Source organism: Vicugna pacos, chromosome 23, assembly GCF_048564905.1.
Source record: "Vicugna pacos chromosome 23, VicPac4, whole genome shotgun sequence".
Classification (NCBI taxonomy): domain Eukaryota; kingdom Metazoa; phylum Chordata; class Mammalia; order Artiodactyla; family Camelidae; genus Vicugna; species Vicugna pacos.
The window spans coordinates 31,972,416-32,044,504 of record NC_133009.1 but is presented as its reverse complement, the minus strand read 5'-3'; the positions used below and the strand labels follow the sequence as shown (position 1 = coordinate 32,044,504).

At 36.9% G+C, this 72,089-nt stretch overlaps 1 protein-coding gene and 1 long non-coding RNA gene across 3 annotated transcripts; one reads left to right on the top strand and one right to left on the bottom strand.

The window, feature by feature from the left end:
- Nucleotides 1-32,947: 32,947 nt before the first annotated feature.
- Nucleotides 32,948-47,082, top strand: LOC140688783 (uncharacterized). Of its 2 annotated transcripts, XR_012063606.1 has the most exons (4): nt 32,948-33,119; nt 33,206-33,303; nt 45,925-46,016; nt 46,929-47,082. It is a non-coding gene; the product is annotated as an uncharacterized lncRNA (long non-coding RNA). The 2 variants fall into 2 exon arrangements; XR_012063605.1 differs by lacking the exon at nt 33,206-33,303 and having other exon boundaries at nt 46,929-47,010.
- RGS18 (regulator of G protein signaling 18) lies at nt 46,511-65,367 on the bottom strand. The gene is made up of 5 exons (XM_006203643.4): nt 65,064-65,367; nt 64,487-64,588; nt 63,375-63,436; nt 49,889-50,055; nt 46,511-47,964 (listed from the first exon to the last, which is right to left on the bottom strand). Exons 1-5 carry the CDS (start codon nt 65,180-65,182, stop codon nt 47,707-47,709), a joined length of 708 nt encoding a protein of 235 aa, XP_006203705.2. The 5' UTR covers nt 65,183-65,367; the 3' UTR covers nt 46,511-47,706.
- Nucleotides 65,368-72,089: the final 6,722 nt, after the last annotated feature.

Here is a 72,089-nt window from a genome sequence, read left to right as displayed (position 1 = left end):
CTCCCCCTGCAAGTTTACGTGCAAGAGTGAGAGCGCCCTTGGCCTCTTGGCTGAGACTTACTCGTCCGCAAGGACTCACTGTGAGTGTGATCGTGTACAAGACTCTCTACTTCCTCCTCCTTCCGATGAGATTGTAGTCATGTGCCTGCATCACTTTTTAAATACAAAACAACTGAACTAAAAATTAGCATTTAATGCTCTGGGACTAATGTTCGACCACCCTGATAATGAATACCCCTAAGGAACTGAGCTTCGCTTCACTCTGTCTCGGAGTACGTATTCCAAGACATTTTGGGGGTGTTGCCTGTCACACTCTCCTGTTGGTCAGAAAGGTTGAGAGGGGCAGCCAGGACGGTATAAATGTTCCTTATGTAAGAGTGACAAAAGATGCTGCAAGGAATGCTTCTGGAGAGAGATGGTGAACAATATCATCATCTCTCAAGATCCAGAGATACCTCCGGATCACGATGTCTGTACTGTAGTTTATGAGTTTCACCCCAGTTGCTGGGGAGGGACGGGATCTGTCTGAGCCAATCAGATGATACCGCTCCCCTTCACTTGCTGATTTCTTCTGAACCAGGCAGTCCTTAGCTAATTAGAATATAGCATTACCAAGGCTGCAGAGATTTATTCAAGAAGAAGCATGCAGTCTGACTTGGACCAATGAGATGTAAAGACAGTCTAGGTAGGGAGCTCTAGGAAAGGTGATTCTTTCATCTCATGAGAGAGTCTCCAGAAGTGCCTCTGTTCTCTTTCTTTGGACATGGGTTGGTAGGAATAAAATGAAAAAGTTTCCATTCCCACACTCTTAGGAAAGGCTGATTATTCTGTAGCCATTGTAACAAGTATCCATCAGAATCCATTTTAATCCATTAAATTAGTCAAAGACAATACTCCTCACTGGCCATACTTTTGAAACTTATCCAAATCAGAGAACCTTGCCCCTGAGCGTCAGCAAGTCAGCAACTGTCACACTCCACCAGTGACTGAACAGTTCCACCTCGAAAAGCACACCAGTCTCTGAATTCTGTGCTTCCTAAAATCTCATATAGGGTCAGCTTTCCTCAAGGAGAGTCTGCCTGATAAAAAGACAGTTCTTCCTTGCTTTCTTAAATAATAAGCTTTCGTTTCGGATGTTGAATGCTGATCTCTTCCTTTAACAGAATCCAGGAAACGCTATAGCCACTTTGTATCTCTGTAGACTGGGGATTAAAGCAACACACAGAGATGTCTGCGGCCAGGAGAAATGAGGAGAAATTGATTGAGCTGGAACCATTGGCTTAGGCTCATTTAGAAAGATCTCCTTCCTCGGGATTTCCAGCCCCATGAGCTAATAAATCCTGTCATTGTTTAAGCTAGTGAAGTAGGGTTTTCTGTGACTTGAATGCAATGCAAGCTAACTGGTAAAAGAAGTGATGTTTAGGCTCATTCTTCAAAGATATGTTGGTGCTAACAATTGAGGACAGAGAGAGAAGTTCTTAGAAACAAAAAGAACAGCCACTTGGAAGGTAAAGGAGGAACAACATTTGTTAAGGAACTTTAAGTGCCGTCACTCAGTATAGTTGGAGTTAGAGGTGTATATAGAGATCTGGAGAGAAAAGAAATTATGGAAATTGTAAAATTAAGATATAATGTGAGGGAGAAAATACCGAATCCAAATCTCTTTTTTTTATGTTTTCCAGGCTTTTATATTTGTCTGTCTACTTGACCATCCAGTTGAGTTACTCGTGTTACTTGACTTATTCAGACTGATTTTTTTCTTCCCCAATTTCTGTGGGGGTTGCGATGGTCTTCTCAGCAAAAAACAACTCTGCATTTTCTGTCACTTGTGCGGGGTAGCCTCCTTTGAAAGCTCCTTCATTTCCTGTCTCTCTGTCTCTCTCTCTGTCTCTGTCTCTCTTCTTTCTAACCTATTTTCACTGGGGAATTCTTTTGAAATCATAATTTTCTTCCCTTTCTGTACACTGTAGTAATTCTGGCCTTTGACACACCACTTGTATTTTTACTTTTTGGTGTTTTTACTGGTTGGCGTGTTCTGCTCTTCCGATTACCATATGAAGATTTATTCCTTTCTTTCTCATCTCGTCTCAAAAGCCACCTTGTAGAGGCCTCTCTCTGGACATCACAAACCAAAAGCGCACCCAGTATCTAGGCATCATTGATTATATCACTTTATTTTCCTCCTCAAAGCGATCACTATCTGAAATTAATTTCTCCTTGTTTGTTTTTCACCATCTTCCTCTTCCCAGACTATAAGGTCCACGAAGGAAAGATGCTTTCTGATTCCTTCATGACAGTATCTACAGGGCCTAGAAAATGACCTGCCACTTAGTAGATGCCCATTGAATTTTTGAAAAAGTAGCAAAAACATAATCTGAGCTGAAAATGTTTCTCTCTCCCCAATTATTTTTATCTGACATAGAAACGAAAGAGAAGAAAAATAACAAATAAAATGAATTAGAGTCATGTGAAAAATAGAACAGTTCCATGAATAAATCAGCTATCTCATTAACTCGTTAAAGATGTGAAGAGGATGATTACATTTTGACTGATAACCCAGAAATGGAACTGAGGTTGTGTATTATGTGTGTGTCTTGGTCAATAACTAGAAGCCTGTAGGTTATTTTTCCTTTGGCAGCTTAAAGGAGTTTTGTGCAGACGAGGATAACAAATCATTAAAGTGATGGAAGGAGGGAGAAGAACCGGATGGCCCACTGAGTCGGTGTCCTCCGGTGTCTTTGTCCTTGAGCAATGACTTTAATTGATCATGGTTGCCTTGTGTTACCTGTTCAGCAGTTTTCCAGATCATTTCTCCCCAAAGTTTGTGGTAATGACACATTCATACAGTGTCTTCAACAACCAAACCATCAGATCAAGGCATCCTGTTTGCATTTAGGAGAGGAACAAAGGAATTCAGAAGGTAGCTGCTGCCAGGATTTTAGTAAATTTTTTTTTTTTTTTTGGTTCCGATTAGGTCTCTCACTGGTACATGTCTTAATCTGAGCGTTCTCTCCTTGTTTATAAGACTGAATTGTATCAGTCATGATTATCCTCAATAACTTTCTGTTCCTGGATGCATTTGATGTTTTCAAATACATGAAAGACCCAGACAAGACAAAGGAGAATTCTGCTCCTGGAATTCGAAATGGTGGTTCTAAGATTCTGCTCCATCTGGATTATGTGACTTGCACTGATATCAACTTGGGGGTTAAGGTTGTCACTTTGGGGAGGTGCTTTGTAAGACAATGTGCATGACGCAGACTTAAAGTCAAGTTTGCAGAAAGAAAACAAAATAAATTTAAAATGGAGTATATTTGCGGAGAAACAGAGATAGGGGACCAATATGAGAGTCAGAGAGAAAGGACGGACAAAGGGGGTTTCTAATGGTTTTGCAGGTTGGGGTCCAGTCCTCAGGAAGCCTGGCTGTGGTCTCTGCTCCTGGTTTCTGCGAAATACTCAGATCTGTTATAGATCTGCAATCAACCCTTTTTCTTTGGCTTCAGAAGTATAATTATCTGATTAGTATAATGGGGCTAATACTGTGCATATATTATTACAGTATGCTCTCCATCTTTACAAACATGTTCAGAAATGAACAAGCTTTTTACCAAGTCAGCCCTGAAGAGGAGGAGCAATGCTGTCCATGAGGAGAGTCAGAGGAGAAGTGGAGGCGCAGTGACCACATTTCCCAGACTTGGCTGACCGTAGGAGGAAGCCTCTGAAAGTGGAGAAAGCATTGTGGTACAACTATGTATGTCTCCCTAGACTTAAGTCCCAGAAATCGGCCATATGTTACATTATGTTGAAATAAAAGCCAAAACCACGGGGCCTTTGGCCCCACCACATTTCACTCTCTGGAGAGGAGACCCCCTTGCAGAATGAGCCTTCTGTTCCGTCGGGGAGAAGCGGTGGTATGGGTGCTTACCTAGAGGGATTGCTCAGAGGCTCTTCTGTCTCCTGACTGATTTGATGGATAGCAAATCAGTGATGCTGCCAACTTTGGGAAAGGAGTGAGGTTGCTCTTACTAAGGCAAAATGATCCTGAAACTGGAGGTTGCAGGGAGCGCGGACTAATCAGAACCACACCCAGACCTTAGGAGAATACACAGAGAGGGCCTGCGGGCAGGGGGAGAGCTCTGCGGAGTTTGTTTGTTTGTTCTTGGTGCGGCCTCTGCCGGCCGGGGGCGCTGAGCAGTGGGCCTGGAATGTGGTCCCTGCAGCCCGGTGGGGAGGCTCGGAGCAGCGCGAGCTGTCGAAAGTGGACTTGGGGCTCGCAGCCTCTCATCAGCCTGTTGCTACAGGGAACTCCCCAGTCTGTGAATCTACCTGAAAGAGTTTAAACGGGGGAAAATGTTCAAATTTGAAGAAACAGATATTTTGAGTTGAGATATTTTAATTATTTTTTTATTTTTTATTTTGCTACCTAGCACGGTGGGGGCTTTGAGGAAGGTCAGATCCCTTATAGACACCCGAGGAGCTAGGCCTTCTTTGTACATCTGCGTAGTAATAGTGAGTTCAGTCACAGGAGGGTATTTTTTGCTATTATAACAAGCAGTGCATGCGAATGGCTCATGTCTAGCTTACGTAACGCGTCTACCACGGGTCAGCAGCGGTGTTTCTGTCTCGTCGTCACCCAGGGACACCGAATGCCTCACGAGCATGGCTGGTCACCTGGCCGGGGGAGGACAGAAGGCTTCACACTGGAAATTAACTGCTTCTGCCGTGAAGTGACACTCACCACTCAAGACGCGTCGTTCAGAACTTGTCATATTGCTTCATCAATCCCGAGGGGCCAGAAAGGACAGCCCTGCCCTGTGCATGGAAGGGAAGAGAGCCAGAAATATTTCAGGGGCAGCACTGATGCCTGGAGTGCGTCCCACTGAGGGAGGGGAAATAAACTGTCACGTTGCTCCTTTCCATTTAAGAAACTGAGGTGGAAGGAAGTCACAGACTAATGTGCTTTATCAGGGTGCACTGATACAAAGGTGGGCCCCGGAGCCGAGTGGAAAGGACTGAGCTCAGTTATTCTGCTTAATGAAGTAAAGGAGACACAAGGGTGAACCCGTCTTGAGGAAGACAAGCTGGGCCTCCTGCTCGTGTGACTAAATGACTTGGACGATGAGAGACAGAGAGGGGCATCTAAGATCTCTCACTGCGGGTGCTGCTGGGTGTGGATCCCCAAGGTAGCCCCCACTTCATAAAGTCTGTCACACCACACAGCCCTTATAGAAGGGTTTGGTGATGTTTATTTTGAGAAAATTAAAGGGGGAGAGTTAAACATCTGTCTGGGAAGAGAGGAAGAGAGAGAAATAGAGGGAGAGAGAGAGGAACCTTAGGTTAAGTTGAGAATTAAATAGGTCCAAGGACATGCAGCCAGCGGGACTCCTGGGAACTTCCCATAACAACAAGGGTGCTGAGTTGACCACAGAATATGGGGTAGAGTCCCCAGAACCGTTTTCTTTAAACCTCAAAGCCCTGGGGCAAGAGGGTACAGCTCAGTGGTAGAGTGTGTGCTTAGCAGACTTGAGGTCCTGGGTTCAATCCTCAATACCTCCATTAAGAAAACCGAACCAAAACAAACAAAAAAAAGCAAAACAAAAGGAAAACAAAACCCAAAGCCCTGAGTAACTTCAGCTGGAATCTGAATAATATTCAGAATAATATTCCAATACATCATCTCTTTGTTTGTCCTAGCCCAAAGTATATGCTTGTTACCTAGAACCAAAGTAAATGTGACCAAGAGCCTTTATAGAATACTTAATAACCAAGAGAAACTGCATAGATTTTCTATATTCGTAACAAAGGAAGCGTGACAGTTATAGGAGAGGAAAATTTTAAAGCATATTTTAAACACTTCTGTTTTTCCAGACTAGTTTTGCTCCACAGACACAGTTAACGATACTTGTTATTTATGGTCTACCTATACTTTGCATGAGAGGACACTGGATCCTTTTAGCTTCAAATGCCCTTTATTTTTTGATACAAGCCTTTAAATTCACAGTCATCTGAGTTGCTGAGAAAAAGCTGCTATCAGCCTAGAACATTATGCTCTGTAAGAAAACAAGATCCCTTAGCTGCACGTTTTCACACATGGGGGATTTTAATCCTTCTGTTTTTTAAAAACATTACATGAAATTTAAATTTTTTTTTGAGAACATCAAGATATTTAATTTTCCAGATTACTCTCATAAACAAATGAATTAAACATTATTTTTTTAAAAGAGGTTTGTAAGGAGAAATAAATGTGGCCATTTTGAAAATGTTCAGTGAGGAATATAATTCCTTTAGCCAGACTTCTGACGTGTGGACGGGGCAGATGCCCACACAAATGACACAGCTAGTCTGCCTTTATGATGCTCCCGCAGCCAGTGTCTCCTCCTTGGTCCTCGTGATAAAGATGCAGACCTGTGAATGGCCGGTGGGGATCACAGGCACCTGCCTACCTGGGGCTGCTCTGTTTGTTCAAGGTAGATAGTGTCTCCTTTTTCCTGAAAATACAGTGTGCAGGGAGATAGCACCTTCTGTCAGCTCAGCACACTCAGGCTTCACACTTGAGAAAGTGAAGCTTGTAATGTCTAAATAAGTATTCTAAGTGGGCAGTTTCAGGAAATTGAATGGCAGTCAATGGACCTTTCTACAACTCCCTCCCCTTCGTCTATTACCATTACTTCCACGTGGGGGTTTTTAGCTCCGGGCAGACGTTACTGGAGAGCTCACGAATGACAGACATCATGAAATACATTCCTCCTCCAGCCCCCGCCGACTCCAGGGACCACACTCTCTATAAGATTTAACAAGACATTTATGTTGTACTATGTGCAACTTCTGTAAAGGTGTTCAAACCTTTAAAACATTTCACAGGTAGCAAGCAGATGTTGCTTTATAAAAAATGATGAAGTGTTAGATCAAACACTTACACGAAATCTTTTACAAGCCAAGATATTTAAGTCCTATCGTATTTTGGGGTAGATGCATAGGTCTCATGATCATGCTAACATTTGTAGATGTGAATGAAAACTATGTAGATTACAAGCATTATAAAGCTAATTACTGGTTTTTATTCTTAACTCAGTATCTCTCTACTATATATTTAATTTAAGCCACAAAAATGTTTAATTTTTCTAATTGTGTATCAGATACTTTACATCATCAAGTCATAATGACAATCTGATAAAATGTGTGTGTATTGTGATTTTGAGACAGATCCAGAGGAAACAACACAAATTCCTAAAAAAATCAAAAGAGACTAATTTATTTGATATTGCTAATAACTTTTTTCTTCTTAACTGGGCCATAAACAAATTTCGTAAGCCTCTAAGAAAGACCGTTTTATATCTTTCATTGCAGTTGTTTTATGCATCTTTTTTAAAATTTGCTTTGGAAAGTCTAAGACCACTGCTATAGCCTTACAATCTCAACTCCAAATAAATCATTGAAATCTGAACTATCAATAAACCTGATTGATCAGACTAGCACTTTATTTGCTCCCAAGTTTGCCTCAGAACAGTTTGAAAAATGTTATATTTACATTGTATGTACAAGCATAATTGGATTAAATTCACCATGACTTGGCATTAGTTACAAAGACGAAATAGAGAAAATGTTATTATGTATCTCTTTCTAAAGTTTCTTCCCACTTTAATATTTTATACATATACAGACACATATACAAACGTAAACATAGGTATACATACATATATACATACATTAATGTATATAGCCACTTTTTTGATTCTTTGCTCTTTATTGTTCAATGAGCCGTCAGTTCTGCTCTGTTACCTGCTGTATCCTTTTTTCTGAACATATAAAAAGGAAAACAAAAGTGTAAGGGAACAAAATTTGCCACCCCAAAATGTCTCTTTGGCATGTGGATTATTTCGAGCTGAAAACAATCAAACCCCAAAAGACTCAGGAAGAAACTTTGACCATCCCCCCAACCGCCTAAAGGAATTTATCTAGAGGGCCTGTTACAGGAACAGAGCCATCACCAGGGACATCTGTAATGAATAGGCGCTGGGTGTGGAGATGGAAACTTGGAGATCAGAGTTTACTGTGTCCCCTTGTGTCTCCAAGGCTCAGCAGACATTTATTTACCAGATGTTTGCTTTTCCATCTCCATGTGAATAGCCTTCCTCCCTTTTGAAGTCCCAGGCCACTACCTCCAACATCCTCTTTTGTCTTTAGCTGAAGATGTTATTTAAGGTGAGAGTCTCAGCCATGTTGGCGAGTTACTCACTTTTCCTGGCTGTCTCCCATGTGCACACGTTACTGAGCTTTTGTTTGATTTTCTCCTCTCAGTCTGTCTCATATCAATTTAATTCTGAGATCAGTCAGAAGAATCTAGAAGAGCAGAGGAAAGTTTCTTCCTCCCCAACAAAAGGAGTGCCTTTCCTCATTTATTTTTGGTTGTGGCTTAAAAACAAAACAAAACAGAAGACTGCGTTTCTTCCATCTGTGGGATGGCAAGTGAAGGTTCTTTTCAATTTTTGCTTACCTGCCATTTCCAGTTGAGGCGATATCTGAATTGTTTGAAGAGTAGAGTATGAGGGTTGTCTTCTCTGCCAGCTGCAGTAGAGACAGCACGAGGGAAGCAGCATCAGATAGGCCCTGAAGTAAGAAAGTCTCGCCAGGAGAGAAGGTCCACATCTGCCCTAGAAAAAGCTGTTTAAATAACCCTGACTTTGGAGCCATCTTCACTGGAACCAGGGGAAAAATGACAGATGGGAGTGGGCTAAGCCAATCTGTCCCTTTAAAAACTTACCTAAGTTTAGGTTCAGAATGAGACTCTTACAAGAAAATTGCTTTTATTCCTTTGAGAAATTTAGGATTTGCTGACCACAGCAGTTTTTGTGTTGCCTATGACATCAACTGCCTTACTTTTTCTAGGTTGTATTATATATAGAACCAGGTTATGTTCCTCAGTTAAACACCACCTTTTGTGAGAAGCAAAAAGTGAAACAAGTTAAGATAAAGTAGTTGAAAGTTTGAAGCCAAAAGGAAGCACATCCATGTGGGTGATTAATAGTACCTAATGCAGATATGACTCTTTCTTTCAGAATCTATTCGTTCACACTTTTTGACCCCTACGTTCTTAATAAGCAGTGTTCTATAAAATTGGTAATGTTGCTTCATAACTTCATAGTTGGTCTGTTTGCATCACCTTTAATTTTTTTCTTAGGATCATTGAAAAATCGCATTGAGGAAAACAGAATAATACTTCATGATTGTTTATCGAATGGGGATGGTCTGGAACTTTTAACCACTTTTACAAAAAACTAGAGGGATATCTCCCACACCTTAAAGCTGAGGTTTTCCTTTCCGCCACTAGTGTTGGGGTCAGAAATTTGTACTGTCTGATACAAAGATTGTGATCATTTTTTACATTTAAGGCAGTATGGTAGAAAGAAATCAGGAGATGTTTTATCTAATGTTCAGTTTTCTATCACTTAGTTAGAATTGTCATTAAATGTCTCTGAACACAGATTTCTTCATTTGCAAAACAAGGAGTGGGATACTTCACTTATGACATCGTAGTTCTTATGAGTAAGAATTGTCTCATTTATAGGCATTTTGCTCTTTATTAGTAGTAAAAAGTTTCAGATCTTTATAAAAGTTAATATTCAGCAATAATCCTGTATTTCTGAGATTGTCTAATCCGTCTTCAGTGTGAAACAAAATAATATGAATTACGAAATCTATTTATGGAGATGGATATCAGCTTAAAATTTAACTCTGGACAGTAGCCTAAAATCCAATCCAGATAATATTTTTTTTAACATTTTATTCTCTAAGTAACAAGAATGATAAAGCTTTCCTATAAAATTTATTTGAACTAATAAGTATAGTTCAGACTACTGAGTTTCAATAAAAATAGGCATTGTAATTTAAATTACTGAGAAATTACAAGCATAATGAGTGATTGCAAGTTTGTATTTTTACTATAAATAATTTAGTCTGATTTTCTTTATTCTTATAAAATATATATTAAATTGAAAAATAGGTCAAAAAATACAATTCTTAGTATTTCTTTCGTTTTCCTCCCTTTGTCTTTTTTATCATGGTTTTTGTACCCAAAAAAACTATTCATCCAAACGCCTTTCCACTTCTACCTTCAGCTACTCAATACCTGCCACCAAATGAAAGTTCTTAGGGTCAAGTGACAATATTTTTAAAAGAAACTTAAGTTTTCTTTTTGTAGAGTAAATTAGTTAATGTCATGGTTTTAGCAAATGGAATTGAAAGAGAGAAAAACTCTGGAAGGAGAAAAGTAAAGTGAAGTAAAACAAAATAGTTAAGGAAACTCTGAATTAAATTGGGCTAAAACAACTTGAAAATGTCATGTATTTAAATCTTTTGATTTGGCTTTTCTAAATGATTCATTTTTGCCATCATTTATTTCATCTCTTTTTTAATATGGAGTGCATTGTTTAGCATTTGATTTCTTGAGAATTATTTGTAATTTCAAATGTTGAGAGTTTGGTAACTGAAGAAATTCCAGGCTTTGACCGTGACCCTTGATGTGTATATGGATAGAAAATGGAAATTTAAACTGTTGCTGTCTTGTATTTCCACAAAGTGAGGGATCACTTAACCTTTCACACATTATTTCAGTTCATTTGCATATTTAAAGGCATTAAATTATTCCTGGTGCCTAATAAATCCTCTCTCTATACAGATTTTAAAACTTATAAACAAATGTTCTCTTGCTTTAGCAGAAGGAACCGGTTTTCCACTGTTTAATTCTGTGGGTTTAATTCTCTCTCAAAAGCTCTTCCAGGAACATGTTGAGGATGTGATATTGGTCAGACTGTGCAGGCTATTTGCTCTTTTCTCTCAATAACCATCCGTGCAATGCATGTGCTATCCAGGATCAGTTTCTCAGCATGAATAATGGAGACCATTTGAATTGTCTTCCATTTAGACCTTAACTTCTCTGCTTGATTTGCTGATCTAATTATATTATGTCTGTATTCATTATGGGTTGGAAAGGTTTTAGTGTGTCCCCTATTGCTAGGATCAGAGGATGACTCACATATTCCTTTAACCAAGATTACTGCTGGTCAAGACCTGCATCTGAGAGGAAGTGGTGTACTCAGTATCCATAGGAAGTGATGTAGCTGGTTTTGTTATATGTATATACCTGTGTATGTCTGTGTGTATTACTTGTATATTACCTGTTTTAAAATAGTGTATGACTTATATTGGGTTTTCCCCAAAGCAGACCTTGAAACAGTGGTCTGAATGCAGATAATTCATCTAGGAGATGATCATAGGAAGTCTGAAAGAAAAAGAGGGAAAACAGAAATAAGGGCAAGAGAAAAGCTAAATAAATATGCATTTATTAATGGTTTCCCACTGTGGTCAGTGGGGACTCCATCCCATTGGGGGAATTTCTGAGAAACTTGACTCTGAAGTATCTTACCAGGCAATGGGAGCCTAGGACATTGATGTACAGACTCTCACCCTTGGCAGAAGATTGCTCTGGGCTCATCTCCATCCCTCACACATCTCTGCCCGAAACCACAACTTTGGGTGAACTCAGGTCCATCAAGGGGACATGAGATAAGGCGTCACAGGTCTGCTACTACCTATTCTAGCCTGCCTTCTTCAGGCACGTTTCTTCTGCTGTAAGTTGCTTGCCTGGTGGAGTCACCTACACCTTCATCCCTGAAGGGACTGAATTTCTGATTACCTTGCCTTTGTTAGGCTACGTGGCTATCATTGTTTCCTTTGTATTATTAATGGGTATGAGAATGTCAAGAGATGCCCCAGGGTATTATTCAAGTTCAAAGACATATTTCTCCTTGTTCTCAATAGGAATCATCAACTCTAGATACTGATGATAGTAATTCCTTTGTTTGTAGTCTAGTCTACCTGCATGAATTGCCTGAGATGACTTGGTATCAGTTGTAGCTTTGGGTTTAATGAAACACTTCCTGTGCCGTCTGGCCGGAGAAGCATGCCCTGCTGCACTGGTGTAGGGCACTAGGGTCACTTACCTTTAGAGCCTCAAGTTGCGTCGGAAGGAAACAAAAATTCCCCCAAAAGTTCACTGAGAGTACTGGAAAGAGCCATTCCACTTTTGTTCCAAAATTCTTGGTTCTGTGTGTTCCAGCTGCTGGACACATGACACCATCTCATTGTCACTGACTCAATGTTTATGCCACATCCTGAAGGAGATTGCTCCAACTCAGTTATGTGTCTCCTTGTTGTTAGCTTAGATTAAACTTTGAGTATTCACTCTAAAATTCAGGGCATGAACTTCTGGGTGATATAGTGTATGACAGGACTAGGGAATCTCATGGGTGCATATTCATTATTACATTTCCTTTGCTACAAAATGACCTCCTTGGTCTGTGGTGATACCATTTAGTATACCACATCAGTAATTCTGTCAGCGCTAGGCTGGTAGTACTGGGGCAAGGGGAAAAAAATAATTCCAGCATAAGTTGCAGTTGCAATAAGGATGGATCATTGCTCCCTTCATGAAAGAAGAGGTTTGATGTAAACAACATGCTAGTAAATGGTTCTCTTCTTTTGAAAGTTCAGATACTCAGCAATGTCTGTGACTATCAAAGCCTTGTAAAACTGAGTTTTTGCCTTTGGGCTCATGCATAGCCTTCATCCCTGCCACTATAGATCCTCTGCTCCTTGGTTAATTGTGCCAGAAGTGGAATGGTCAAAGACAGAGGCCAACTGACATCTACTGGACAAAGTCATCTAATCCACCTAGTGGTTCAGTATCTCCTCTGCAGTAGATGTCCCCTTGTGGACAGTGACATGACATGTGAAAGTCTTCATATTTCAGGTCCATTCTCATAGACCCACCCATATTGCTCTTCACCATAACTCCTTTATCGAACCTTCCGGTATTGTTTCTAGTTTCTAACCAACTAACCAACTAACCAAGCCATTTGCCATTGCACTACAACCCGTATGGTTTTTATCTCAACCACTTCTTCTTCCCTAAAAGGGATTCATCAGGTGTATTGCTTAAATTCTTACCACTGGGATGTCCTTAGGGCCACCCTGAGTGGAGCTGTGTGTGTGCCTCCAGAACTCAGAAAGGACCACCACATAACTTTTTCATAGTGCTGTGAAAGTAGTAACGTGTCTTTACATATAGATGTCCCCTTCCTCCCTGAGATCATTGGACCTCCAAAAATATTACTGATGGAGCAGGACTCTGATTATCGTAGAGTTTCTCTCCCACCCTCTGGCATATGTTTGTCTTACCAGGGGATCCATTATGTTCTTGATACTCCCTCCTCACTAGGTTCAATTATCATAAAGTCACCAACATGGTGGACCAGTGAGATACTCTACAAAGTGTCAAGGTGATTGATTTTTCTCATAAAGAGTAGGGAAGTTAAAATAGCCCTGGGAAAGACAGAACATATGGTTTAATTTCTTTCACAAGTGAATAGGAACATCTTTCCTGATGAGGAAATCGCATTCTCTAGAACAGGGTTTGGCAAACTACGGCTCATGGGCCAAATTGGACCCATAATCCATTTTTATAAATAAAGTTTTATTGGCACACAGTTGCATTCATTCATTTTTGTGTTGCCTATGCCGGCTTGCGTGCTGCAATGAGAGAGATGAATAATTGGGATATAGACTATGTGGCCTGAAAGTCTAAAATATTTACCAAGCAGTCCTTTACGAAAAAACATTGCTGACACCAGCTCTGGATCAAAGACGGCATCACAAGGGCCAGAAGCGGTGCTGCTCTCTGGCTGGAGGTACCGCCATATGCAGCACGACAGCTGGTCCGCTGTTGGCTTGAGTTAATGATATCTTGTTATCATCCCCATGATCCGTTTTTTGAAACCATATTGATGTGATGAATGGGTATATGGTGGGGACCATCACTCCTACTACTTTCAAGGCTAATAGTTATAACTCTACCCATGATGCACTATTGTCTCTGATTTACTCTCACGGTTTTGGAGGGGATAGTTCTAGGAACTTTGGCTTCACCTTTTGTACGATAATGACTCATTTTCCACTGGCCAGAGTGGTTTAGCAAACTGATCAGTATGTCTATTTCAGTTATATGCTCTGAGGACAGGGAAGCAAAGACAGCAAGGACCCACAGACTCATAGTAAACCTGCCAGATGGACCGAATCCAGGACTTCATTTCTCACTGGCATCCCTAAGTCCCCACACTAGGAGGAGGTGTGATGACATCTGTGTTGACAGATGACTCAGCTGAGAGTCTATGTCCAGAGACTCTCAAAACACAAGGTAATTCCCTTTCCCACTGTTCTGTTTCTCTGACAAATAATCAGGATTGTGGCTGCATTTACTGTATATACTTGTAGTGGAATTTCATGGACCTTCCTCAGCAGAACTCAGTTTCTGATGTAGTTGTGGACTCTGGGTCTGAGATTTGACTCAATTCTGGAAACTGGTGGAGGGTTTGTGCTTTTCTGTGTTGGGATCTGACTTCAACCTTCTGCTCATCCATTCCTGATTTATTTTTGCTGTTGTCAAAAGCCAAACACTATCCTTATTGAATGACTCCTCAATTATTTCACCCTTGGGAGCATCGTAATCTATCAGCCATTAATGTGGACCCTCGAGGTTAGGATCCTGGTTGCCACGTAGACACTTGCTTATTGTGGTGGTAAAGCCCACCTTCCTTCTGGCACCACCTTGTCCCTGCTAGTCTAGAACACTACCAGCCATAGAAATTCTGTGGAGCCCAGTTCCATGACAGCGTCTCACAGTGTTGCGCCTTCTCACACAGAACAACCACCATTTTTTCAGTTTTCTCAACTGTGTCACTGTCTACCTAATTAGCACATTCTTTGCTGCTTTAATGCAGGGAGTTCCTGGGCCATCTCAGGCAACACATCCAGCTAGTGGAATCTCTAGCATCAGATAATAAATCCATTAAAACATTCTCATCTCTCTGAGCCTCTGATCTCTACCTCAGTAATCTCTCAAGGCTGTTTCAGCATCTCCAGCACATTTACCGTTGGCAACCATCATGTCCAAGATTCTGAGAACCATCTCAGCAAACTGATAAAACCGTCTGCAGATGTCTTTGCCAGGAAATTAAATCCTGAGTCACTGGAGACTTAGTAGAGTACCTCCATGTCGATCAGTATTTCTGTATGCCGTCTTTTACCCCCTTACCCTGCTGGCCTGATACCCTCAAGATTCTCCCCCATGTAGGCTCCCTTCTTCCTGCTAACACGTATTAACCAGATCTCACAGCTCTCTTGGTGAATAAGCTGATTCCTCCAATAGATGGGAGACAATGAAGGGAGGAAGGGCAAACACTGATGGGGACAACTATTGTCATGAGGTGTGAGCCTCAGGGAAAGCTTTGCTTAATTTCTAGGCGTTGGCAGAATGTCAGGCTTCCACGCAGCAAGATCAGGGGATGGGGGCCACTCAGGCAGCGAGGGGCTCAGGGCAAACAGGTTTCAAGCTTCTCAAGCATTCGACTGAAGGCTCCCAGCTGTGGTCTCGTGGTCTTACTCCTCCTCTGTCAGGGCCCTCACGGTAGCGCTGGTGACCTGCCAAAGTGGTGTATCCTGTCTCCTTTGTTCTCTGAGATCTTTATGACCCAATTCTAGACAAAGTTAATCAGTCCACTGTGTCCTCAAGCTACTTAAGAAAAAAATACCTTCAGATGCTGCTACTCAATAATTGTCTGCCTTGAGTCAGTCATTGTGCTGTTTAAAGGCTTCGAGGGCAGTGACCCCGCGTTTCTTACAGTTACCTCTGCCCTCACGTCTGCGTCGTTAACTGCTGCCTTCCGCCTCTGCCTCACCCTGATCCAGAAGAAATGAGAGTTTAAGTAAGTGTGATGCCACAGCATGCCCCTTTTTTAAGAGAGGAAACTGAGGCTTTTTATTAAGATATAACTTTAGTTACCAAAAAAAGTATTAAATGGGATATGTTTTAAATTTGATATGTATATGTATAAGATATGTATGTTTAATCATGAGAGATGAGTAACAAAGTATTTAGTATAATTAAATTCTTATAGAGACTAGTTTAAAATCACAAATTATTTAACAATAATCTTAACTAATGTTGATATTTGATGTATCCTTATAAGTATGTTGCAGTGAAAGTCAGTGATTCCAGCAAGACAAACTACGGCAGATGTAAAATGCAGGTTAATTAAAAATACCTTTAAAGTCAGTTTGAATACTGAAATATTTAATGATTTAATGACTGAATTTGCTTCAAAATAATATAGGAGGTATAAATAAAATAAGATCAGTTTAATTATTGAAGCCAGATTGAAGTACATGGGGGCTCATTATATTATTCTGCCAAATATTCTGTTTGAAACTGTCCATAATAAACAGTTTAAAAAAAAAGTTAATGTACAGAGAGACACCGAAACCAGAAGTCATGAGGATGATGACAGATTTAACTTCGTAGAAGCGTTAACCTTATATGGCAAAAAGAAAGCACATGAAATAAAAACAAAATATCATAACAAAACATGAAAAAATGGGAAAACATTTATAGCACTTGACTTACAGTGTTAATATTTTTAATATGATTCTTGATTCTTATCAATCAAAATTTTGAAGACCCTCCCCAAAAAACTTTGGGGCATAAATGAGATAGTCATAAAAGAAACATAAAGGGCAAATAAAAATGTAAGTAGGGCCTTGATATGTCCTCAGTGATGTGGTCTCCATTGTCACCTGACCAGCACAAGGACTAATTCCAGAATACTTTCTTCAGGGGCCACTTCAAGAGCCAGCTTTCTTAGATTTGTTCCCTCGAAAGCAGACCTGAGAAAAAGACATGATGGTAAATATTTCATATGGGAGATGATTCCAGGAAACACACATGGAAAAGTAGGGTCAGTGAGTTAAAAGTGAAAAGCCAGTGATGGTGTGTGTTATAGAGCAGTTTCCATTGTGGGAGATGGGGTTCAGTTCCACTGGGGACTTCCTGAGAAGCACAGGGCACACTTGTCCCACCAGAGAATGGGGACAGTGAGGCATTTATTCATTGTCCCCCTTTCTGTGTTCTCCTAGTATACTTTTTTCTTTAGGTATCTGATCGTATGATACCTTGTTTCCTGCTTCATATTTCATATGTCAATTATTTTATAAGTTTGGTATTTGGGCATTCTCTCCAGGGCCCTGTCCAAGATAGTTTATATCTGAGAAGTCTCAGAGACACAACTCTTCTTCGAGGTTTTCTCTTAGCCTTTGATTTTTTGCAGTTTGAATCTGATACGCCTAGGTGTAGGTTTTTTAGTGTTTACTGTGCTTGGTGTTCTCTGAGCCTCCTGGATCTGTGGTTTAGTGGCTGTCGTTAATTTTGAGAAATTCTCAGTCATTATTTCTTCTGTTCCTTTTTTGCTTTCTTCCTCTGGTAGTCCCACTACGGTGTTTGGATATTCTGTTCCATCTCTTCCATTCTTCTTTCTCTTTGCATTTCGACTTTGGAAGTTTCTGCTGGCATACCTTCAAGCTCATTGATTCTTGGCTTTATCCAGTCTCCTGAGGAGCCCATTTACTGTGTTTTTCATTTCTGTTACAATATTTTTTATTTCTAACATTTCCTTCTAATTCTTTCCTTGTAGCTTCCACTGTTTTGTTTCTATTACCCATCTGTTTCTGCATATTATCTACTGTTTCCATTAGAGTCCTTAGCATATTAATCATAGTTATTTTATATTTCTGGTCTGATCATTCTAAATTCTCTGCCACTCATAAACATCAGAATTTTTTTTTTTTTTTTGCCTTTTAACATGTCTTCTAACATTTTGTGGAGACCAGGCGTGATGTATCAGGTAAAAGGAGCTGCTGGAGATGGACTTTCAGTGTGAGATCTTCATTTTCCTTTGACTAGGAGTTTGGGTATCTGTGTGGTTTGCTGTAGCCTTGGTGTCAGAGGCTAAAAATGTCTCTTGCATCTTTGTCTCCTGTTGTTTGGGGGTATCCTTAGCAACTTTTTAAGGCGGATTTGAGGTTTGCAGGGTTTTAGCTGTAATTTTCTTCCATTTCACAGGAATTCCACTGATGTCATGGTAGGTGCGTGAGGAGGAAAAGTATTCTCAAGTCTATGGTTAGGTCTGTGTCTTAGAGTGAGTCTGAATTGTTTATTTCTCTTCCGCCATGTGGAAGGCTGGAGGGAGCTGGGGTTAGGAGTTTTTCAACTCCCAGGTCAGTGGGTTAGGCTCTGGTAAAATAGTTTCCTTTCACAACCGGTCTTATGAAGGAGAACAGAAAGTTCTGGTCATATTTCAAAATGGTTACATTTCCCTGCTCCCTGCTGGAAGCACTAGGAATTTCTTCTGTGATCCTCACAGTCAGAACTTTGTAAGGCGAAATGTAGGGGCTCCTCTCAGTCTAGGCTCCTTTGCAGTTTCTAACTCTCGAGCTGGTCTACACTGAGCCTCCAGCAATCAGTCAGTTGTAGTTTTAAATGTTCTTATTGCTTTTGGCTCCAGCTGTGGGCTTCTCCTGCTGGCCTTCCACTCCAGGTATGCTGTGATTTTCTGTATCCATCTGTCTGTCCAGTTTTCAGGGCAGCACTTCGCCCTGTGACCTCAATTCTGATGGGTCTGAGAATAGTTGTTGATTTCCAGTTTGTTCAGGGATTTTTTGTTATTGTTTTGAGGATGAAAGTGATGGCTTCCAGCCTCTCTTTATGTCAAGCTGGAAACCAGAAGTCATACTGATAAACATTTTGCCAAGTTATGCATCTTCACTGCTTTCTCATTCACCTGCTGTGTCTCTAGAGCAACCAAAACTAAAATGATATGAGTTAAATAATCTCAAAAAAAAAAAAAGAGAGTGGAGAGACTTGCTGGGAATTAAAGGAGGGAAGAAAAATAGGTGAAGTAAAAAAAAAAAAGAAAAAGAATTAACATCCTCATTATTCTACTTCACTTGTTAAATTCTGTTTTCAAGATGATAAGTTTATCATATGAAATCTAAAATAGTCATGTGATTTGTCAAGTATAAGCAAAAAGTTAGAGGCCTTGCTCGCAAGAAATTTGTTTAAAAGTTACTTCCTGGAATAGAACAGTGGATACTCTTCTGCCCCTTGAATGAAGGAGATCCACATTTTTTTTTATCGTAATGTCATCTGCTTTACTTAATCACAAAATTCCTCTCATAAAAATAACTGAACAATTTTTCATACATTTTTATATTTCTGCTATCTTTTTTAGTAACAATAACAAGTAGATAAGTAAATGAAATTTTTTTATTGAGCAAAATTTAGAATAATATATAAGTTTTGATAAATCATCAATACAAGTCAAATATAGATAAAAATCAATAAAATGTCAGAACAATTGGAATGAATGTTATTATGCTTGGCTTTAATTTTTTTCCACTACATCGTCTGACAGTCTGCTTCCAGTGAATTCCCACTCGCAGTAAATATGATCACCTGTTTTTGAAACTGAAAAAGGAGGGTGGAATCAACCAGACAACTGACGTATAACCCTCCACAGGGAGAGGTTAATAGCTGTATCTGGGAAAGTTGTCTTCAGAAAAAAGTATTACACCACAAGAGATGATTTATGTAACTCTAAATTAGACTAAAAACAAATGTACCATAATGAAAAGAAAAATGTGTCAGTACATCTGAATGAGGAAAAAGCAATTTTTGCTTAGTCCAGGTGGTTTGGGGAGTTTTCTGAACCAACTGAAAAGATCCTGTAAGCAGGTTAGCCTTTTCCATAACATGTGTGGTTTGGGGGTTTTTTTTGTTTGTTTGTGTTTTGGAAGTACAGTCAGTTTACAATGTTGTGTCAATTTCTGGTGTACAGCATAATGCTTCAGTCTTATAGGAACATACATGTATTCGTTTTCATATTCTGTTTCACTGTAAGTTACTACAAGATACTGAATATAGTTCCCTGTGCTGTACCGTAACATGTGTTTTTATGCCACAGCACTGCTGTTCACTTTCTTGAAACACACCCTGACTCGAGTCTGTGTTAAATGCTGCTCAGTGAATCTGCAGTGTTTGACATTGTGAACATTTTTCTCCTCTTTGCTTGAGTCCCTTGAGGATGAGACAAAGACTCCACTATTTCTATACATCATATTCTTTTTCACTTTTATCTGACACCTGAGTTTTGTTCCACATGTATCCTACCAAATGGAAGGGTCAGTACAGTTATGGAATGGCACTTTTATTTTAAAGTCTGTTTGCACTAGATGTAAAGACATCTACCTACCAATTTTTCCAACTGAGCTTTTTCACTTACCACATATTTTTCTTTTGCTTGAATGGAACTTAGATCTCTGTAAATGAAGTTAACAAAACGTTCCCAGAGGAATAATTATTTTAACCTATGAAAAGAAACATATGCTGTTAGATACCACTCTATCAATTTCTTGAGCTAAAGAGAACTAATCTAGAATGAAATATAACTAGCTAATTATGCTTATCTAATAGAGTGATTAGTGTGCATAGCCATTATTTTGAGGGGTTAGAGCTTTTTTTTAATAAAAGATCTAAGCACTTTCTCAACAGTTGGGAAAAGATAATACATATAATATTTGAAGAATCGTTAGCCTTCCTTACTGGAGGAAATTAGAAACCAGAAATGTTGTCTGTCCACTTAATGTTTTCATGAATTTCAGGGGGTTATTAAACATAATAAGATGCATCTTTTTGAAATGTAGATGGGTAACTTATGTTTTAAGATAACAAGACAGTCTGATGACTTTTTCCAAATATTATATAATGCACAAAAGGACATTTAAAATGAGAGAAAGGAAACTGAAAGAAGAAAGGATGAAGAAAAGAAGACATTCAAATACGCTGAAAACAAAGAATGAGAAGTATCTATGAAACAGAAACCAGGGGCAACTATTCCTGCATCAGAGCCCTTTGGCACAGTAATGGGGAGCACAAATGGTTGTCATTCTATTCTCTGCCAACCTGAAATAAAACACCCTAATGAGAGGTCCGCCACTGGAGGCTCGCTCCCTTTCCTGGGCGGTCTGGCCTGGCCGAAATGAAGGCTGCACTAACCAACGTTCGATAAGCCAGATCGATTTCTCTATGGACATTTCTTTCTGACATGGAGATTCTCTGTTCTTTTGGCATCTCTATATCAGTGTTTGTTAAAAGACTACAGATACAAGTTTATATTTTTGCCAGCACTGTGTGAAATTCTCCATTGCTCTTTACCTGCATGGTTTGTTGAGTCATTATTTTTAGCCACATGTCCGTGGGATGCGCACTTGTGTGGGCGTGCACACACATAGGCATGCGTGTATAGACCACTGTATGTTTAATTTGCATTTTACTGATGGGAGATGACTCTGAACTTTTTTTATATGTTTACTGGTCATTTGAGTACCTACTACCATGTCACTATGTTCATGATGCTTGTTTATTTTTTGTTTGTTTGTTTGTTTTGTTTTTTGTATTGGGTTTTTAGTCGTATTGAGCTATAGAGTTCTTTTCTTTAAAAAAAAATAAAGTATATTCTGGATGTTAGTGCATTAGCCTTCATGTATCAAAAGCCTTTTCTCGATACTTTGCTTGCTTTTTCGTTCTCTTATAAGTTCTTACGATGAAGAAAATCTTAACTTTCATGTTCACCAATATATCAGTAGTTATTTTGATTACTCTTCTTTCTGTGATGCTTCAAGTATAGTTCCCTGTCCCCAGGCCATGAGGACATTCTCCTGTGTCAAATCTAGAAGCTTTATTGTTTTACCTGTCACGTTTAGATCTACAGTGAACCTGGAATTGAATTCTTGTTTATAGTTGAACGTTGGACTTAGCTTTTTTTTTAAAGTGGGTAGTCAATGAAAAGGCCTTTTATGGTCTTTTTAGTCTGTAACGTTGGACAGCTTGTCTCTCCGCCAGTACCATGGTGCTTTACTTATTACAACTCTTCAATAAGTTAGTATCCGGTAGAGGCTGTTCACTTAACTTATTTTCTTTAAGAGGTCTTGGCTCCTGGCTCTTTATACTTCCAGAAGAAGTTTAGAAGCGCTTGTTAATTATCACAAACGTATTTCTCTAGGTCTTAAATTGTGCATTTTTTTAAACCTTTGAATTAATTTTGGAAGAAATTATATTTTCAGAATAGTGAATTTTACAGTCTGTAAACATGCATCTGTATTTATTTAGACTTTTTCAGTTTCTCACTGCAGTGTTTTGTAGTGTTCAGAGTGTAGGTCCTGAACTTGGTTCAGTTGATTTGTATCTAGATATTTGATATGTTGATGTGTTATTAAATTGCACCTTTGGAATGTTTATGTTCCTAATGATTGATCCTAGTATATAGAAAAGCTTATTTTTGTATATTGCAATTGTACCAGAAACATTCCTGAATGCACTTATAAATAATAATCCTTATCTGGAGGGCACATTACAATGTTTCACTGAGATTGCTGTTTTGTATGTAGCTCTTTTATTCAGTCATTGTTGCTTTATATTTTCAGAAGCTGTGTTATTAACAGCATAAGAAGTTAGAATTTCTGTAATGTAATGGTGAATTAAAACTCTCACCATTATAAAATGTCTCTGTATTCTCTTTTTTCTTTACAGTTTGTTTCATGAAATAGTAATACACCTACTGCATCTTTCTTTTGATAATTTTTGGTCCATTGTTCTTTCTCATGCTTTTACATTTTCCTTTCTGTGCTTTATATTTAAGGTGTTTCTTTCACAGGCAGCTTATGTTTGATTTTTTTTTTAATTCCAATCTAGCAATCCTAATTGCAATATTTAATTTGTTCTCATTTATTTGCTTTCAATATCATTATTGGTATATTTGGGCTTAAATTGACCATGTTACTGTTTGCTTTCTATTTGTATTGCCTTTTTTATTTTACATTTATTTCGTTACAGCTTTTTGGTTGAAATATACATTTAACGGTTTTATTTTCTCCTCTCACTGCCGCCGTTATTACATCTTCCTTTACCGTTTTAAGAGGGAGTAGACTGCTTGAAGCATATTTCGTATCCAGTAGCAGGTACACTACTACAGTCATGTTATTTTCATTCTATTTTCTATTTTTAAAGTTCAAAATTAATGATTATTATAGTTTGTACAGTCAGAATTGATTTTATTTACTCGCTCATTTACCATTTTCTTTGCTTTTCATTCCTGCAAATATTTCTGATGGTGCCAGTGATCAAGTCATTGCCTCTCGGTTCCAAATCCACTCATCATTGCCTGTTCTGTGGTCACGGAGATGGACTTGGTGAACGTGACTTTGCGGGCTGATGTGATGCTAAGCTTTGTCAGCAGAGGGCGCAGGGCAGACAGTGAGGCACAGAGAGTGTTTTCTTGCAGTTTCCAAGGGGCCCTCATCACCAGTGCTTGCCTTGTACGGGTCTTCTGCAGGGCGTGGCTCCCGCACAGGCACAGCTTCTCCAGGAGCATCTTCCGTAGCAACGGCAGCACCCAGCACCCAGCACCCAGCAGGTCCCCCACACCCCAGTGGGTGACATCATGATGGTGGAGTGAGGCTAGCTGGCTACCTCTCCTCTAATAACCGCCCCCCCCCCCCCGCCCCTGGTGGCTTAGCAGTGACACCCACCTCTGAACAACCCCCCCCCCCCGCATTTCTGACGGTAGATTTCAAGCCAGTTCTACAGCAACTTTACTACCCAGTGAGCCAAAGCTGCACACTCTCCAGTGAGGCCTGGATCTGTTTAGGGCGGAGGGTCTCTTACTTGAGCACTCTCTAGTGGCCGTCCCTTATGTCTGCTCTTTCTGTCTTGTTAAAAATACTCTTCGCTTCTTCTTAGCCAACTTCTCGTTACCCCAATCCTTATTGCGGTTAGTTATTACTTACATTAAGTGTTCTCCATTCAGATTACTGTGTAGTTTCTGTGTCTCAGAACTGATTGGTAACTGACTTTCTACCTGTGATCATTTTTAAAAATATTTTAAAAACAAGAGAGTTTTGGGTTTTTTGAGCAGTTTTAGGTTCACAGCAAGACTGAGCATTAAGTGGAGAGACTTCCGTGTGCTGCCCCTCTCACACACTCCACGTTAACCTCCCACACCAGGACATCCCTTACAAAGGCTGAGCCTGCAGCGACACGTTGTTACCACCTGAAGTCGACAGTTCATGTTAGGATCCGCTCTTGTTCTGTGGGTTTTGACAAATACATGATGATGTGTGTCCAACTCTATAGAATCATACAGAATAGTTTACCTGTCCTAAAAATTACCTGGGTCCCACCTCTTTATTCTTCCCTTCCCCCAAATCCATGGTAACCACTGATCTTTTCACTGTCTCCGTAGTTTTGCCTTTTCCAGAATGTCATATAATTGGAATCATACGGTATATAGCCTTTTCCCATTGGCTTCTTTCACTTGGCAATATGAATTTAAGATGCCTCCACATCTGTTTATAGTTTGATAGCTCATTTCTTTTTAGTAAAAATAAAATTCCATTGTCTGGATGTACCATGGCTTATTTATCTATTTGCCTACTATCTTAAAAACATCTGTGTACAGGTTTTTGTGTGGCCATGAGTTTTTAATGCCTTTGGGTGAAGATCTAGGAGTGTGACTGCTAATCGTAGGTGAGAGTAGGTTTAGTCTGTAAACTCTGTCTTCCTAAGTGCGAGTACCAATATTTCCTGTTCCCACCAACAGTGAATGATGGTTTCTCTTGCTCCACATCCTTGCCAGCAGTTGGTGTCATTCTTGTTTCAGATTTTAGGTGTGTGGTGGTATCTCATTATCTCCTTTGCAGTAGTTCCTTAATGATGTATGATGTTGAACATCTTTTCGTGTGCTTAATTGTCATCTGTATATATTTGGTGAGTTGTATGTGAAGAACTTTTTGCTCATTTTTAAATTGGGCTGTTGATTTGTTTCTTTATTGCTGAGTTTTTTGAGCTATTTGCATGTTTTGAGTAACAATTCTTTATCAGGTGTGTCCTTTGCAAACATTTCCTCTGAGGCAGTGCCTCGTCTTTGCATTCTTTTGACCACGCCTTGAAGAGCAGAAAGTTTAAAATTTAATGAAGTCCAACTTAATTATTTCTTTCATGGATTATACCTTTGGGGTTCTGTCTGAAAGTCATAGCCAATCTTAAGATCACCTAGATTTTTACCTGTGTTATCATTTAGGCTTTAATAGTTTTGCATTCTCCATTTAGTTCTGTGATCCATTTTGAGTTACTTTTGTGAAAAGTGTGTTTGAGATCATTTTTCTTCTCCCTGAAGAAAATTCATTTGTTTTTGTATTACAGTGAATTTGCCATTGTTAGTTTGTCTCAGGTTTTGTTTGCCCAGGTATGTATCTCACTTTTATTCTTGATGGATCTTTTTAACTGAAGATAGCTTTCTATGTACAATTATTTTACTTTAAGACTCTGAGAATATTGCTCCTTTATAACTTCTGGCTTCCTTTATTTCTGTTCAGTGGTTAGCTGCCAGTCTGATGGTTTATTGAAGGAATTGCGGGTTGTTAATTTTTTTTTTTCACTTCAGTGTTTTTTAGATTGTTTTCTTTGTCTTTGATTTTCAGCAGTTCTACTGTGACACAATTAGGTTGATTATTTAATGATTCTGGCTTGTGATGTATAAGACTGTCAACTTTACATTACTGTGGAAAATTCTCAGTTGTTATCTCTTCAAATGTTTTGTTTCTTCTGTTTTCCTCTGTCTCCTCCTTTTGGTATTTCAATTAACATAAGCATTAGAACCTGTTAGTACACTTCTTACTCTCCACTTTTTTTTTTAATTTCCAATATTGTTGTCTCTTCAATTTTTAATCTGAATCTTTTCTTCTGAATCACCTTTCAGGTTAATGACTTTGTCTTCATCCATGTTTAATCTGCTGCTAAACCTACCCACAAATGCTCACGTTTCTCCATGTATTTTTTTCAGTCCTGGAATTTCCATTTGATATTTGTAATTTTCAATTTTCTGCCCATCGAGTTTTTCTTATCTTTTGAAGCATGTTGAAAATAATTATTAAAGTTTGTGTCCAGTAGATTAATTTTCTGTGTCATTTGTTAGTTTGTTTCTATTGACTTTTCCCTGCTATCTATTGACTATGTTATTATCTTAACTTTTCAAGTGTCTAGTTATTTTTAATCGAGGTGTGAAAAGTTTGTATCAAAAATTGTCAAGATAATTTGAGAGTTAAGATCCTGTTTTCTGTCCCAGAGAGGATGTATCTTTTGCGTCTAATCTGAGGTTAAAGGACTGGTGATTTCTGATGTTCTTGGTTTGGTTTCTGGGACTGAGGCATCTAGAAGCCAGGGTTCACTTCATCTCTAGCTCACCCTTACCCTTTACTACTGGGTATATGCCTGTAGGCTGCAAACTGTGAGGCTGGTGGATCAAGCATCTCCTCTGTTAGGTCTTAGATTCCATTTCTGTCCCTACAGCTCCTTAAAGATATGAAAAATGCTGCTTAGTATTTGAGCACCACATCAGGCTTGAAGTTCATACAGGAAAAGACTGCAGACTGTCGAATTTCCCTCTCTAGGATTTCTTTTTTTCATGGATCTTAGTCACATAATATTTTACTGTCTTGTTAGGCTTTTCCATGACATCAGGCTGGTGATTTTTATACTGTTTCTATCTTTTCTAAATGTTCTTGGAGGTTCTCTGAATTACCTACTCCACCATTATTGTTTAATGGACATATTTTTCTAAGAATTAAAAAAAAAAACTCCAAAAGTAAAAAGAAAAAATATTCCAAAAAATCGAAATAGAATTGGCCTCAGCTTTCTCTTTGACAAGATTAAAATCCAGCAAACTAGCAACATCTCCACAGAGTGAAATAAAAGACTAAATACATGTAAATATGCTTACACAATTTAAAAATAAAAACCTTTTTAAAAGTTTAAAAGTTAAAAATGACGAAAGTTAAAAGACAATTCCTTTTAAAGAGAAAATAAGTAATTAAATGACATATACTTCTCAGACTATTTTTGCATAGGAAATAGATTCAATTCCATGTTCTAGAAGGCCTACGTTACAGGTGAAGAACAAACAGAAAGAACTGAAACTGTGACTAATCCAAACAGTAAGCAGGATAAAAAACGATTTTTTTAATACTTTGCTATTATAAAACAACTATTCTCAAGATTGCTTTAAGTAGAGATCTTTGCTCTTGTACTTACGCACACCTACTGAAAACAAAATACAAACACGTTTTGACAATTAAAAGATGGGGAAAATGTACATCAGGTTTGGTAAAAGTTTGCACTTCAAGTATGAATGCTAAGCATCCCTGAAGATACTAATTATAATGTAAACTTTCAAAGACTTTGAATGGAAGAAAGTACACGATTTAAGTTCATAGTTAAGTATATTCAACAATGGAGATATAATAGTGCTCATTATTTTGCATTAAATAAAAAAGAATCCACTCCATAATTTCTTAGGAACATTTTCATGCAGCACTAGGGGCCTTGGGCCTCTGGAACTCAGCAGGAGGAGAAAGTGAGTAAATGCTGCTGTTGTGATAGAATCAGGTTCCTCCTGATTCTTCTGTTTTCCTCCGACTCAGTTTTCTCAGCTACAAATGTACATTTCGTTCAGGGTTCTTGTGAGGATCAGGAATATATACATAAATTATCTAGTTTAATTCCTGGTACATCATAGATGCTCAAATGATGGTGTTACTACTCTCATTATTGCTATAATTTATAGTACATATTTGGCAAATAAACTTATGTTGTCTTAATTTTAGCAAATCACTATCATTTGATACAATTAATTTTGTTTTTAAAAATATCATTTTATAGTTTTATTTGAATGTCAATCTAATAAAAAAGCCTCATTCTTTAAAAAAAAATTTTTATTGAAATGTATTCAGTTTACAATGTTGTTAGTTTCTAGTGTGCAGCACAGTGGTTCAGTTAGACATATATGTGTTCCTTTTCATATTCTTTTTCATTATAAACTATCACAAGATAGAGAAGCCTCATTCTTAAAACTTTATTTTTATTCAAAGACTCTTTCTTTTCTAAAATCCCGTATTACATAATGATTATCCATACCTATCAGGAGAGTAGAATCAATACTTTTAATATCAAATGCACTGGCTCAGAGATCATGTACAACTCACTGATTTACATCTAAACTTGGGGAAAAAAGTTCCCACTATGATTCTGTTATTTATAAAACTGGCTAAGATTGCAGTGTAACCGAATTTTACCACTATGTCTGAGTAAAATTCTACGCTCAATATTTACTTGAATAAGTGGAAGTAAACAAGGTTTTTATATTATCTCAGGTTATGAAAAAGCTTAAGGGATATATGTTAGATTTATAAAAAACAGATGGTATTAGAAATGCATATGGATATCAAATATTGAATATTTGCTTCATTGCCTCGTTTGTACATGTTGGTGTTTACTTGTGATGTGATTAACAGAGTTCCATACTCAGCAACAGTAGTTGTAGAAGTTGCTTTTACAATATGCTTTCAAACTGGAAGAAAAAAATCTTACTGATTCTATGATTTATTTGTAAAGAATCATACAAGATATTCATGAGAAATGGAAAAGAAAACTTTAATACATTTGTTCCTATGAAGAGTAAAATTGTAAAGGGATGATTTTTTTATAAGTATTTTATAAGTTTAATGCACTTTGAATCAATATACTCTGGATCCAGACAGAGCACACATTTCCCACCTATATGCTTGGCTTTTTAATGGGTGTTTGAAAGTTAATATGTGTGTTGTTGTAGCTTCCTTTTATCTGGCCTCACAAAACCTTAATCTTCTCAATTTTTAATTTCCGTGAATTATATTATTATCTACCAACTAGCCAAGCCAGCAGCCAAAACAGAGTCTGTACCTGTTTTGTGTTCTTCACGGTGCCTTCTAAGGAATCACCAAGTCTCACTGTACCTGATTCTACATTGTTCCCTAACCCATCAATTTCTTTCTGTCTCCATGGCCAATACATGAGGCCAGTTCAGCATCATTTTTCCTAGATTACTGCTACATTTTGGTAATCTCTTTGCCTCTTGTCTTAGTTTTCTCTAATCTATTTTCTTTAATGCCAGCCTTAATGACCTTTCTAGAAAAAAAATTGATCATGTCATGTTCCTAGTTCATAAAACTTAATTATTCTGAGTGCTAAAATAAAATCCAAACTTCTTAATATGTCTTGTAAGTCCAGAACTATCTGAACGTTGTTTATGTCTCTAGTAGGATCACTTAGCATTCTTCTCCACATACTCTAGTTTTAACTATACCGGATTTCTCTGTTTCTTGAAGGTCTTATGCTTTTTTCTGCGTCCCAGGCTTTACAGTCATTTCAACAGCTTTATTGAGATAGTCAAACAATTCACCCATTGAAATTGTGCAGTTCAGTGGCTTCTAGTGTATCAATAGAATTGTGCAGTCATCAACACAATCAATTTAAGAACATCTTCATCACTCTTAAAAGAACCCCCACATCCATTAGTGGTCACTCCCTCTCCCCTGCTAGTCCCCTCCTCTCCACATCCCCTGCAGCCACTAATCTACTTTCTATTTAGATTTGCCAACTGTGGACATGTCACAGATGGACTCAAACCCTTATGCTTTGTGTCTGTGTTCTTTCACTTAACATAGTAGTTTCGGTGCTCATCTACGTTGTTGCAATAAATAAGTACTTCATTTCTTTTTGTTGCCAAATAATATTCCATTGTATGGATATCATAGCACTTTTATTTATCTTTATCAATTGGTGGACTTTCGGATTGTTTCCACTTTTTAGCTCTCATGAAGTATGTCTTTGTGTGGATGTTATTTTCAGTTCTCTTGAACATACCATTTTCAGTGGAACTGCTGAGTCATACGATAACTCTCCTTCCTCTTTTCAAAAAACTGCCAGGCACTTTTCCAAAACTGCTGCATCAGTGAAGAATTCCAGGTCTTCACATCCTTGTCAATACTGATTATTTTTTGTCTTTGCAGTAGTTTCTTTTTTTTCCTGGAAAATGTCTTCTTTTGTGCTAGCCTCCTTGTCTGTTTTCCAGAGGGCTGTACTTCATCCTTTAATTCTTAGTGTGAATGTTACTTCCTAAGAAATTTGTCCCTGACATGCTCAAATATTAGGTGTCTTAAATTGCCGGTTGGCATGACATCATATATTTATCAACATTTATTATAATAATTGGTCCAATCAGATGTCATACCAGTCACATTCTAACCTTCGTGATGCACTGGGACTTTTTTTTTTTTTTTTGCTGCTGAATCTGAGCATCTTGAACAATACCTAATACCTAATAAATGCCCCAAATATTTGCTAAATGATTGATGGAATAAAAATCTGACTCTAAAATCTATTTTTAAAAAAAAACAAAAAACTTCTGTAACCAAACTTTTAAGCATCAGTTTATTGAAGAGGATCACAATTCCTCCCGTCAGTTACTAATACCTACATTGTTTCGAATTCATTAAAGGGAAGTTCTAAACATTCCATAGAGCGTTCTTATGCATTAGCTTCTGCAGTGTTTTTTCAGCAAAAGAGCCAAGACAACCCCAACCGTCCTTTCTTCACTCTTGGAGCTGTACAAATTATGCTTTTCAGTATTGTTGGACAAGATCTGGTACCAAGCAGCGGATGCTCTGGTCCCCTCTGAGGGCTCTCTGAAACTTTGTGGATAAGATGTCGTTGGTGATCCACTTAATCACCAGGTGAATGTTGTTCTGATGTTTACACAGCACGTCAGCTTCATAGATGAAACCACTGAATCCTTTTACAATCAGGGCCTAAGTCTCTTTCTAGCAACACCGTCTACAAAGCTCCCCTCGCAAGTTCCCACCTCCATCCTCCGATTCGTGGACCATTGTGATCCAAGGTAGTAGCCGTTTTCAGAATGGGACCAGGACTTTCATACATTGAGACTGGCTGTCTTTTCCTCACTCTCATCTACATATTCTGCTCATTGTACAAGAGGGTTGTCGGTGCCACCTTGCTTTTGAAGCAGTCTTGGAATTTTATTAGACTTCTCGTATTCAAGCAATGATGATGCTTGAATATTCAGATGCTGTTCAAGACGAATTTTAAAATATCACTTTGTACAAGCGTCTTATAGAGAATTTTCATGTTACTGTGTCAAGGGATTAGTTGTGATTACCATAGTAAAGAGAGATGGCAAGAGCAGATACTGTGAACCGTGAACAAGGAAGGCGGGCAGCTTAGCAGTGATCTGTAATCCATCCCAGCGATAACTTGCGCCTTTACTTTTTGCTGTCATTACAAAGCCCTTTATCCATGATGATGATCTAAAAACGGAAGGTGGTCGCCTGTTCTCATCGCTTTTCCTTGACTCTGCTCTGTTACGCATCCTGTTACCCTCTTGGTAGTTTTAATTTATAATGGTTTTCCGCTATCACCTGGGTTTTGAAATATTGAAACTTTTATGACAGAAATACAATTACTCTCAGTGCATGTAGTAAACTGTAAGAATAGAGACTGATGCAAAATAGTCCACGGATAAAAGAAGGCAGAAGCAAAGCGAAAATTGCCACCTCCTACATCCTGAAGGCAGATGCAGCCCAACTTCTGTTCTGCCTGGGACCCAGCACGTTGAGAATGCTCTGCGAATTTTTTTACGACAGCAATCTCATAGGTGCACAGTGCCTATGCTTTAAATATTCCTGGTTCAGTCATTCTTATCATATTTTATGGCTAAAGTAACTTCCCCTTAGATTAAAAGTAGATCTTCTTTGATTGAAAAACTATTAAATCTTTATTTTTCAGCGGTTTGTACTTATTGGCACATTGAAAATGAAAGAAAACAGTGTGTTCCTTTCTTTGCTCTCATAAATGGTAATTAGATTATTTGCTAAGAAATTACTTTTCAGAATTAGCTCTCTTCGTGGTTATTATTTTTCCCTTCGACGGGACTTAACTGATTTAATGTGCTTCCCACTACCTTTGGCAACCATATAGAAATTCCATGGTGGGATGAGTCAATGTTTGTACGAGGAGAACTTTCAGATTTATAGGCAGATAGATGCATGTCAGAAGATTGGAAGTCTAGGGGAACGGAGCTTCCTCTTAAATTACCTTTGTTCTTCCTATAGTGCTACAGTTTCATTCTGTGGTGCGACAGGAAGTGGAGTTCTGTGAGCTGTCTAAACTGCAGGTGCGGTGCCACGGGTATGGGGACAGTGACAGCGCAGTACTGATGTGTCTCTTCGTCAGCGGTAAAGCTGAATCAGGGCAGCCCGCGTGCTGGGCCACCCAGCTCTTCCCTGCTGCTACTTGCCCTCGGGGGAAATTGTGAGTCTGAAGTATATTCTTACAGAAATCTGAAACTTACGTAGGCTTTGTGTGTGTACGTGTGGCTGTGAAAATAAATTGCCTCTGTATCTTCCACACGGAGCCTTCTTGACCTGACCACCTTTTGTCCTTTTTATCTCCCAGACATGTGAAGTCCCTTGAAGAGGTGCCAGTGTCGTAACCATGAAAGAGCAAAGAGTCCCTGTGTGTTCCTGAAAACGCGCGCTCTTCCTCCTGGGACCGAGCAGCCACGCTGGGCCCGGCGCCCCCACGGCCCTGCCTGGCCCCAGCCCTGAGCCGGCTGACGGAGGCCCCCGGCTTGTCGCTGAGCAGCTGACGCTGCAGAAGTGTCCAGGTGCTCGCAGGCACGCCTGCTTTTGCTGTGCTTTGTTTTACTGCATTTCGCAGACTTTTGTTTGGATTTTTAATTTTTTACTGAAATGTAGTTGATGTACAATGTTGGTTTCAGGTGTACAGCAAACTGATTCAGTTATACATATGCACACATACATGTATTTTTTCTTTTCAGATTATTTTCCATTATATGTTATTACAAGAAATTATAGTTCCCTGTGCTATAGAGTAGGTCCTTGTTTGTCTGCTTTATACGTAGTAACGTGTGTCTGTTAATCCCAAACCCCTAATTTATCCCACCCTGGCCTTTCCCCTTTGGTAGCCACAGTTTGTTTTCTATGTCTGTGAGTCTGTTTTGGGTTTGTAAATAGAATTTGTATCATTCTTTTTAGATTCCACATATAAGTGATGTCATGTGATATTTATCTTTCTCTGACTTCACTCACTGTGATCATCTATTAGTCCATCCACGTTGCAGATACTGCATTTTTTACCAATTGAAGGTTTTTCACCAAGAGCAAGTCCACCAGCGCTGTTTTCTCAGCCGTCTCACATTTTAACTAAGGTATGTACATTGTTTTCTTAGACAAAATGCTATTGCACACTTTATCGACTACAATATAGAGTAAACATAACTTTTATATACACCAGGAAACCAGAAAATTGTGACTTGCTTTATGGTGATATTCACTTCACTGTGATGTCTGGACCTGACCCACAGTATCTCCAAGGTCTGCTTGTGTAGGAATGTAAGTATAAAGCCAGCTCCAGCAGTGCAGGCAGCGTGAAGCTGTGAGCACCGGGTCTCCTCCTCAGAGCTGGCGGCAGTCCCCAAATTGTGATCTTTTTCATGTCTTCTGTGGATTAACAACTTGGCTTGCAGGTAGACAGGGGTATAAAAATACAGATAACTTCTTGTACACGTTCTCCTCCCGTGCCCATTTCACTCTCTAACTCTTCGGCATAACTCAAAATATATTACGCTAGTGTGTGAAAGATTTTGTGGGTTTGGATGGGAGTAAGAAGTAAATCTTAGTGTTATTTACCTTCTCGCTGTGATACTTTTTTTTTGACTGCCAAGGAAAGGTGTGGGTGACATTTGAAGTACGGGTGGCTGATTTGGAAGAAGCCTTCTTTTACATAATTCTAGCGGCTTTTAAAAGTACGAGTGGGTTTTGCACAGCAGGTGGTGAACGGCAGCTGTTTGGGCAGAATACGGATGAGAATACAGACACCTCCACATTATAAAAGTTTCAAAAACAAAATATGTTGGGTCTGATATATGATGGTGCATATGAAATTGCCTGTTCCTTTTTTTTTTTCTTTCTGCTTTTTTTTTAAGTGTTGGTTACATTTCTTCTGTAGTTTTAATTGAAGACTGAAAGTATTTTAGATAAAATTAACAATTTAAATTTTACCTAAATAAACTCTTTCATCAATGGTATGATTGCAGCTTTAAATGTTTTAAACTTCGTATTTCTCATTTGTCAGTTTGGTTAAGAAAGTAATGAGAAGGGGGCACTGTGGTTGGAAAAACTCTGAATTTCAGTCTGGATCTGACTTCTAATCCCATTTCAACCACTATCACCTTAACATAGTTAAAATAGGAGTGGATATTTAAAATAATTTTGAAGATAAAGTCTTGAAAAAGTCAGTTTCTGCTTTTCAGCTCAGACATTCATTCATTTACTCATTCATTGAAACTTTTCTCAGTTTCTACTATGTGAGACCTTATGCTGGATACAAAAGTGAATAAACCATAGTTGGAATCTTCAATGAGGCTTTTATATGGGAGGATGACAGAATAATATAAATAATCATGGATATATATAGAGAAAGGATAATTGCATCAGAATGTAATCTCTGTGTTTTCAGAATTTAGAGGATGTCTGACAGGACTTGGAAATATGAAGAAGGGAGAGATCACTGTATTGATCTTGACAAATGTCTACTGTTACTACAAAAGAGAAGAGATGAGGAGACTCAAGGAATGATACGAGAAAAACTTTGGAGAATAAGAAGTACTGAGTATGTGCAGAGGACCACACAATTTTCAGCTCAGAGTCAGGGAGTATTTAGCAGAGAGCAATGTTGAGATACGGCTGGAAAAGCATTTAAGGGCTCCACTAACACACAGAGAAACAAAAATGAAGAGATGTCGAGTAGGCTAGGCAAAAAATTTTCTTGACAATAAAATAAAAGAGCTTCCCTGTTCTAAGTACTATGAACCTCGAACACAGTGGATATTAAGCAAACATTGCTGGTATAAAGGTCTTATCTCATTTTGTTCCCCAAGCAATTAAATGAAGTAAGAATATTTCTCAAACAACCAAAAATAGAACCACCGTGTGATCAAGCAGCTCCACTCTTGGGTGTATATCAGAAGTAAAAAAAACACTAATTCAAAAAGATAGTACACCCCAGTGCTCACAGCAGCGTTGTTTACAATTGCCAAGACGTGGAAGCAGCCTGTGTCCCATCAACAGACGAACAGATGAAGATGTGGTAAATACGTATGCGACGGAATATTAGCCGTAAAAAAGAATGAAATTTTGCCTTTTGCAACAACATGAATGGACATGGATGTTTTTTGCTTGATGAAATAAGTCAGAGAAGGACAGATACTCTGCTATCAATTATATGTGGAATCTTAAAAAAAAAAAAACCACAAAAAGTGTGTATAACAAAATGGAAACAGACTCACAAATATAGAGAACTGGTTATGAATGCAGAGAGGGATGTCTGCTGACATAGTTCAAGTATATTTTATGTTAAATAGAAGTGTGCATATTTTGTATTAAATAGGCTACTCAATGAACTATGTGATTGGGGAAAATCTCTTGTTAGGTCTAAGCACTCAGCTTATAAATGAAATACTGAAATGCAGACCAACATACCTTACCCCAACACCCCCACCTTCACCCGTGAAAAGAACCCCAGTGCTTCCATAAAGTTTTTTATTTCTAAATAAATAAATTCTGTGTTCATGCAGTTGATATTCATTGAGTGTCAGTATGTCAGGCACTGTGACAAGCTTTTCACATACATTGTATCATTTAAATGTGATTCATGCTAAAATGATACAGTCGAAATGGCAGTGTCTGTACGCTAGCTGCGGCCAGGGAGCACGGCGGGCGCAGTCGGGCGGAAGTCCTTTAGGAGGGTGTCTCCCTTCCCTGGGAAGAGGCCCTTTGCAGTCTTCTGTCTGTCCTTCTGTTCTTTCTATCGGGCAAGCAGACATCAAGCCAGCAGCTGCTGCGGCACACTGCAGCCACGGGGACGAAGGCATACACGAAGAAAACAGAGCATTAAAAAGACCGAAGGAGCCTTGCCCACAGATGTCCTCTTCAGCCTCCCGAGTAGCCTGCTGATCAAGAGAGAAAAATGAAGCTGGCTTAGCCACCGTTAATTTTTGACAAATAATACCATTACACACAGAACACAGTGAAGGGCTAGGACAAAACATGAGCGACTCGCAACGCTAGTGTGTGCTGCTGTTTGGCCAAACTGTGTTCATGCCCTTCAGGAAGTCAGGTGTCGTGGAGAGACAGGCGGGCAGGATGTTACGACTGTGATTACTGTCAGCAGAGTTTCATATTCACGTTTCTTCTTGTGTGATTCTTCTGCACTGGCTCCTGGAGTTTGAAGGATTAACCTTAGGAGAACTCCTTTGCCTTTTCTACCACCTTTTAACCCCCTCCTCATCCTCCTGTAATGTGCGTCTCATAGTGGATGAGACAAACTTTTGGTCACAGGATAGAGAAAGAAAATGTAAAAAAAAAAAAAAACAGTAAAAAAAATGCAACGTTACATGAAAAATTTGCTCCCTAAATTCATGTTTGCTTGTTTGTTTTTGTGTATGTGGTTTCAGAGGTCCTAGAATTATTTAAAAACTTGGTAATTTTAGTGTCCATTAAGGAAGTTGTTCAAAAGTTCAGACGCCTAGTGTCTTGAAACCTGCTTATAAAACAGTTTTGACTGTGTTTTAACCTCCAAGTGACAATGACAGTAGGTGTTTCTAGAAATGTCAACTGCTTTCTGGTCTAGATTCACTCCATAGCACCAATAGTAGTTTCTAATTGACATTTTACTTTTCTGCTTCAAGCTAAAGACAGACGGGTGTGTATCTGTGTGATATGAAAAGCAAGTGTTTTCTCAGTGCTCGTTTTCAAATCGAATTGTAGTCAGGTTCCATTGGACTTTTTGAAGAGGTCTGCGTCTATTCTTTATTTGTAGTGTTTTTGTTTTTGTTTTTGTTTTCTGTCTCTGATTGCAACCTGGCTCAAGGGTTTTGCATCCTAGAATCATTAAGTATGGCAGCAGGCAGTTGGAAATTAGAATTTCCACGTACCGATTGTCTCCTCCGGAGGCTTATAGGAATTGGTGGTGAAACAATAATAAAGTGATTAGGTTAGACAACACTCCAAAGCTGACATCTGTCTCGGGAATTCTCAGTGTGAGTATTAAAGCTAGGGTCAAATACAAGGTTGCAGTTTAATTTATTATACTGCTTGAAATGATGAAACCATGATCAACTGTGGGTCCGATGCCTGTTGAAATTAAGGTTAAAAAGATGCCTATAAAACTGTCATGTAATGTTCATTTCTAGCACTAAGTATTGCCTAACGTATTTTTTTTTAAATGGAGGAAGATATTTGAACTGATGAAGTAACTAAAAATTAAGTCTATTCTTAAATAAATAGGACACTATGGCAATATATTTGGATAAGGGTGATTCTATAAATAAGATCATTAAAATGCCTTTTGTTAATAGTAATCTTCTTTAGCATTTGCCAAGTCTGCTTCCTTCAAGAGGCTTAAAAAGTGCTTTTTAATATCCGTCTACTGCTTCACAGTAGCTCTGTGTAAAATGAGGCGGATCTCCTCTCTAAAAATGTCATTGCAAAAAGAATTTTCTCTCTGGGAATAAATGACCTAACATTGAATAAATAGCCCCCAAAAATCTATTGCTTCCTTTGTCTGCCTCAGAGTGTGCAGTCAGATCAATGTCCCATTGAACTTTGCACTGATGTGAAATCATCTGATGTATTTGGTCAATTTGGGGTGTAACATTTTAAGAATAAGTAGTCGATCATGTCTAATGTATCAGTTCGTGTATCTTCTTATATGTTCATCATATATAATAGTTGTTCAATAAATATTTAACACCTGATATAGTATCAGATGACTGTATAAATGCCATAGAAGGTGGTATGTGGCGATGATAGGACACTATGCTTCACACATATACCCTCAGTAAATGCAGTTATTAATTTGATTATTATTCAAGATTATTAGAAAAGAAAAATACTATAGGAAAGCCGAAAGGACATGAATAAATACATTTACTTAACTAGTATTTTTACTGCTTTACGTTAGAACTCGTCTGGAATAGCACCCATCCCAGAGGAGTACAAAATCGAATTCAGAAAGAACTTCTAATTCAAAGTCATTTCTGTGTAGCAGTGCTCATTGTAGTGCTGCCCGGCTTCTCAGCATAGTGACTAAGAAAACCCAGGGTTGGCGGGGGCGGGGTGGGGGGAACACTCAAAATCTTAAAATGACCATAAAAGCTAAAACAGAAGCAAACCACGACTGGATAAGATCTGCATTGTATTTGAGAAAGCAGATAGGGAATGAAAAGCATGTGTCCCAGGTTTTATTTAACGACATAACCGAACTTTGACCTCGTGGAAAAGAAGCTAATGCAAATCCTACAAGAAGATGCTTCGTTTCTCTCAAAGCTGGATTTTGTCTCTCCCACCAGCCGTCTGGGCGATGCCCACTCCGGCTCTCAAGGGCTGACTGTGAAGTAGCCACAGGACCATGTCTTTTCTCCATCTCTTATCACCAGGTCCCCTGCCCCCAATACTGATTGTCCCCTCTGAACAGACTTGATTCATGTGGGCAGAGACTACAAAGCCCAACAAAGCACTCGGAACCTGGACTGCATGGCAGAGTTGCTCCAGCAGGTGGAGGTGGCGTGGAAAGAGAGGGGAAGCTGCGGCAGGCGCAGGGGCGTTGTAAGAGGTTTCACACTCAGGATCCAAACGCTACCAGAAGACATCTGGGAGCAGGACTTGCTGTGCAACATGTGGCTTAAAGGCAGTATAGTCACTCAGATCAGCAGAGAAACAGGATCATGGCTCTGAATTAATATTTTGTAGAATCTTTCGTAAAATTTCAAGACTCTCTTACGTGCTCGATAGGGTTCAAGAAAATCAGACTTCTTTGTCAAGAAATGTAGAGAATTATTAGTTATTTCCATTGATAGGGAACAGAGTAGAGATCAGTTGCATGACCCTGACAGAGACTGTAATTCCACGGCACTTTTATTAAAATAATTTGATTTGAAGATAAAAAAGCAACAGATCAACAGATGTCTGCCACACTCTTGTGAATAAAAAATGCAATCTGAAAAAGAATCCTGTTCAAATAAACACAGGACATAGCCAATGAAGAAACATGTGTTGGTTGTCATGGTTAAAAAAAAAACTACTAGTGTAAGTCTGGTGAGATGCAAAGAGATAATCAACATAAATATAAAACTAACTTATAATTACTTGATTAGTAGAACTGCATAGAGAATCGTGTTAATAGTTGACAACTTAGCACTGATAAACATTTTCTAAAAGCAGTGAATGTGTTATGGAGGCAATACAGAGGATTGCGAACTCTTAAGGATTTTACTATCTTGCAGGATTGTTTCTTTATGCCTGTCAGGATGAGAGTATATTGGTTGATGTCATCAAAAAAGTTTGTTGTGATTGTTGAGCTATTTCCTATAATAATTACTTTTTTAGCCTTGAGGTTGGATTTAAAAGCTTGAATTATAAATATTTCCTATTATAATATTTTCTTATTCCACGTGCATATCTCATGCAAATTAACTGTCTTATAGCCTTGCCCTGACCTTTACCTCATTGAAGGAAATTAAATTGTAGAATGAATCTACTTTGGCGAATCTTTCTCAGAAAACATTTTTTTCCTCTACATTGTTGAAGTTTAAGAGAAGCCTTTAGTATGCCAAGTCATCAATATTATTATATAATGAAATAAAAATCTAGATCATTGGTAAAATATTAAAATAGTTTGTTTTTCTCAGGATGAAGATGAAATAGCAACTTTCCAAATATTGGTATATAGCAGAAAAGAAAAAAGTGCCTGTAACAGTTAGCTCTTAATATTGTCAGGATTTGAGGGTGCTTTTCATATGGTATACAGGCATATTTGACTCTTTTCTTGGCTGCTTGAAATCAGTGAAATACATATTGGGACAAAGACATTCGATCCTGTAGACATCTGAAAATCTTCAATTTGTACAATTTTAACCAGTAGTTCTCATTCTAGCATTTATTCTACAGATGTTTTGAAATCTTGGAATCAAATCTGTATAGCACATGTAAAATAATAAAGAGAAACAGTAGGCCTTTTAAATGAAACACAAGAATAAATCAGCAGCTCCAATTAGGTCTTATAAAAATTATTCAACCAAATATCTAAAAGTTGAGGTAGTTCTATTTAAGACTGAATTAAGAGATTAACTCATCTACTATATGACATGCATCCTAAGTGTTAAAGCCAAAGACAGAAGTACCTGAACTTAGCATTTTTATAATTGTGTAGTTATTAGATGAAATATGCAAGTTTAATATGAAAAGTATTATCTCAATACTTCCAAAAATCAGGAAATCAAGAAATGACTAAAATTTTAATACTCTTAAGAATTATGACTATCGATTCTTAGTATTATTTTTGACTTTTTAAGGGTTTTGTTCTAATATGTTCTACTTACTATTAAAATCTAATTACATAGACTTCAGAATTTTCTAAGACAGTCCTTTGGATGCTGTAAATGTGAATTTTGATGTAATAACTGCTAATAAAATTATATTAAAAAAAGGATTATGACTAACAAATTCAAATTCTATGCCAATAAACATAATTTACTTCATTTTTTCATAAAATAAAATTCTCTGAATTTTCTTTGCTTCAAAAATTACCATTCAATTAAATGATAGTATCTGTAGCATTTTATAAGTAAAATTAAATTAAAAACAATTAACTGTAAAATAGTTTGCATTTTCTGAATAATTATGACTGTGTGTGTGTATGTATATATACACTAACACACATATTTATAATATCAGCAAAAAGAAATTTGAAGGAAAGAGTCTAGTTTCATGTTGAGGTCTGATTAAGGTTTCATTTCCAGTAAAACAAACAGACTCCTTTTTGGCAGGGCACTGTACTTATATACTCACCAGGTGGTGTTTTATTACAGGAGGCTCCTGATACTTAGTAGGCACTAAGGAATTATTATTGATGAGATGAACAGATAAATGGTGCTGGTTGATGTGTGAGTCATGTTTTTACTCAAATTCTTTATTTTGCTCTAAATTATCCTGCAGATGACTTCATTATTTCTGACTTATGAAATGTGAAAGGTTGATGAAACATGATCTCTAAATTTCCTTCCAGCACTAGTGTTCGGTGATGAAATAAAATTTAAGAAATCTGCTAATTGTGTAAGGCAGATTCCTAGTAATGAAGTGGGCTTCCCTTCTCAGAACAATGTCATGCCTTTGAATAGAAAATTTCAAATCTTACTGATATTTTCTTGTTCAAGAGCATCCCACAATGTGTTATTTGTAATAAAATACTGCCTTTTTGGAGCCACTGTTACATCCATCTCATCTTTGTTTCTTTTTGGACTTCCTTTGGTTCCTCAACCTTATCTTCATACCTTCATAATCCAATAATTATTTTGGACTTACCTCAAATATATCATCACCTGTCATTTTTGAGATTTGGCTGTATTCTATTCATGGCTTCATTGCTCTAGTTCATTACTGATATCAGTAAAATTAAGAGTCTTCTTTCAAATATTAATACTACTTTTAAAATACAACTTTTTGTAATCAATAGATAGAATTTTCTGACAACTAGTATTCATGTTCATAACCCATTATTCAAATGATGACAATTTAAAGTAGATTTTTAAAAGATGAGAAGGAAATACACATGTATGCTAAAATGCTTATTTCTGGATTGAAAGATTGGAGGGTTTTTTTTCCAGTTTATTCTCTTCATATATTTATTTGTCTTTTTAGTCATATGTAGAATAAAATATGGTTTCTTTTTGATATGACTATGATATAGTACTTTTAAAAAATGTGGTATGATATTAGAGATTGTGGTTCAGATGATCATGATTTTCATTTTTCTGTAATGCATTCTTTTTTGTCCAGAATGTGTACATTGTTTTTGTTGCCAATGTATATGTCCTTGAAATGAAGGGATTTCCCCCAGGTAACCTGTACTGTTAACTTTACAGTCACTTGGACATGTCTCAAACGTTTGCTGGGAAACTAGCTGAGAAATATTATATGTGCTGTGATAATTACTCAACTCTGCCTTGAGAGGTGCATTTTCTGACTCAGCCATTTAAGAAAATGGAGGCCCCTAAATTACTCTGAAGTTTCTAAAGCCTTCAGAGATTTGGTACAAAAAAATGAGAAAATGAAGATTAAATGATTTCTTTCCTCAGATACTGACAGTTGCTAGAATAAACAATCAATATTTGCAATATTCAGGAATAAAGAAATTCTTTTCACATACTTTTTAAAGCACAGAATTTCTATTTTATTGATTTTTCTCTAATTACTTTTTATCCATTATTTATAACCTAAATTTTCTAATCAAAATCCTTTGGAAAGAATAAACAGTCATATCACCCCAAACATTTACCTAAGGACGTTCTTCAGTGAGGGAGAAATAGTGAAATTATGTGACAGAAAATGCACTTAACCCAATAGACTGAAGAATAATTAAAATTATTATTTATTATCTTTAAACTCAATCTATGTATGTATGTGTATATATATATTTTTTTATATATATATATATAATACCCTGAAATCTTCTTTTATTTATAAATTCTTGGGAAAAAAGCCACCTAGAGAAAAAAAAAAAACCAAACAAAAATCAGAATAGAAGAAAATACACCTAAAATTGGCTAGCAAAAAGTAAATTAATGGATGAAATTGCAAGGTTACTGTTTCCTTCATGATCATGTGATTTTTTTAGAGACTGTATTTATTGTATTTCACAATAGAAATGCTTATGAAAAGTATAGATAAATAAATTTTATAGATTGAATCATGACTTTTCAGTAAATTTACTTCATAGTTTCGGGTATCGTCTATCTGGCTTTTTGGTTAATACTCATCTGTCTTTTGATGCTCTGCTTTTGACTTTCCTGTCAAAAACTTACTTCCAGAAGCTCTCTGTTAAGTAATTTTCTGTGAATAAAGCCTAAATACATTTCTGGGAGCTCGTACTTAAAGGGAACCTGTAATGAATCACAGTATAATGGGAATGACACCCATTTATCTAGTCTATGTGATCGGTTCAGGTTTCCAGGGATTGGCATTTTAAAGAAGGTTTCAATGGAAAGGAAGCAATTCAGTACCTAATCTCGTATTACAAAATGCACTCAGACATGCTGTGAAGACACAAAGGTGTGACTCTGGTATTGCACTCCATCGTGTGAGACCGTCTTGTCATTTTTTAGAGATAGGTGAGGCAAGATAGATACATATGAGTGTTTTGCATGTTATGTTGAAATGACTGGCTTATGTGCTTGCCTCCAGCGGGAACACCATGGGTGTAATAACCTCAGGGACAGACTTTGTGCTGTGTTACTCATCTTTGCACTCCTTCCACCCAGTATGGTGACTGGAGCCCACGTGAAGCTACAGCAAGTGTTGATTGAGCCGCTGGGGTTCTGTAGGATTCCATAAGCATGAATTAGGCATAAGATATTCCAAGCTGTGGGTTACTAAATACTCGTACTGGTATCATTAATATTCATTTGACCTCGTTTGAGTTCATGTTTAAATATTCCAAATTCTCTGCTTGTAACAATAGTGTAATGTTCAGAAAATAACTGAGGGGTTTCACTTATCCGTGGCAATCTTTCCAAATGTTTTTTATTCACTTCCTTGCTCTAGTAAATAGCGTCTATTACTCACAATTTTGTTATTTGTGGTAGCTCCAATTTAATAACATTTTAATCTTCATTTTCCCCACAATTATTATTTATTTCCTGACAGCAGGTAAAGATATTGGAGGTGAGACTGTAAACAGACTATCTGAAAGTCAATGCTGTTGTTTATAGTAAATCTATAATGAAGTATTTCCTTTGGTTATTACTTCTAAAGTGACATTTCTACTATAGAAAATTTAATTCGGAAACAAAGTTCCACATAAATGTGTGAATTTTCTGTAAAATGATTATCTTCTTTAAAATCACAGTTGATACTGCCTTTTAATTTTATAAAAATGCAATATTTCACCACTGATGCTGTTAATTTCTCTGTTTCTCAAGTGATACGATTTTTTGAATGTTCCTAATAATTATGTGTTTTTTTTTAACTCCTTGAAGGATCTATCTACAATGCGTTGATTTATAAGGCAAAAACAATGAAATGAAATTAACAGCAACAAAAAAACCTTAATTAAAATGTGTTTGTATACGTGTGTATGCTTTTAGTTAGTTTTGCTTTCACTTTATAAAATACAGGCAAAGTTTAAGTGAGTGGGTCTATTACTTTTGTCTTAAATGAAATTAGCTACTCAAGTCCTAGCTTCAAAAGATAAGTGGTCTCTGCATCATCAGTCAAAGAGGGATTTGCCGTTTGGGATAAATAAGAAGAATTGTCTTGTTTAAAGCATGGTTTTCAGTTGCATGTTGTAGACAGCATACTTTATCAGAGAATGTCCCAGGAAGAAAGTTTATTCCTCTTCCTCTTCCTCCCTTTCACTCCTGTTTGACTCACTTCTGAATGTCCAATAGCTAACAGTGCAAATCAGACACACCATGTTCGATAAATATTTGTTCACTCAATCAGCGTGTTACAGAAAACGGATTTGGATATGCTATCTTACCTTCTATTTTCATTATTGAAAAGGCTTCAGGTGATATAGATGAACAAACTTGTCAAATTACCAAGGGTTTTGGTTTTTGTTTTCATTTTTAGACAGCTGATAACTAAAGAGCAAGGCAAGTAAATATAAGGCCAGTTAATATGACACAGTGAAAATAAATTTAATGCGTTTAAATTTAGTTAGTGCTGTAGTTAAGTCTGTGTGTATTTTGGGGGTCTATTTTCAATATTCTTTGTCCTCTTTTTTTCTCCTGAAGAAGGGCTACACTATACATAACTAAGAAGTTAACCTTTTTTCAGCTTCGTCTTTGGAAAATAATTTAAGCATTTAATGTACCAGTATTTTTCCTTTTGCTAAATGTCATTATTTACAAAATTTTGGATGCAGTGCAAAAATACAAAAGATTTGGTGAGAGCTATAGCTGCCGCCATATTTTATTCAAGAAATCTCGTTATTCTCAAGGGACATTTGTTTGATTTGTAACTCAGACATTACTAGAAAATTTATATTATAATTAAAATGCGATACTTAAATACAGGGAATACTTTTCATAATCCTGTCCATGTACTAAAGTCAATTAATCTAAACTTGGCACTTTACAAATATTTTAAAATTTAATCATCTTAAGAACACTGCAAATGTTTTATTCCAAGATTACAAATAAAATATTGAAGTTCAGAATATTTAAGTAACTTTCCCAACATACTGCATTTGATAAGTGGCAGAGTCAGGATTCAAATAAAAATACGCCACATTTGAAAGCCTTTACTTTTTGCTGCAGTGCTGGCCTACCTTGCCCATGCTGCTTTCTGTTGCTTCCATTTGATTCCAAGGTCCTTCATTGAGCTTCTATTATATATAAAATAAGGTGTTTACTTTTGTCTGTGGGCTTCACGACACCTCAAATTATCTAATTCAACCCAAGTCTCTCTTTAAAGACATTCTGTTCTTATACATGTGACTGGCCAAAAAAAGTAAGATAGTTCCTGTAATTTTTTTCTCCTTTGAGAAAGTACTGTGTACTTCTGAGATTTTTGTAAAATCGTTCGCTGTTCCTAGACCAATATCCCGTATTAACTTTTAGTCTAAAAATGTCCTTCGTTAACTGTAATTATTTGCCTCTCTTTTTTGTTTGGGCATCAACCAAGAGGTGCTTTGGAAAACATCAAGTCAATAAATCAATGGAATCCATAAATGTGAGCCCTATAAAGAAAATTAGAAATCCTGAGTCCTTATCTGGAAAATAAATATGTGTGGTAAGTGTGCTTCGAGGGGAAATGGATTTCTGAGGATCAGGCATCTGATCAGGGAGCCGGGCTCTGAGACGCTCAGGCTTTTGTTAGATATTTCGGCCCATTCCTTCAGTAAGTGTGCATTACTGTCTGCGTGTTTTTACTTGACTTCTTTCTCTTTTCCAGTTGTTGACTTTGTTTTCTGTATCCGGCTACTTATCTCCCCCACTGACACAAGCTCCTTGAATTCAGGGATTAACTTCATCAAAAAAGTCCGGGTATGTTTTTGAAAGGTCTCATTGAATATTTCAAAATTTAAACATGATATTGGATGCTTTTGAAGAGTATTACAAATGAAAAAGCTACGTACTAGCTCTTTGTGGTCCTAGAAAGATACTGTTAAAATCAGCCTGTGATTTTTTTTTTCCCCAATGAGATCAGAAAGCTTGGATCAGGTCTTAACTCTGTGTATAAAGCAGTCAAACTCTTTGAAAAGAGACTGCCACAAAAAAGGGAAAATATGAATCAGCCAAATTAAAAAGAAAAAATACTTTCTTAATTGATCTTTGAAATGCATGCTGCCTTGTATTCATATTCACAACAGTATCAGGAGTTGATTTAACATTAAGATTAGTGACAAAATACCTCGATGAATACTTTCTCCTCCAAAATCATTCTAAAAGAAGAAAGTATGTCTTTGTCTAATTGGAGGACAGGAAGGATAATCAATCACCAGTGAGAGCACTTAGTGTTCAAATAAACACTAACTGTATGGGTGAAGAAATTTATAATATTTATTACTACTGGTCATCTACAGTTTTTATACTTTACATTTCAACCAAGATAACATTTACCAAAGCAAAACTTATGGCATCTTTAAATACAGACATTTACAGACCATGCAACACACATCTGAAAGTAAGTATTTCCCTAAAAGTGGAGACATACGTACTTATTAGCATCATCATCTTTGAATAAGATCGTAGTAAATGATTCCGTGAGATGTGGAATAGGAAGTCATCCGTGGAGGAACACTTCCTGAACGTGAGCCAGTGCGGCCGATCCCTGAGTGTCCACGGCCTTGGGTTCCGATTTCTTTTCTTCATCTCATTCCAAAAATGAAGGCTCGTTACTCTGGGGATGTACCTCCTCTGGTCATCATTCCAGTGACTGACTGCCCGCTATTTTAGCAGCAGGTTCTCCTGACGGATGAGAAGATGCTCGCCTCAGTCCTCACCTGGAGCTGTTGCACCATCTGCTCATGTTTCTGTGGCCCGCAGACATGGGTCCACGTATCCGGGTAAGTCCATGCTCGCTGAAGAATGAGCCCAAGTGTGGATCCACGCTCCGTGATCAGCCCAGGTTAGTCTAACTTGGAAGTTCTGTAGAGATGAATGTGTCCCCCCAAAAGTTGCTGTTACTGGCTTATATCTGGAAGTGATACATTGCTATTCATGAGCCAGGGTTAGCAATCCAAGAACAAATGATCATCCACTCCCTTTGTAAGAAGTGGATCACTTCTCCAGTCTCTGTAACTGAGCTGGAGAGAAGTTTCATCATTACAGAAAATGTCCAAATGTATCAATGTCTGAGCATTATAATGTTTACATCTAGAAAAAAAAATCCAAACTAGATATTTGGCTTTACTGTTGACAATTTTGCAAAAGCCTAACCTTTACTTAACTTTACAAGCTTGTACAACATTGCTATTATTTCTTTACTGCCTTTTAATTAAGCAGTAAGTTTTTTTGACTATGAATGAAATAAAGTCAAATGGAAACTTTTACAGACTATATTGGCAGATACAGTATACAGTGCTAGAATAAAAGTTTTGGTTTACATGTTTAAAATCATTTCAAATGACATACTTTATTTTAAAAGACATACCCATTTGTTAGCGTAAAGATGCTGTTATCTCAGAAGCAGATGTGTAAGTATGCCAGCAAAATGAGCAAAATTGATTTTTCTTTATAACCAAATGGACACATCTGAATTAACATCCTGAAATTCATTGTAGGTAAATGAACGTGATCGTCTTCTAAGATTTGTTGGCCTCTGAGGTCTTCCTTCTATCAAGTCTAAATAGATGTCAGATTTCAGAAACCGCATGTAACTGTCTTGTTCCATGAGCTGATACACTCTGCTCTGTGCCGCATCAAAACTGTGGAGGGTGGGTTGGGTGATGCTCCTGGCGATGATTTCTTTGGTGTGAAAATCAAGGTTAACCTGAAGAAGAATAATTTAAAAAGTGTAATTGTGGTCAATCTTCTTAAGTAAACACCTTTGAGAAACAAACGCTCAGGACTGACTCAGTGTTGGGGGGGGGTGCCTGGTGCTTTTCCTGTTGCGGGTCTGGCGAGCCAGTGATCTACCTGGGGCTGACATCTCATGTGGTTCTTCTCTCCCTAGATAACTGATCTCTCTCACTCTCTGCTAATTTAGGACCATGGAACATTGTAATGGTAAGTAGCACAGAGATCATTAGACCAACTCATTTTCAAAGTGGAAACTCAACTGCATCAAATTGTATTGAGTGAGAGCAAACAGCATGTTGGGGGCATGCTTGGGGGGTTTCAGTGTGAGCCTTCTGCTGTATCCAGTACTCTTTTCATTATACTGTGTCTTTCCTACAAGCAAACCTGTGCTGAAAATGCTTATGTTTTAAAGATACAAAATTCTTTAGTGCCTTTTATCACAGCACTGATGATGTATTTAGTTTTGATGGTGATAAGTTTTCAGTGTTCAGGTAAGTTTCTTCCTTCTCCCTGGTGGGTGACACCACACGAACAGCCTTTGTTTACCTGTGTATGAGGGTGGCCTTGGGGAAGACAGAATAGTACATTAAAACCGAAAACAGACTGAAACATACAGAAACAAGGAAAATAACTGTCATTTCATGGGGGATGATATCTACATAGGCACTGCTGCCTCAGGGATAACACCAGATTACGGTGAGACAGACCTCTGAGCAGTGACGGACTGCCGTCCTACTGCCTCGATGAAAGGACGTTATTTATTGAACACAAGATGAAACATAAAAACTATCTGATTTGTCTTCGACGATAGTCGTGTAATATTTGCTAGCTTGACAGCCATTTTAACAATTGTTTCACACAGTTACTTCATACTGAGCTTGCAGTCAAAGAAAATCACTTTTGTTTTTTCACTTGAAGCATCGCCCGATTAGGTTTACTTTGTCTTTCTATTATGAAATTTTCAGTTTAGTCTCTCGTAAGATGTAGAGAGAATTATTTCTGGGCAACGAAACTTTGTGCAGGTAGGTGAGCCAACATTAAAATGGTGTATAATACAAACTTTTTTATTTCTCTTACTTTCATCAAGTTTAAAAATCTTTAGTTTCTGTGGGAGGTTACTTGTGCTAAAGTGATTAATATGATCAGTGAATGAATCTGAATATTGCAATTCATTGTATTCACTCTTCGTCTAGAATAAAAACACCCTGAGGAGTGACTTCAATTATCCCTTTCCTTCCATGGCAGTATCTTGTGATGCATCCTGTTTGTGTATAGAAGTGAGTGTACAAGCAGACCTTGGAGACAGTGCGAGTTCAGTTCCAGACCCCCGCAATAAAGGGAATATCGCCATGAAGAGAATCACACAACATGTTTGGTTTCCCAGTGCATAGAAAAGTTATGTTTACACTGTGTTCTAGCATAGTAAGTGTGCAATAGCATTATGACTGAAAAAATGTACATACCTTAATTCAATAACACTTTATTGCCAAAAAATGCTAGCCATCATCTGAGCCTGCGGTGAGCTGTAGCAGTAACATCAAAGATTACTGATCACAGATTATCCATAGCAAATATAATAATGAAAAAGTAAGGCATATTGTGAAAATCACTAAAATATGACACAGAGACAGGAAGTGAGCCAATGCTGTTGGAAAAATGGCACCAACAGACTTGTTCAAGGCAGGGCTGTCACAAACCCTCAATTTGTTAAAAACACAATGCGAAATGCAGTAAAGTGAAGGACAATGAAACGTGGTCTGCTCGTAAATAAGCACCATTTTTGCTTCAACAGAATTCTGGCCTTCCCAGTAGAATGTACGGGCATACCAATTTGATGAAGACATATTCTCTCAAAAAGTTTTCAAACCGATGTAAATTTTTACAATCATCTTTACCTCCTGTGGAGCGTCATTCTGTATAAACTTCTCATATATTGATTTTGCTTTATGAATTATTTGTTGAGGGTCTTGGCTTTTCTTGAAATCTTCACAGGCTATCCAAAATTCAATGTTTTCCTCACTGAATTCGGTTTTAAGAAATCTGGTAAAAGTCTTCAGTCCATCTACCGAGAAAAGAAGTGATGTATTTTAACTGTAAAATATGAATCCTGAGAAAATGTGTCACTTGATAGATATTAAAGTATAACCACGAATGTCAGCAGAATAGGCATAATTTCCCTCTGATACGCTGGAGTCTGCACAGCTTGTACAGTACACACGAAGGACTGAATATAAATTAGCTGAAATCTCCATGGTTATGGAGGTTGAGTATCATTCCTGCTGAAGTGAGGCTGGTGTCATACTTAGACCTGACTAACAGGGACCTGTAATCTGGACCCTGCTTTGGGTCTCTCTCAGCCACGCCTCTCCCCTGGGTGTACGTGGTGGGGCTATTGCACAGAACCAGAAAGTCATTCCAGCTTGAGGATCTCTCATTATCTTTACCCAGAAGCTTCTAGAATGCCTGCCATTCAATGAAGCCATCCACTCAACAACTTAACCCACAACTCTGGCATCCTTGGGGCTCCCCAGTTTTCTTCTCAGCCCACACCCAGTTGATAATCAAATCTTGTCTACACTGTCTGTTTCATGTACCATACATCTGTCTCTTTCGTACAATCTGGAATTACTTTTATTCAAACCAGAATTATCTTTTACGTAGACTATTATAACAACCTTCGGACTGGTGACTGACACCAGGCTTCCCTTGCTTTCTGCCCACCCTCCACTCTCCTAGATTATTATTCACATTTCAGTCAGTACTATCTCTCTAGAGTACAAATTTAATTATGTTTCTTCACTGTTTAAAAATTTCCAATAATGTCCTTAATCTCTCTCCACTATCTTTTTCACACTCTAAGCCCCAAGCACGCATGCATCATGTTCCCACATCGCTTCACATTAGCTCCTGTTGGGAACATTTTCTCTTCCTACTCCAGTTGTATCAGTCTACTTTCTATAGTCCAATCTGTGTCATACATTCAGGTTTAAATTAAAAATTATTTTATTGGGAAAGATTTCATCAACCTCCCAGGACTAAGCTGGGTGCCCTTCATACATGACTTCCTAGTACCCTGGGTAACACTTACAATATTTTTCTATGTTGCTTATTTTTGTTTCTCATGTTATACTGGGAGATTCATGAGATGGAGACCCTTGGCTAGTTGTACTCAAAAAATCCCAACATGAAGAAATCACTCAATATTTACTTACTGAAAGAAGTAATCAATAATTGAATACATGAGAAAAAATGCAAAATTTCATTAAAAATACAAAAGTTCTAGGAAACTTTTTTGTGTTTAATGGAATATTAGTTCTATAATATTTTAAAAAGAAATCATCAGAGCCAGTAAGCATGAAAAGGCAATAAACAAACAAAAACCCCGTAAAAAATCTTGTCCTATTTTACTGTGGACACCAACGATATAAAATTAATAATATACTAGTCCATTTAAGAAGTCAATCCTTATCTTAGCCTGATGCTATTAAACATTTAATTAATGTTCTAATTTCAAGCTTGTCTAGCACAAATTTTATTATGATCTGGCTGCTTCTTTGAGCACACAGAGAGAGAAACGGCCAGTGACAGTTTTATTTCTGTGTCTGTTATTATTAAGCTGGAACTCAGCCTCATTTTTTGCCAACACAAGCCTTCTCCTGAGAGTTGTGTCCTTCTTGGCATGCTAACAAATGACAACGTCAATAGCATAGCCTGCAAGGTTAGAGTTTGGGGAAAATGCCAGCCTAGGTGGCTTCAGATAAGCTGACAAACTCCTAGAGGTACACTGCTCTCTGTTTGGTATCACTGTGGGTATCACTGTGGGTATCAAGCATATTTGTAATTCTTTGGCCAACTATTTTATTAAATAAGTTTGTTTTCATCCTATATTACCCACTGAGCAACTCATTAATTTATTGGAAAATATATTTATTGAGTCCTGACTACATCCTGGACAGTCTTCTAAGTACTAGTGGTCCAGTAGTACATGGAAGACAAAATCTTTGATGTTTACAGAGTCCTGCCTTAAATGGAAAGAAATATTGCAATTAAACTATAAAGGAGAGGAGAGCCATGACAGTAATAGGAAGTAAATTGGCCCTCTGGCTACAAATAACTATAAAGCTGGACAAAATATCAAGACACTAGTTTTCACAGAGCACAACTGGCGACAGAGACAGGAAGCAGTGTGAGAAGAGAAACACATGACAAGAGCCCTAGGGTTTGCTCTGGCTTTTTACCTGAGGACACAGATAAGACTGGAATGCATGCACATGGAGCCAACGCAAAGTGAAAATCTTAAGTTGAGGAGACAGAGATGAGCTTGGGAATCATAATTTGTTTGGAGTTCGTAGGTTAGGGTACTGAAAAGAAAAGAAAGAAAAGAAAGATGCAGAGGGTACCCAGAAGTCTGCATGCAGGTTCCCTGAAGACCCTTGGCTGAGGGGCAGGCTATACACGGGCAGGGCAAATCCTGTGAAGCCTGGAAGAGTAGAGCTGCTCTGAGGCTGAAGTGTCAATGGAGAAAAGAGAGTTTGCATAGGTCTGGGAGACTTCAGAGTTCTGGCCCAGCCATAGTAGAGATACCCAACAAAGACTATGTTTTTGGTATAAATACTATGCCTAAAGGCAAGGTTTTTGTCCTCATACTAAGATACATTGGAAAGAGATTGATTTTAAAGCTCAAACTGATCAGAAAGAATCAAGAGGATCTACTAGTGATTTAACTGACTGCCAGAAAAATAATCTAACACTCTTTAAAGGAAGACAACATAATCCAGACTCCTATGTCTTCTTCTATGCTCACATGCAATAAAAATGTATTAGGCATGCAAGAAATTCTTAAAGTGACTCATTATCCATAATAAAAGCAGTCAATAGAAACTGACCACAAGGTATCCAAAATGTTAGAAACAACACACAGGACATTGTAAAAGCTGTTATTAATATGTTGAAAAATGTAAAGGTTAAAAAAAGATATACTGAGTGAATAGATGGAAAAACTCAGCAGAGAAATTGAAACTATAAAAAACAATCAAATGGAATTTCTAAAACTAAAATGGAAAATAACCTGAAGTAAAAAATTCATTGGGTAGGCATGACAACTGATTCAAGACTGCCGAAGAAGAGATGAGTAGACTAGAAGACAGTTGGATAGAAATTATTTTAATCTAAGGATAGCAGGAAAGGAGGGGGAAAAATTCACAATTATAGTTGTAGTTGTAATTTCAGTTCTGTTCACTCATAAATTTATAGAACAAGGAGACTATATAAAATCAGTGAGAATATATAAATAAGTGAGAATATATAAAACTTGAACATTATTAACCAAATTGAACTAATTGACAATTATACAACATTCTACTAAACACGTCTTTTCAAGTGCACATGGAAGATGATTCAGGATAGACCACATGCTAGGATGTAAAGTTAATCTAAATAAATTTCAAAAGATTGATTTCTTGCAGAGTTGTCCCTTGCCCCTAAGGGTCTTAATAAAAAATAAATACTAGTAACATAGCTATAAAAGAAACAACACACATAAATAATTTGGAAATAAAACAACAGACATAAATATAGGTCAAAGAAGAAATCACAAGAGAAATAGAAAATATTTACAGTCAAATTATAATAAAAATACAGCACAGCAAAATTTGTGGGATGCAGCTTAAATCATATTTGGAGGGAAATTTATCACACAAAATGTTATTATAGTAGTAGAAAAGCATATGTTTCCATCTCAAGTTTGAAAAACAAGAGCAAATTAAAGCCACAGTAAGAAGAAGGAAAAAAAAAATTACAAAAAAATAGCTTAAGTCTATATAAAAGAAAGCAAACCATGGAGAAAATTAACAAGCCAAAAGTTGGTTCTTTGAAAATATTAATAAAATAGAACCCCTAGTAAGGCTGTTTCATAATAGGAAGCAAGTCAATGATATTACCATAGATCTAGGAGATATTATACAGATAGTAAGTAAATATTATGAACGAATTTATGCCAGTAAATATAATTTAAATAAAATGGGGAAATTGTTTAAAAACAAAAGCCTACCGAAACTGACACTGAAGAGGAAAATCTGTAACTCTAATTTAATTAACAAATATAGTTTATATTAAACATACCCTCCACCCTCCAAAAAAAATCTTTGGGCCCAGATTTGTTGCATTTCATCAAAAATTTTAGAAAAAAGTATTCTAATCTTATGCAACTTTTTTTTCCAGAAATTAATGGAGGGTTGAATACTTTTCTTCTCATTTTAAGAGGCTCAGATAACTCTAATACCAAAACCTGACAAATAGAGCAGCAACACCCCCCCAACCCCGACATACAGGTTAAGAAGGAACAAAAAAAGGAAAGAAAATTCTAGACCCAGTGATCACAGACAGATGTAAAGATTCTGAACAAAATATTAAAGACTTAAATCCAAAAATTTGAAGAAGGAGAAGCAGATTCTAGCATTGTGGTTAAAATTTTCTTAAAATTCTGAAATAAATGATAGCTTTCTTTGCTTAACTTAACGTAAAGAATTAGTAGTCATAAATGATGTAACAACCTACAGACAATCCCTAGGGGTTTGAGGGTAGGATCTCTCCAACCACCACCACCACTACCACCACCACGATGGAAGAGCCATGTGGACCTCCTCTACACCGCTGCCCCTTCCATGGGCGTTTTCATGTGGGTAAGGGGAGATTCTGCCATTTCTTTTCCTCGGTAGGATCAGTAGTTTGATCCTGAGTACCAGGTGTTAGTGGTTAAAGGTTAGTGAAGAAACTAGGAGAACAAGCAAAGGTTAACCTCAGCAAGAGTCCGGGAAGGTATCGTAGGCCTGACATGCAACCCAGAACTTGTCTGCAGTGATGAGATGCTGGTAAAATAATTCCTAGTCAAACAACCATCTTAAGGAGGACTAGGTGTTATAAGTGGTTCCTGAATAAGTCAACAAATTCCAGTCACTGAGAAGAAGGAAGAATGATCACTGTGGGTGATATTTAACCACTCTTTCTTATTTCTATAGCACAGTGAGTGATTTTTCAAGATGTATTTCTCATGTTGTATGGTGTGATTAGCTCAGAATGTAGCAGAGAAATATACATGGATGATGATTCTTGGAAGCATTTTGATAGAAGATTTTCCCCAAATAACTAAAAATGTATATATTTCAGAGTAAAGTTAATGATCTGTCTCTGCTTTTATTAATTTTAAACCAAAATAGCTGCCAAAGTGAATGGCGGGGAGCCAGGCATGCCGGTTTTACCCCGGCTTGTTAACCCACCAGGACTCCTAGGAGTTACCGTTCCTTAGTGTGTTCTGATTTGATTTTACTTCTCACAACTCCTTTTGCCTGCATGGCTCAGTCCCTGAACTTATAAAAAAGCAGCTCAAGTCATTGCTGTTGCCCAAGATTACAGTCCTTTAATTTTTGAAAACTCTATCACAGCAGCATCCCCTCGAGACTTCAGGTAAAACTGGAGCCTCAGGCTGATGACTTTAGCAAATAGGCTGAACAAGCATTGTTTGGCTCCTGATTGGCAACAGCTTGAAAACTTCTTTTCCTATTTACGCAACTAGAAAGATGTTATTGCATCATCTCTGGTTTTACTTTTTGGCCCTTTTTTTTCCCCTTCTATAATGATCCTGGAAGGGAACAAGGAAACTAAGGCAAAATGTGCCTTTCAAGCCCTAGATTGAAATTGAAGTCGAATTTGAAATGTGGGCAATGTTTAGGTGTGTGAAAGTGAAACCACAACAAAAACAACCATCTGTAGACCAATTGACTTGAACCAAACTTTAGGCAGTTACAACGTCATGCCCCAGCCTCTGGCCGGAACTTTAAAACAAACATTGAGAATTTCCCCTTGATGAATTTTTAGTGTAATAGAAAACCACTGCTTAGCACCCTTACTTACTTCCCCTTTCAAATTTCTAAGATGTTTGTCCTTTTTCCTCCCAATTAACATCCACTATTCACTGGACTGAATTTTAACTTATATATATTATACACATACTAATATAGATGTTTCTCTTAATGTATCCCTAGTAACAATTTTTAGAACTGATAGATTTTTGTATTTTTAATAGAATTCTGATTTCTTATTTGCCTTGATAGCTGCTATAAAGTAGATTTCTGAAGAGAATTCTTTGACTAGATATTAAGAAACAATTGGAAGCAAGACAACAAAATGGTTGTGGATTTCAACGCATAGCATTTGATACTTCTTTAAATCTATTTCTGTCAGTTAAGAGTATAAAAATGGTAACCTTAATTTTAAAAAAAAGCAAAAGTATTCATCTGGAAATGTGCACTTTGCTGATATTAAAGGCCCATCACTGGGTGTTATTGCTCTGTGTGTTCCTGATGTAGGTCCTGCCTCTTACCCTCCCACAATAAGAGACATTGTTCTCGCTTGCTTCTCTGTTACTATGTAAATGGAAGTTACAGCAAAGATAGCAGATAAAATGCCTGCAGTCTTAACCACAGAACTGTCTGTTCCAGGTCAGATCTAGATTGGAAAGAGGAAATTAAGAATACGTTTTATTGGGTTTATGAACAAAGTTACTTGGACCCCAGTGAAGGGAAATGCTTTTTTGATTTCATTCGATTCTATCCATATGTCATGTATAAGCATGGATTGATCAGGTTTTAAATACCAAACTATTTCTAAAGCAAAGTGATAAATTACTGTGACAGTTTTAGGAGGATTTGGCTATGACTTTTCCTATTAATAAACCTCAATTATAATACAAAATTTTTGTATTGACACCTAAAAGGGATCATTCAGTTTCTTGGCATCTGAAATTGTTACTTATAAAAATAACTTCCTTCCTCTATTTTTATTTATGTATGAAACACCTAGTGTGGACCTGAGGTCTGTGCTATATACTAAAAATGAAATAATATTAATTACAACAGTTAGAAGTTTCGAGTGTTTGCTCAAGTCTTGGCACATCACCGTATGTCTTTTATTGGAGCAGTTCCACTTAATTTTCACATCAGCCCTAAGGAGTAAATCCTTTTCAGCCCATTTATACAGATGAAGAAGCTGAGGTTCAGAGAATTAATTTGCCCTGAATCTTACAGCTGGTAAAAGACAGCACAGAGGTTTGAGTCCAGGTTTATTTTGTTTACTGTTTTAGAACCTTTATCAAATTAAACTGCCACAAAACAAGTGCTTACTGGTGAGGAATATGGAGGTTAGCGGACCAGACAGGCATGTACATACCAAGGACGTAGGAAGGACGATTGCAGAGGTGACTAATTCTGTTAGGAGCAGCAGAGGAATACCAGTTTACTATAATCACTTTATCACGATAAAAATCTTCCCGAAATTATTGTAAACACTACTTAAATAGTCCTTGCCTAATTCACAGAGCACGAGTGAGTGTTGACTGTGTACCAGCTGTTGCACTTTGGAATTTCATGCTATAGCCCTTTGTTCCCGTGCTCAGTCTTGAGCCTGATACAGTCAGCCACAGTGAAGTTACAGCACTAGTATCAGGAAGAGCACTGCGTGCGCTAAAAACGCTCTGATGAGTTGATCAAAGGAAATAGATTTTTGTTGACACAATGTGAATATAATAGGAAAGAATAAATACTGATTCAAGAAACAAATTAATGATGAATGAGAAGGCAATTCATGTATTTAAAAGTTTAGGTAAATTACTTTTGAAAAAATAATCCGCAGTGTTGTACAGGATTATCTCAGCACATCAGTTACTTCCTGTTTCTCTTACTCACTTTGGGCAGCTGCGTTAAGTCTGGTCACAATGGAACCATTTCTCATGTAGAGGCAGCAAGTTACTAAACAGCCCTTTAGAGGCAGCAGTCGTGAAGGCAGCTGCCAAAAGTGCTTGATGGAACCTGGGATTAGAATTCACACTGGAAGGAGCTGGCTCCGTGTGTCATACAAATATGAGATACTTGTAATTGCATGTTTCTAAATTGAAACTCTGGCATCTGTTGGAGTATTTTTCTGATGCCAAGAAACCAAATGAAACAAAAAGTCAAGAAACTCTGAAGTTGGAAACCCAAGTACATAGTAATATCCTAAGTATTAGGTTTCACTGCTTCGCCTTTGATATTTGGCGTCATTGCTTTTGACCTGCCACAGAATGTTGTGGTTACTATTGCAGTAATGAGTTCTTTATGTGGTCCATTTATTAAGACTGGGTTTTACTTATTTTTATTCTTCAGACAGATTAAGAAATTGGGTGTTCAACATAGGTCAACTTGATTCAGAAATTTAACTTTGCAGAACCCTGGAATCCCTGATCTCACAGAAAATTGGTAACTGAAAATTGGGAAGGGCAACTTGAAAAAGTGTAAGGAGAAGTGCTCATTTCCTTCCCCAAAAGAGAAGTACGCATTTCCTTGCAGCCTTTACACAAAGTCAGTAATAAGTATTTTCCACAGTATAATCAGTTCGTGTTTTTAAGTCAAGTGGGTGCAATGACTTACACATTCTACTTCTATCTTAACCTATTATGAATTATTCTCAAAGTTAAGCTTAGTATAGTCACAATTTAGGGTGCAAAAAAATCCAAGCCAACAGTCATTAATAAAAACTACAAATATTGAAATCATTTGCAATGACTGGAATAAAGGATGTACAGGAAAATAAACAGTTACATAGTAGTTGGAAGATTTTCTTATTGGCAGAGACTCCGTAAGAAATAACATTCTCTTTCAAATCTTCAATTACCAGCTCTGTGAGATGGTTAGAAAATCTCTTACTGTGGTCAGTCGCCCTTCCACATTCTAGGTGTGTGCCTAGAAAATCCTACAGAACTTTTGATACAGTTTAATAGCAACTAAATAAGTCCAAACTCTCACCTGTTATCTTCTCCAAATCTTCCGCCTCTATTTCTGATCTCTACAAGGAACTGTTATCTTCCTATTAATATGGAATAAAATCTAGGGATATTTGCTTTATCCTTTTTCTTCCTCTCCCATTTCTTCATCATCTCAGTTTACAATGTATGTACACATTCAGTCAGTCACCAAGTTCATCCATTTTCTTTCCAGAGTAGCCCTTACCTTGAGGTTAGCTTTATATTTTTAACAGCTTTGTAAGTAGTCCTTATTATATGCATAGAATTCTGCCTTTCTAGCCATCAGAGCCAGCTTTCCAAAAAACTCTTCCAAAGTTTGTCCCCAGTTTGATTTTCCAATGTGTTTATTCACTGCTCTGCCTCAGCAAAAGGGAACCACTTGCTTTCCTCGGTTGCACCCAAATCACTTATTTCTCTAGCCCTTTTCTTGCCTTTTTCTACACTCAGGAACAGCCTTTCCCTCTGCCTGCTGAAACCTTGCACACATCTATACAGTCTCGTTTAATGATTTTCTAAAGCCTATGTGAAACATTGCAAGTTCTATAGACATTTTAAAAACGATTTATCCAATTGTTTTCAAAATTATACATTTTCAGCAGCATTATTTTACTTTCAGAACTATCTTACACAGAACCATATACATATATGTATACAAACACATATGTGTGAGTATAATAGACATATATAAGATTTTATTGAAATTGATTTGCTAGGTTGATATTGACAAAATTTATTTTTATAAAGTCAATTAGTAAAAAGACTGACTAAATCTGAAATTGATGATTATGAATTACAGATATGGTCTGATACTGGTTTTTGTTGTATTCTTGCTTATTGTTTTTATTCAACAACACTTAGAAATTACCGATATACAGCTTTAAATGATAGATTTGAATGGTTCATTTTGCAATTTCAGACAAATCTGTCAATAAACAGGGGCGGCAGGGAAAATTATCCTAATATCTGCATAGAAACAAATAAGGAACAGAAGCTAAATTATTGATGGACTGCATTGTGTTAAATTTACTTCATAACATATTTGAGTTTTTTAAAATAAACATTTAATTTTAGAATAGATTTAGAGTTACAGAAAAACTATGACAGTACAGAGCTTCCGTACACCTCACCCCCAGTGCCCTCCTATTGCTAATATCTTACGTTAGTAAGGTACATACGTTACAATTAATAAACAAATACCGACACATTATTACTAACTGAAGTCCATACTTTGATTATATTCCTTTGGATTTTATCTTCTTCTGTGCTTTTTTATAATTTTAAAAGACTTCAGTTACATTTTAGGAATGAAATTTGAATATAATACTGGAATTATCAAAACACTCCAGGGATGCTGTGGTTTCTCTGGAACACAGCAAAAACAGTGTTCTTTCTGTTTCAGTCTTATCTGTCTATTGTCTGTCATCCTAAGCCACCCTTTGTTTTTTAAATTATGTTTTTCAATAAAGAATAACTTTCTTCTTAGTTCACTAAATCAATCGCACTGTTTAAAGCCCCATGCGTACGTTGGCTTTCTGCTTGGATGATCTCTTTCTCTCTTTGTCCAGCTAGTGAATTGTTGATTAATCCCCTAAAATCTAGCATAAGAACCACCTCCTCTATGACTCCATTCCTAAAGATGCTACTAATTATTCTACAGTGATTTTAGTATCAGCCATTTTTGTCAAATACTCAAATTTCCATTGTATTTCATTTGACTTACCACCTCATTTCCCATTTGACTAAATTTAATACAATATCCATTTCCTTTGTATAGACAAAGCATACAGAATTTGAGAAACTTACACATTTAACTAAAGGAAAATGCTATAAAATTTCATACAGCAAAGGTCTTTCTTGAAGTGTGTGTGTGTATGTGTGTATGTGGGTGTGTATGTGTGCATGAATATAGTAACTTTTCTTTTTTTTTCTTCTTGGCCTAGAAATGAGCTGAATTTAACCATTGCAACCATAAGACTTTTTTAGGTGATTATTTTTAAGCTTTATAATTTACTATTACTAAGATTTATAATTTTAAAAATGATTGGATTTGGGGGATTGATTAAAATAATGCTATTAACATAATTTTTTAATTCAGTATAGTTTAATTAGCACTTTGATCGTGCGCAGTAACAGTGATGTCCAAGTGGGTCGGTGCTGATTTTGGGGGATTCACATTACCCACTCTTGATTCAGATTGCTGCTGCTTTTCCCATCTTTAATATTTCCACCAGTGGACAACCAAGAGACAGCAGCTGACTCAATTTTTTTTGTTTAGTCTTGACTGCTTTTAAAGCAACATGGTTTTAGAATGTCAGGGGAGCATTTCTTGTAGGACTGATGACCTTCCTAAATCTTTTTCTCTGAATGGGTCATGAGAGTATGATGAAATTATTATGTATCAATTTATGAAATTGGAGAAAGAAATCCAGCTTGTATATTTCTTTCTATTGAAATTTAACCCTGTAAGTGATGGTTACACAGTTGGGAGTAGGCTAGAAAACAGAAAAAAGATTATTAAACTTACTGTTGATAATTAATATTTTTCATAATAGTGGAAACTGTTTACATTTGTGTAGTTATTGGTTTCTTAATCATCATCTCATCTAATCCTGACATAAATTTATTTCTAGTGGAGCTAGAGACATCGTTATCTCCATTTACAGTTGAGGAAACTGATTGTGAAAGTGATTAGGAAGCTTAACTGAAATGATACAACCACTGTGTTACAGAAGAGAACCAGAACTTAAATCTCAAAAGGCACCCAGGACTAACTTTTTCCTAGCAACACATGTCGTTGTATTATTCAAGCATTTAATACTTACCAGGTGATGTGTCAGGTTTGGGGATCCAGAGACGAAAAGACATGTTTCCTTAGGGGGAAAAAATGAATTCTACTTCTTTTTTTCCCTTGCTCTGAGGCTAAAGGGCTGAGTTGTGACCAAATGTTGGAAATGATAGGAGATTTAAAAAAAAATGTTTGGGGGGCATGAATTAGGGAGGACTTTTACACAGGTTATTGTAGTTAGTCATAAGAACTGACAAATGCCTGAACCAAGACAGTGGCAGCAGAGATAATGAGAATGGAGCAGGTTTGACATGTATTTGGTAAGAATTTTAATAATAGTTGAGAAATGACTGAATATTGAGAATGAAGCTAAGTGAGGAGTTAAAGAACGCTGTTATTCTCCAAAATAGGGAGAGATGGAGTATTATGGTGAAATGAGGATGGAGTAACACTTTGTATTTTTTCAGCATAAACTTCCTTCCTTACCACTATCCTCTGTTGATTACATCCTTTCCTAAATTTAAGCCTTGATTTCTCTACCCATATTTTTCTTTCTCTGCATCAGGATTACAGTTCAGAGGCCAAATCTATATTCATTGGAAGAGGGGAGGTTTTCAGGGGTAGTCTGCAGAGATAGGAATCTTCTGTCAGTAAAGTCAGGGAAACATGAACTGGTCACCAGAGCCTTAGAGATGGATAGACAATTAGCAAGGAGAAAAATACAGGACGTGAAGGCAGACAAGAAAAGCTGGTGTTGCATCATATGGTGCACAGTACATGAGACTGAATTACAAGCCCTGTACTCCCAGCTGCCCCAGCGATGGGAGCCCCTGCTTCCCGCAGACACCTCAGTGTGAGAAAACCACTGGCAGTGGCGTAAACAGTCAGTAGCATTGATGAACTCAGAGAAGGAGGTAAGGACAGAAAACCTGGAGACACAAATAAAAGCTGTGGGCTTGAGGAAGTCTGCGGCTATTTGGTAGTAATAAAGTCTTGCTTCTTAAGCAGACTCTGCCTGGCTTCGTTTGGAAAACAATGAACCCTGTGGTTGACCTAGCCTCATCGCTTACTCATTTCAACTTGTCAGTTCTGCTACCTGCAGGAGATTGTGAACTGAATAAAGACAAAAACAAACAAACAAACAAACAAACAAAAAAACCTCACCTGCTGCCTTATAAATTGACTATAAAGAGCCTGTCCTCTAACCCACGCTTTACTGGAGTGTTGGACAAACAGGAACTCAGTATTTGTCTTCACCATCCATCTCATCTACAAAGCTCCACCTCAAATACCCACCTAATTCTCAACTCTTCTGCAAAATTCTGATGACTGATAGGAAGAGTGAAGCATTTGTAAAATTAAAAATATATATATTTTTATGAAGGTTTCCTAAACGTCCATCAAAAGAACTACTTTAGATTTTAGATCTCTTAATAAAAATAACATGGATAACCTGGGATTTAATAAAACCAAGGGTCTCATTCAAAAACTAAAAATTGCTGAAAATTGGAAACTATTAACCCAGCACAAAGAAATATTTCATCCACAATAAGTAATTCTTAATAAAATAACAATAATTTAAAAAATACTTTTATTAGTTGACCATTCTATTATTATGTAGTTTTTTCTGTTGATAAGAAACTCAGATTGCTGTAAATTACCAATCAGACTAAAGTTTGATGACAGCCTGTCTTAAGGTAGTTAAATGCATACTTCATATAATTTTCCATTAAGGAATAAAGTATTTGGGAAAAGTAGCACTAACCTTTATGGGAAAGCAGTTTGTCAAATGATTCACCCCATATCACTGCTTCTTCAGGGGAGATTCTGTTCAAGAAAGAAAATGTTTTGTTACATAGTATGCAAAAAAATCTATTTAGGAATCTGCTCTAATATATGCTATCATACTGCTCTTTTCAGTCATATTTCACAGGGTTTCTCTTTTAATTATTATATAATCAAAATAGTATTTACATTGGAAACTTCAAAAACATTGGTCAGCTTTCTTCTGGATTTTGCCTATCAAACAATGTATTAAAATAACATTAAATATTTTCTCGTGAGTGTATGAATTATTTTATTTTCTAAGGAAAAATTAATCATGTGCTTAAAAACAAAGAAAAAGAAATCAGGTCAATTATCTTTCTTACTTCAGCAAATAGAAGAACCTAAACCGACAATATCTTTCAGCCAAACTTTTTTTTAACTGCAGTTTCCTTGAAACTCTTACCACAATATGCAGCAATTTTTTTTTAAACAGATAGAGGAAGTTTGACTAGTGAAGTTTTAAAGGGGTAAGAAATATAAAACATTTTTAATACAACAAATATTTTAGACATGATAATTTAGAGTTGTATGTATTTGTCTTGGATCTTTTATTGGTCATATTTCAAATTTGGAAGAATCTGTAATGTACTAGTATATAAGGCTATTCCATTTTCTGTTTAAATTAAAGACATGGCTAAAACATACGAAATATCTCTTTTTGTGCTTTATTTGATATTCTATCTAGGGCATTTTTCCCCAAACTACCGAGGAAAGAGATGAACAGCACTTCTGAATGACAATATTACATTGTGAAAACTCTTAAATTAATGAGTATTTCATCAGTTTATAAGGAGTAAAATATATTATTTTAAATTGACAGGCATATAATTTTGAAAGGGCACCTTTAAATTTTTATGAGATTATTTAATTCAGGCTATTAAATTGGTTTCATTTTATAGAATATTTCTAGTTTTTTTGAAACAAGATCTCTAACCTTTCTTATATTACTGTGTAATTTACAATAAAATGGAAATCTCTAATTTCCTCTTTCTTAAATCTTTAATGATAGGATCAGCAAAATCTCCCCCCGAATAATTAAAAGTTATTCACCTTGTTTCTTTGGCCAAGTGCCCAGAACTATTAGAGAGGATATCTTGTTGAAACTCAAGTTTCTGCACAAGAAGACTTAGCCTATTTCTTTTCTCCTTATCCCTGTAATGAAAAAACATTAGCTTCAGGACAACTTGGATGACAATTAAAATCCTTCTGACCATCAAACAGGCCGGGGTTGGTGATCACCTGGACAGCCTTCTCACCCACCCTCCACTCTCAGCACACGATGGTTTTCTTAAGAATTTCATTTAAGTACTATGTTTGTGGAAGAATTAAGATAGCATATGTGAAGCATACTTGTTTTTTCCCTCAGTGTCCATAAGGTATTTGAGATTATATTTCAGTGAATATTATTACTAGTTCTTCTGTGTGGTTAAAATTGTGATACTTTAAAAAAATTAATACACTTAAGGTTTAACAGTTATTTACTCCTAGTAAGTAGACTTTTTTTTTAAAACATGTAACAGTACAACCAATCTATTTTCAAACATATTTTACAAACAAGTGCTAACAAATATTCAATGTCAATCACACTTTTAAAGTATAAGGCTGATTTTTAAAATTATGATTTTACCTGATTTTGGCTTCTTTGCTTGTGTCTCCTTTTCCTGAACCATGTATTAACTTGAAAAAAGGTTTTTCTTTTGGTTCGCACATATTTAATTGAGAAAAGAAAACCAGTGATGTTTCCATCTTCTCTTTCTAAAATGAAGACATGTCTAATTTATTACATCTTTCACTTGTTAAGGCTATTCCAAGGATATACATGGTGGAGTAAAAAGTTATCTCAGTTCCGTCAGCAACACTTAAAAAAAAAAAAATCAAGAGCTGTGTTTCTGCCTCGGCAAAAATTTAGAACTGAGGAACTAAAGTATAATTCGGTCCTGAGTTGTTTGGGGAAATGATACTACAAATTTGCAAAATGACTCTTGGTCTCTAAGATAAAGACTGGTGTTACCACAATGCAACTTCTCTTTCTAGTTTGTGCAACCAGAGTGATACTTTAATAGGCTCAAATGACTCTGTCATTTCCCACAGGAACTTTTTGGAAAGGACTTTAACGTGTGTAGTGTGTGTTAAGATGTGTTGTGGCAAAGTGCTACATCAATCACTAGGAGATATTTCCCCTGGTTCTTAAAAAAGTACTTTTCCTTATTTTAATTACATTGAATGAGGTAAATTATATCTAGTTGATGTAATGCTCTGTAATGTTAATCACATTTGCTTAACACACCATATCAAAATAAGAAGATAGATCATAGAGTTTCCTAGTGGAAAGGGACCATAAGAAGCATTTAATTCAATAATTACTAAGCACAGGCCCATGGTCTGATTTTAGGCATTTATGAAACTTCTACCAGTCCATAATGAAAATGGGAAAAAAAATATTTAATTTTTTTCTTGAACTATATTTTAATTTTCTTTAATATGAAGGACTTCCTTATTTTGAATTTGCCCTTCTGCCTTTTTTTATTGTTAATATGTTGTTTTTAATGGAATATTTTAACTAGAGATGGCAGCTTGTGTGTTTATGTTCTTATTAAAAAACAAATGGCAACTTCAGCCTTCACTTCTTTTACTGTTTCTTGCGACCCACATATCTAAGAAATACTGATCTAAGCCATAACTCACATTAAAAAAACAAAAAACAAAAAACAAAAAACAAAAAACAGAAAACAAAAACCAAAACCAATCAGGCATGATAGATCTTTAGTGATATATTCTTACAAAGTCCCAGAGGTCAGTAGAAGGAAAGCCTGAAATTATCAAAGCTTTGATCTCCAGTAGTGAATGTTTAATTCCTCTAAATTGTATATATTAAAAAAAATTAACAAATCTAAAAGAAAATTTATTTTATTTTCCATCTTTTTGAATCCTTGACTTTAAGAAAACAGTCATTCTTAGGGATTTTTCAGGATCCTTCCTAGGAATACTAGCAAGGAGCTCAAAATATTTGCTGAATTGAAATTAAAGAGTATTTAGTATATGTTTTTATATACACACACACACACACCCACACCCTGATTCTTTTTTTTTCACCCCCTGATTCTTTAACGTTTACTTTGAACATATTTTTAAGTTCACCTTAACTGTTAAAAAATTACAGGTGAGGGCATTTAATGGCAAGTCTAGCTGGAACCAGATGTTGACAATGCAGATTATGCTTCCTCCGTGAAGTCCCCTAGTATTTATTAGCACTCACGATATGTGCATATAAGGTTTAATTTTGTAAAGGTAAATGAGGGCAGGGACAGAAGAGCATGGACATCATCTGGTCCCTAAGACTGTATTTGAATTACTATATTCAGAGGAGTGAGAAACAGGAATTTATGATTTTTAATAAGATCTGCTGAAACTGTATGCAAGATATGCTATTGACAAGCTGATAAAACTATGGAGAGACTGTGAAAATACGGACGCACATAAAGTCCATGAAAGGCCTGTATGAAGGTCTGGAGGAGAATGGGGAGACATGTGGACGTACTCTGCCTGTGCAGACGGTGGAAGCAGGGGAGGAAAGGGTGGGCGCTGCACGATGACTTCAGCTGATTATCATCCTTCAGAGCACAATTAGCCTTCAGCTTTCAGGATATTTTCACAAGATAGAATTCTGGGATGGCAGTTGCTTTTTTCTGTTTTTTTTGTGTTTTTTTTCCTTTCAGCACGTTTAAGATGTTGGCTTTTTGTCTTCTGGTGTCCATTACCCCTAATGAAAAGTCAGTGGTAATTTGCATCACAGTTCTTATGCTCTAATGTGTCTTTTTTCTGTAGCTACTTTCCAGATTTTTTTTTAATCTCTGATTTTTAAAAATTTGATTAAGATATGAATGGTAGTCATTCATTCTGCGTGGGACTTGTTGAGCTTGGATTTGTGGGTTTAAATTTTTCATTCAAGTTGGAAACTTTTAGGCACTGACTCTACTTTTTTTTTTTTTCTTTCTCTCATTTTCAGAGTCTCCAATTACAGGTATGTTTGACCCCTTGACATTGTTGCACTAGTCACTTAGGAACTATTGAAGTTTTCAGCCTCTTTTCTCTCTGTTCCTTAGACATTTTTCATTGCTCTGTCTCCATAGACATTTTCACTGATCTTTTTTTCCTTAGGGCCTAATCTCTTGTTAGGTTTATTTAGCAATTAAAAAAAAATCAGCTCCAGAAATTGCATTTTTTAATAGTTTTCATTTTTCTCACCACTATGTTCTTTTTTGAAAGTAGTTGAACATATTTAAAGTACCTGTATAAGTTCTCTTCTGAAAATTCATCTCTGTGATTCTGGGTCTGTTTTATACCGATTTTTCTCCTGATGATGGCGCATTTTTCTGCTCTTACATATTTAATAATTATTTATTGATGCTGAACATTTCGAATTTAATGATGTTAAATATCAGGACTTTTGTAGTCTTTTAATGATGATGTAGTTGGTCCTGGCTAACAGTCATCTGAGTATCAGGTTTGTCTTTAAAGACTTCCATTTAAACTTTGTTATGGTGGGTCTAGAATAGCCTTAATTACTAAGATAAAAAGATTCTTAAATTTCTAATGAAATCTCAGGGTGTTCATTAAAGCTTTTCTATTCTGGATGTTAGGTACTTGAATGTCTCTTAGGCCTGTGTGAGCTCTGGAAATTGTTAACTTACAGCTCATGGTAGGTGTCCTTTGCCAATACTCATAGAGTTTTATCTGGCCTGTGAGCTGCTTGGTATTCAGCCAGACTCAAAGGTACCCTCAGATTTCCTGAGCTCTTTCTAAGTACTTTGTCTTGCAAATTTCAGTCCTCTTGTTCTCACTGACTGCAGATCACTATTTCCTCAAGATAGTAATTTTGGCTCTATTTAAGGAATACTCCGTAATCTTCTCCGTCTCTAAATGAGATTTACCTTTCTCCCCTGCGATGACGTCTTTGAAGAAGGCAGTTGAAGTTGTATGACTCCCTTCAAATGTCTCTCTTCTGTTGAGGATCACAGGTCTATGTTGCCTATTTTCAGTGTCTGAAAACAGTTGTATTATATACTTTTCCAGTTTTTAAGTTGTTTATGGCAAAAAATGTGTTGTATCAGTTAATCCATCATGATCATGGTCATCTTTTACCTGATACATATATGTGTGTGTGTGTGTGTGTGTGTGTGTGTATATATATATATATAATATGTATAAATATATATTATATATAAATAACATCTATAAATTATGAATGTGTATATTTTACATATATATTATATATATGTATGTGTGTATATATGTGTGTGTGTGTATATATATATGTGTGTGTGTGTATTGTGTGTGTATATATACATGTACATAATATTCTATTATGGCTATTATTATTCACAGGATTACTCATAGTTTTTCAGTTAGTTTCTTAAATTTCTCAATAGATTCTTTACAGACATTGTGTTTCAACAATCCCTTTCCAGTTGTTACACTCTCATTTATTTTCCAGTGTAATATTATTGGTTTATAACTTCAGTACAGAGAGTTGATGGTAGGATCTTTGTCTTCTTTTCCTTGGCATTAGCTCACTAAAATGAGGCTCAGTTTCAGACTTTCTTTTGTAAATGTGTGCATTTATATGATTATGTTCCTTATTCTCTTCTTTTGTTAGTACAACCCTTTGTATGGAATTTGGACTCGATACATCTCTGTTGTTCATGTTCATGTAAAATTAGTTTTCTTGTCTATTTTGAATGAGCCAGGATTCAAGAAAACTTTGCTAGTAGCTTTAGTTTACTTAATTTCATGATTACATTGGTGACAGTTTTAGGATTATTATTCTGAGACTAATTCTAAAAATGAATAATTAATGGATGTTTTTATTTATCATTCCCTGTGTCCTTAAGAAACAGAATTCTTAGTGTGGAATAAGGGTCATAGAGATGAAAAAGGAGGAGTTTAGTAAAATCTCTAATCTTGAGGTTTGATTGAAAATATTAGTGAAAACCTAGGAAGCTGTCACTGGGTTGGCTATTGTTCTGGTGTTTTATGTTGGAAGGAGCTTGGGTATGTATTTTTCCTACCTATACATATTCCCTACCTCTTTCCACTCTAAAGACCTGGATACAGTGACTGATGCTTTAGTAATGAGACCCAGATTATGATCCTGAAATGTCATGTCCTCACTAAAAGCAACGTAGGTTTAGTGGTGACATTGCTGAGGTCTGAGACAGGAAACGTACAAGCTGAGACTGGCAAATCTTATCATATCAGTAAGAAAGTAAGCTATCAAAGACCAGTGGAGTCAATTCAGAATTGTTCAAGGGCCAACTTTGCCAGTTGACTACTAACCGAAATGAGACCACTTGAATTTCAATAATTGTAATAATTAGAGCAGATTGGATAGATCAAACTTATTTACATCTGTGGGTGTGTTGTGATATTTAAAAGAGTTATCTACCTTCAGAGGATTATGGAAATTAACCCATTATCATGAAAACTGGTTATAAAGGGAAAAATTAAGCAGTTATCCTGTATTTCTTATTAACTTAACCACAGGTAACCAGTGACTGAGTGGAAGTATTTATATACCAAATTATTCTAACTAACAAACAAAAGTGAAGTAACAGAATTCAAATCTCAGCTTTTTAAACCAGCGAAAAATGGTTAGATACAGGTGTTAAACTTCAGTGGTTGCTAAGATCACAAAAAGAGACAGCAAAAATTGCGTGTTTCGTAAAGCCTTGCCGTATTCTACATACAATTTTCTAAAGAGATCAAATCTGAGTTTGATCTAGTCTCTGGACCCAGCTGCCATTTTACAGGAATGACAGAAGACAGAGTAACATGTTGAACTGCACCATGAAGGTCCAGACGTGGGGGGCAATTACAGCCCAATTCTTCAACTGCTTAACTGTAAGGAAGAGAAGGAGATTGAAGTAAGTGGGAATAAAACTGTCTCTGGGGATTGAATGAAAAATGTAAATTTATAAGCCAAATATGTCTTCTTAATTAAAGGACTAACTGACCAATTATTTCTACTTGAGAGTCTGAATGTTTGATTTGATCTCAGAAACACTCCTGTTCTATCTTTTTGGGGAGAGGATGTAGCTCAGTAATAGAATGCATGCTTAGCATGCACGAGATCCTGGATTCAATCCCCAGTACCTTCATTATAAACAAACAAACAAAAAAACCCCAAACAAACCTAATTACCTCCACGCCACCTCCAAAAAGTGTTAACTCTGAATTCTGTGATCAGTGAATATACACTTGAAAAACAGTAGCAAATGAAGGCATTTAGAAAATATGTACCTTTTATAACAAAATAATTGGCCCCTTCTTTCTAGACACCTACATTCTCCTGTCCATTTGAAAACAATAATTGATCTTTAAATATTAAGCTTAAGCATTGCATTCTCTCTCCTTGAAAACCATTTACAACTTAACTAGGCAGAACTGAATATCTCATCCCCTGGGCTCTGCTATAACCAACATGTAATTTCATAAAAAAGAATTTAAGGTTCTGTTGCTCACTTTGTCACCTAGTTTTTTTTTCCTACTTGACTCTAGCCTCTGACTACAGAAAAAGTTTCTTGCTCATTTTTGTAAATGTAGCACACAGCATTCTGCCAGCAACACAGATTATAATTTTTAAAAAGCGTGAAAACGAAACAAAACAAATGTATGCCATAAAGAATTACTAAAATGCTAACACCCTTGTAACCATGACTCAGATCGAAAAATTGTGCTTTGCCAGCCACCGAGAAGCTCCATCCATGTGTCCCACCACAATTATAAACCCTCTGTCTCCCCATGAGTAACTATTATGCTGAATTTCATAATGATCACTTCATTTTTAGTTTTATAACCCAGATATGCATGCTTTTATTTTTTCCCCTTTTTAAACTTAGCATGACTTTTAAATCTCTTTTAATAGGTCCCTCATCAGTCCTTTTCTCTCCTTGCAATTTATCTATTGACAAACTAGGCTGTGGTTTTTCTCATCATCTGGACCTTGCTGATTACACATTCATGGTGCAGTTCACCACGTTCCTCTGCTTCTGAACAATACTTGCAGGTAATATTAAAGCAAGTGTGATGAGTACTTCAGGAATTAAAGGCATAACTATCTATGGTCAAACCTGGATACATTGTAATTGTGTGATAAATTATCTCTTACCATGTCGAAGGACCTGCCAAAAGGAGCTTTACATGCTGATCAAAACTATTTTTCTTTCCTTTTCATACTGTAATATATTTTAATTTTTATGTCACTGTCAAATATAAAACTTAATTCAGTATATCAAAAGGGATTGAAAAACTTGCTTTTGTAAATTCATGGAATCAAAGCTGTGGATAAATTTCAACCTGCAGTTGAGAGAATCAGGAATGAGAAAAATCACATGGTTTGTTCACTGTCAGCATGTTCCCCGCAGCGTTGCAACTGGAATCTGGTTTTTATAACTCCCAGCCTTCCCTACGCTCATCTGTAAGTGACTGAAAGCTTTGGGCTGGGACAATGTTCTCTGGGCTCATGTTCTATGTATAGCATCCGTCTCTTTGGTTGTGACTTGACTCCTACAAGATTCCTTTTCCTTTCCTGCAGGAGCTTTAACCTGCAAGCGGATAAAATCTACCATTAACCTGCCTCTCTTCCAGGATCTAG

What these genes read in the sequence shown, in the direction of transcription:
- RGS18 (XM_006203643.4), bottom strand. Translation starts at nt 65,182, where the DNA reads ATGGAAACATCACTGGTTTTCTTTTCTCAATTAAATATGTGCGAACCA. An exon ending in AGCAAAGAAGCCAAAATCAG is followed by an intron (nt 64,589 to 65,063) that starts GTAAAATCATAA and finishes TTTTCATTACAG; the next exon opens with GGATAAGGAGAAAAGAAATA. An exon ending in AGAATGACGCTCCACAGGAG is followed by an intron (nt 47,965 to 49,888) that starts GTAAAGATGATT and finishes ATTCTTCTTCAG; the next exon opens with GTTAACCTTGATTTTCACAC.